The 72,089-nt window shown below is 43.3% G+C and overlaps 4 protein-coding genes across 5 annotated transcripts in view; 3 read left to right on the forward strand and 1 right to left on the reverse strand.

Annotated features, from left to right (window-relative positions):
• The first annotated feature begins 3,828 nt into the window (after positions 1-3,828).
• snrpa1 (small nuclear ribonucleoprotein polypeptide A') lies at positions 3,829-21,872 on the forward strand. Its single transcript, XM_084308171.1, has 10 exons — positions 3,829-3,996; positions 7,206-7,353; positions 8,657-8,735; positions 10,964-11,010; positions 12,510-12,612; positions 16,840-16,919; positions 18,881-18,956; positions 20,377-20,470; positions 21,280-21,395; positions 21,501-21,872. The coding sequence occupies exons 1-10, from the start codon at positions 3,915-3,917 to the stop codon at positions 21,570-21,572; spliced, it is 897 nt and encodes a 298-aa protein (XP_084164297.1). The 5' UTR covers positions 3,829-3,914; the 3' UTR covers positions 21,573-21,872.
• A 3,921-nt stretch (positions 21,873-25,793) lies between these two features.
• On the forward strand, positions 25,794-41,067 carry pop4 (POP4 homolog, ribonuclease P/MRP subunit). 2 transcript variants are annotated; one of them, XM_084309286.1, is made up of 7 exons: positions 25,794-25,917; positions 26,208-26,263; positions 29,807-30,045; positions 32,761-32,838; positions 35,432-35,493; positions 36,318-36,419; positions 37,700-41,067. In XM_084309286.1, exons 1-7 carry the CDS (start codon positions 25,905-25,907, stop codon positions 37,834-37,836), a joined length of 687 nt encoding a protein of 228 aa, XP_084165412.1. In that variant the 5' UTR covers positions 25,794-25,904; the 3' UTR covers positions 37,837-41,067. The 2 variants fall into 2 exon arrangements, with proteins under 2 accessions (XP_084165412.1, XP_084165413.1); XM_084309287.1 differs by lacking the exon at positions 32,761-32,838.
• An 11,702-nt stretch (positions 41,068-52,769) lies between these two features.
• On the forward strand, positions 52,770-59,074 carry plekhf1 (pleckstrin homology domain containing, family F (with FYVE domain) member 1). The gene is made up of 2 exons (XM_084309130.1): positions 52,770-53,154; positions 57,905-59,074. Exons 1-2 carry the CDS (start codon positions 52,911-52,913, stop codon positions 58,465-58,467), a joined length of 807 nt encoding a protein of 268 aa, XP_084165256.1. The 5' UTR covers positions 52,770-52,910; the 3' UTR covers positions 58,468-59,074.
• A 12,454-nt stretch (positions 59,075-71,528) lies between these two features.
• The window catches only part of LOC311222834 (protein C19orf12 homolog), a 6,258-nt gene continuing 5,697 nt past the window's right edge, over positions 71,529-72,089 (reverse strand). The window contains exon 2 of the mRNA XM_084307469.1: positions 71,529-71,989. Within this exon, the coding sequence (XP_084163595.1) occupies positions 71,706-71,989 (284 nt within the window). The 3' untranslated portion in view covers positions 71,529-71,705. The remainder of the gene's footprint in view (positions 71,990-72,089) is intronic.

Below are 72,089 nucleotides of genomic sequence, written 5' to 3' on the forward strand. Positions count from 1 at the left end.
TATGTATTGAGCTGTACTGTACTGTACCCATTCTGCAATCTGTTAATAAACTTTTCAATCAATCAATCAATACTGTTATAATGGCATATTCTTATCGCGTTAGCATGTAAGCTAACAAAATCGGCGCAGATGAGACTAAACTCCGCTCTTGGTGGTCAATTGTGTTGATGTTAGCCTAGCTTAGCACAATGAATGGAAGCGGACATGACCGGTTAGCCTTCGGGAGAGGTGTTTGTTGGACAATTCCTAGGCTAACCGGTCATGTCCGGGAGGAGCGCGGCCACAACAGGACATTTCAGTCAGTATTTGTGAACATGCACCACTCTCTCCTAAAGCTAGAAAAAATCAGCACTTACACCCAAATGAGATTTTAATTCCGGTTCTCAGATTATTGAATATTGAATGTTAATATTGAATCAGACAATATACTGAACGTTTATATCAGACCATATTGAATACTGAATGTTAATTCAGGTTGACAGTTGACATCATTTAACAGTTGACAGGGGGCTGGAAAGTTGATTTAAAGGGGACATGCATTATAAATGCCTTTTTTCTGTGTTTAGCATGGTTTTATAGTAATACAGGTTAGTATCAATGGGTCTGTGTCTCTAATTACCATATTGACTCATTAGTCTAGTCTCGAGTTCACGAGATCTTCCCTCACTCAACTAAACTGTTCTGATTTGACGGTTTCTGTGACGTCGACATAGCATTGAACTGCAGTAACGCCCCCTCTATGGTTGTAGTGCAGTGTAACCCGACACTTCCTCAAACGGGTTTTCACAGGCAGAGAACGAGCGAGAGGGAGAGAGAGAGAGAGAGAGAGAGAGAGAGAGAGAGAGAGAGAGAGGGATGGCGGGAGGGCCTGTGGAAGTGTGTGTAATGTCAGTCACTCTCAACTGCAACTCTTCTACCTCTCTGTGGAACTCTAAAGCGATATCAATTGGACAATTATTGAAATTGATGTAATAATGTTCATGCGTAATGACTGCTTTGGCACCATTGGCTGACTATTGACTATATGGCCAGAATGTGACATATTTAGTTTTGGGTTCTGTGTTGTTATGACTCATATGCTTTATTATCACTTGTGCCAAGTATTACTATTGACATTTAAACAGATTGTATTACTAATAGCTAAGCTTTCCACCTGTGCTTTAATCGGTAGCAACCGATTACTCCCCCCCCAGGGGCGGATTTAGGATTATAGGAGATCCGGGGCTTAGCCCAGATAGGTGCCCCCCCCTTTTTTTTCTTTTTTTTTTCTTTTTTTTTTCTTTTTTTTTTTAATTTAATTAACCTGTACGTGCAATTTCCTGCAATATAGAGCATTCAATCTTGACCAATAAAGCTGCTCTTTTCACTATAAAACTCAGTTAACCATAACGTAGTTATGGTTAGATTTATATATTGGGGGGGGATATATCATATTTTTCATATGATCAAAAAGTGGTGGAGCAAGACCATACCTTTGCTCCCCCAAGTTCAATAGTGGGAGAGCAGAGATGCTCCGAATGCTCTTATGGCCAGGCGTCTATGATTCACTGATACAAAGTAAAATAGTGCAGTGCAATAAAATAGTTAGTAAAATAGAATAAAATAATGCAATAGTGCATTGCAATAAAATAGTTATCATCGTATTTTTTCGGGAGGCCGGTAAAGAGTGCATTACAGTAGTCGAGTTGGCTTGAGATAAAGGCATAGATCTGGTTTTCAGCGTCCTTTTGATTTATAAATGGCCGTACTTTAGCTATGTTTCTAAGGTGGAAGAATTAAGTTTTTGTCAACTTGTTGATTGTGATTTAAAGCTTAGGTCTGAGTCTACCATGACACCAAGACTTAACTCACTCAAATACAGTTAGCAGCTGGATAGACCATAGATGGAAATTAGCTTCTGCTAAATCTAGTGCAAACATATGTTCATGTAACAATGATGAATTGTCAAACATTTTTTTTTTTTTTTTTTTAAATAGATTCGGGGCTTTTCAGAAAACATTCGGGGCTTGAGCCCAAGTAGCTACCCCCTAGCCCCGCCCCTGCCCCCCCCCCACCCAACCTCCTCCAATGTACAGTTTCTACGTCAAATGTATATTGTAACTGAGGGGTACAATTCCCTGACTGTATTGAATAAGTATGGTATCATTAAACCACTACTGAGTTATGTACATTACTACTGGCCATACAGTACACATGTATATGAGATGAACACCCACACAATAACACGGCTTAACAAGAAAGTACTGTTGATAATATTTATTAGAAGAGCACCAAGATTATCTTACATTCATTAAGATTGAGAGTTGCGCTTGTAAGGCGAAGAATGTGCATGAATAGGTCAAGAGCGTAAGTCCATGAGCATATTACGAAGGGGATAATTAATACCACCTGTAGCATAAGAATTATATATGGTACACTAGTAGGTCAGCTGGAGATACTAGGGGGGTTCCCTCCGGTTGTAAGCCAGCAGGGGAGAGGATTTGTCGGTAGCAAAAGTCTGGATCAACGAGGAATAAGGAGACTCCAGGTACAGGAGACAGTGCAATAATCCCTTGGTCCGTAGACAAAGCAACAGCTATTCTCCGGTGTGCAGTGCCGCATGGGTGAAAGCTAGCCAGCCTCAGAGTCCTAGAGGCGGGCTCGACGGTGCTCCTCACAGGGTAAATCCCACACGGTAGTGGGGTAGACGATTCTCTGCTCCAACAGCCACAGGACCAAAGCAATATAATCCAGCCGAAAAGGGCTCTGTAGTCGTCTGTGTAGGTTATCCAGTGTACATATCCACACGGTTCTCGTCTAGGGCTCCTCGGGTGACGGCACAAGGTTAGGCCGCCCAGCCTGGATAAGCACACTAGCTCGGTACGATGAAACGATGGTAATGCTGGTCACTGTAGAACGGTAGCCGCACGATACACTATACATAATAGACTATTACTTAATAATAGAATAGGTCGAACTCGACGATACAGCGTTAAACTCTGACACTTCAGCTATCAATTCGCACGCGGTCTCAAGGCTCTATTTCGGGGCAAAACGGGCCCCCTTCACAGCACGTTGTATCGTGGTGTGAGGCTTCAACTTGTTGGTTAACATACTGCTGTATCCACCTGCAACGTATTTATACGTAAGGTGAATAATCTAGTACCAGCCTTATTTCTGTCCCATATTACTGCGCAAAGCCGGGCATGTACAGACATGTCTTAGCGGTGACTTTGAACTAGACATTGGGGGGTATGGCCGTGGTGCCTAGGGGGTCGCTGTCCAATAGGAGAACGAATATTATGGTCTGGCCTGTACTAGGTAAAGGGATATTCCGTGTATATGTACAAAGAATATACAAGGGATATCAGACGATATACAAATACTATACAATATATCTCAGGTAATAAATATATATATTCGGTTTAATCTGACCCTTTGTAACATATATACTCTATTTTTTAGACTCTTTTTGTATCACAAATAGTACTGTATTTGCAAATCTGGTATGTCATAAATGTATAGATGTAGCAGTACTGTCTATCTGTATGTCGTGTATGTCATATATGTTATGATGAATTGAAAATGGGGGACCCTGATGGAAACAAGACTAACGTCTTTCTCAGGTCTGCATCCCCTTAACAATTGTGTCATGTGTATTGAGCTGTACTGTATTGTACCCATTCTGCAATCTGTTAAATAAAGTTTTCAATCAACCAATCAATCACATTATGTGTTTAGCCTCATGCACACACCAGGGGGCGCCAACAATTACGCAGCCTGTTTTCGTGGCAGCACCATAGAGAGACCACACTTCCGGGCGTCAGCGAGCGTCACTTCCGGGCGGCAGCGTGTGTTGAAAAGCTGCAAGAAAGACGTCTCTCTTCTGAAGAAACTGGAAGAAGCTGATATTTCTTACCGTCCTCCTCCTCAAGATGGTGAAGTTATCTGCTGAGCTCATCGAGCAAGCGGCTCAATACACCAACCCGGTGAGAGACCGAGAGCTGGACCTGAGAGGTGAGTTATTATTAATTATTACATTTCAATCTGCTAGCTAAGCGAAGTTAGCCCAACAAGTTAGCATCTGGCTGCAGTGCTAACGTCAGGCCTCGCTCCCATCACGTTGAATTGAATTGATTGATTGATTGAAAAAGTTTATTAACAGATTGCAGAATGGGTACAGTACAGTACATCTCAATACATACAATTGTTAAGGGGATGCAGACCAGAGAAAGACTTTCGTCTTGTTTCCACCAGGGTCCCCCATTTTCAATTCATCATAACATATATGACATACATGACATACAGATAGACAGTACTGCTACATCTATACATTTATGACATATCAGATTTGCAAATACAGTACTGTTTGTGATACAAAAGTGTCCAGAAAAGGAGTGTATATACATTTGGCGTAGAAACTGTACATTGGAGGAGGTTGGTGGGGTGGGGTTGGGTGGGTTGGGTGAGGGCTGTACATTGGAGGTGGGGGGGGGGGGGGGTTGGGTAGGGGACACACACACATTTTACACTGTACATTGGAATGTTGACAAAGCCTTACTTGGTCATTTACTGTACAACTAGGTTAGGACATTTGTAGGGGCCAGTTTCGAATTGCAGTCTCACGTAGGTGTTTTTTGAGAGTGTTTTTGAAGGTGGGTAGTGATTCACATTCCTTTACAGCTTTAGGCAGGGCGTTCCACATTGATGTGGCATAATTGCGAAACGTGTTTAGTCCCTTGTTTGAGCCGAATCTGGGTTTTACATGATTTGTGGAGCTCCCTCTGGTGTTGTGATCGTGGTATTCACTGACCTTTGGGAAGTATTTTGACATGTACATGGGTACCTTGGTCGCGTAGTGTATCTTGTAGACCAGGCCCATTGCAAGTTGCTGTACTCTGTCGTCTACTCTAAGCCATCCTAGGTTGTCAAAGTGGGCAGGGGTGAGGTGGGTTCTAGGAGTCAGGTCAAGTAGTAGTCTGACTAGCTTGTTTTGAGATGTTTGTAATTTGTTTTTTAGTGCCTTTGAGGTGCTTTGGTACCATGAGGTGCAAGCATAGTCGTAGTACCCTTGAATAGTAGTTCAGCTTTCATAATATATATATATATATACACTTTATGTGTCCACGCTGTACTGAGTAGAAGACTTCTGCATCTGATTCATACTACTCTACATTCTAGAGTTTAAATCGGATATTAGTTGACCATGATTTGTGCTTTTTTAGTATCACAAACGGTACTGTATTTGCAAATCTGGTATGTCATAAATGTATAGATGTAGCAGTAGCAGTACTGTCTATCTGTATGTCATTATGAATTGAAAATGGGGGACCCTGATGACTTTTCTCTGGTCTGCATCCCCGTAACAATTGTGTGTATTGAGCTGTACTGTACCCATTCTGCAATCTGTTAATAAACTTTTCAATCAATCAATCAATCACACAGTGGCAGCTTGTACACTTTCTTTAGCCCAGAGGGAGGGCTGCCAGCTCAGGTGCGGAGCAGGAGCGTTAGTCAATGAATGAATGAATGAGAACTTTATGACCAGATTGCAGAATGGGTACAGACTACAGCTCAATAGTATTACACACAATTGTTAAGGGGTATTGAGCTGTACACTGTGTATTGTACCCAAGTCTTTCTCTGGTCTGCATCCCCTTAACTACTTTCAGAGCCCTTGCTTTTAACCTTGATTTCATCCACGTCAATGTTATCTTTAAAAACGCCTAATCTATGTTTTTAAATTATGGCTATGTGTCTAATCTGCCCGTCGCTTATCAATGACTCGATTTCCAGTCAACAGGGTCGAAGCGGATTGTTTTTTCATCTGTTCATTTTCGTTTGATAGCATTTTGAAAAGCCCTCGTTTTCAAGGAATATATAAATATTCCATGATAAAAGACATTCACTGGAATATTCTAGAATACACACAAACGTTGTCATTTTTCAGCCTATTTATGAATCGTTTTCAAATAAACGCTAGATTATCGATATGTGTACGTATGCACGCTAGAGACGAGAGCTGAAAAATCGATTCTCTTATTTCCTCATCAGCGAACGTATGTATACACACTGTTATTCTTAATAGGTATGTTAGCGGTTCTAGAAGGTACTACTATGACATCATCACCAACGTTCCAGAATGATCGGGCAGACCTAAGGTTCTAGAATCTACTGCCATGACATCATCACACACGTTCCAGAATGTTCGGGCAGCACACATTTTCTAGAATGTTCCTAACAATATGTCTGTGGGTGAATTGTGTACCATTACAATCACTACAGTACTGTATTAAGTTTAAAAAGTACATTACATATTCTATAGGGTGTTCTTGTATTTCAGTGCATTCAACCCTCGATTGACCTGAAGGTTGTTAAAGTGGTCCAGTTATGCTGCTCTGTGTCCCTCAGATTGCTGGTTTACAATGTTAAAAAAGCTGAAAAATCGATTCTCTTATTTCCTCATCAGCGATCGCGCACACACACACATAGGGCAAACGCTGAGATCTCAGCAAATACAACTCTGATTATCCCAAGACTGGTCAAATAGATTCCTTACCTCAGATCAGATGTTATTCAAAAAGATCATTCCAATTCCTGATCGCCATTCCAAATTCGATCACGCTTATTGATTGAGTATTGGCTACTGTGAATATATTCCAGGCTGATTCCCGTCCCGCGATGACTTCCATGTTGAGCAGACGGCTTGCCAGCTCAAGGAACCAACTGGCTCCGCCTCTACATATCTACAGATCCCAGCGACTAAGCGACTGACCTGCAGTTACACAGGGATAGACGATAGGGGGCGCTTTTTTCCATTCTGAGCGCCTGGAGGAGCTGCTGTACCAACGGGAGACTCGGTTGATGAAATATGAAATCAGATCGCTAATAAACAAATAAAACCATATTTGTCGTTGTGGCACTGAAGTTTTAAGGGGATGCAGACCAGAGAAAGACTTCCGTCTTGTTTACATCAGGGTCCCCCATTTTCAAATCATAGTGACAACAATATTGTCAACAATATGATTCTATTGCATAGCAGTGATATTTCATAATAATAATAATAATCTAGTGCTGGACTAAGTGATTCGTTGAGGGGGCTAGATTCGTTCACCATGTGCATTGTACCACTAATGAGCCCGGATTAATGATTAACTGCAGTGTGAACAGCACTATAATAAACCAGATAATAATAATAATATCTACGCTGCCTCTCTCTCTTCTAGGTTATAAAGTGCCAGTGATCGAGAACCTGGGAGCCACGCTGGACCAGTTTGACACCATAGACTTCTCCGATAATGAGGTCAGAAAACTGGATGGCTTCCCGTTGCTCAGAAGGCTCAAAACGTTACTCATGAACAACAACAGAATATGGTAAGATTTATTAGTAGATCTATACTGTTATTTAACTCTGTGCCAGTGTTGTTGACGAGCACTTTAATAATTACTTGCTCAGTCACTCAAGTATTATAGTTTGATTCCTGCTTGGGGTAGGAATCCACAGCAGCCCTATGTTGTTACCTTTGCTTGAACAGATCATTATATACTTGGACAGTCAATGGAAGACTGACATTGTGTGCACTGCGTGCAAAGACGATTAAGTAAATCACTGTAAAAACTCGACATTCTTTGAGTCCGCAAAGTCTGTCTGTGTCATTCATGGTAAATGGACCAGGAAACATTCTCATGGTGACATTACAGTCGGATGCACAACCAGCCTTTCTCTGTTGCCCACTGCAGCAGTTGGGAGTTAAGTGCCTTGCTCAAGGGCACTTCAATGGTGGATGTTAGGGCGGCTACGTGGCGTAGTGGGCAAGGCGCTCGCCACGAAATGCTGGAGACGCTGGGCTCGTCAGTTCGAGCCAAGCGCTCCACATTTGCTTTCAGTTTAGCTGGTCGTCCACAGTAATACACATTGGCCGTATTAGGGGGTGGGAAACTGATGGGTGGGGATCGGGCGTTGTGGACAGCGACTCCTACAGGTCGGTTGGTGCGCCTGCGCAGTAGAATCAGGAAGTGTCGGGGGCAGCGTGAGCCTCCCACGCGTTACTCCTCGCCACTGAAAGATCGAGCTGCGCAGGTGTAAAGATGCGACTGCTGTTACCTCAAGTACCGGAGGGGACTCGTGCTATGTATGACTTAGTCCACATTGCAGCCGGCTTGTGGGAGGCAAGAAACAGCGTCCGTGACAGGGGAGGGTTGAAATTGGATGATACGAAATTGGGATGGGAGAAAAATATAGAAAATGGGAGAAAAGGTGGATCAAAAAAAATGGTGGATGTTGAGTAATTGGAGAGCATATCTCTGATGTATATATTTTGCATGATGTGTTTTTAACCTGTTCTTAATTACCTGTATGCCACATATGTTATGCTTTCTTTTTTAGCAGCTTTTTAACACCAGGCTCAGGGACAACAGTTGGAACATTAGCTTTGGCTAAACACTGTCTCACACATTTACATTTATGTTCATTAATGTGTGCTGTCTCTGTTCAAATCAAAACGTTTTAAACTGAAACTATCTTCCTGCTGGTCTGGGAATCTTAACCAGACACCTTCTGGCCAAAAGGCATATGAAGGTGTAGACTGGATATATATATATATATATATATATATATAAAATAACGTGTTCTGGTAGATTCATTAACCATGTATACAATCTCTGCATGATCCCACAGTCGCATCGGTGAAAACCTGGAACACTGTCTGCCCTGTCTGAGGGAGCTGATCCTCACCAGCAACAACATCCAGGAGCTGGTGAGCCATCTCACCGAACACCTGACGTAGGGCTGGGCGATATAACGATAACGATAAATATCGCGATATGTAAGGCATAATGTATAGCTACGAGGTCATTGTCGCAAAATAATTGACCGACACAGAGTTCAAACGTCAGTGAAGGTCAATTATTTTGCGACAATGATCGAGTATAGCTATACATTATCCCGCTTATTACATGGCTAACTTACTAACAATATACCTAATTCATTTTACATCGACTCGCAACACTGGTTCTGGCTCCGCTCCGCCCCCTGTCATCGCCGGCAGCAGAACACCGGCAGTGTCTAATTGCACTGAAACTGTGTGTCAGTGGGCTTGATTGCCAACAGCTGCGCACAGCGGTCATTATTGTCCCACAGCGGTCATTATTGTCTGATAACTGACCTCGGACGCGCACTATTGACCAATCACAAGCAAGCATTTCGGCGAATGTGAAAACGCCATGTAATAAATTTTAATCTATATCGGAAAAAAATATATAGAAAAAAATAAATTATTTTTTTATTTTTTGTTTGTTTGTGACCTGCAACAGGGTAGCCCCTTTCGTGACTTTCGGGTTGCAAGCCTGGGGCTTTTGTGACCGCAGTCACTTATTTATACGGGGCGATCATCCAGGAATCAAACAACCAAGCGTGATCGCGGGGCTCGGGGTGGGTCAAAAATATATCCGATCTGAATTTCAAAGATACCCAGCGTACAATATGGGTTTAACACAGCTTCACGATGGGTTCTGGAAGCTCGGAGTTGCTCATAAACATTTTAAATCATTTTTATAAAACGAGTGTACTCACAGCGAACCTTGGCAAAATGCCTGGTGCGTCCGGCAATCACTGCGCTCCCTATCGGTCCCCGTTGGTCATTACCTATAGGCCATTACAGGGTACAATCTGCTGAGCGTGTCTCCTGTGTATTGTTGTACACTCGTTTTATAAAAATGATTTAAAATGTTTATGAGCAACTCCGAGCTTCCAGGACCCATCGTGAAGCTGTGTTAAACCCATATTGAACGCTGGGTATCTTTGAAATTCAGATCTGATATATTTTTGACCCACCCCGAGCCCTGCGATCACGCTTGGTTGTTTGATTCCTGGATGATCACCCCGTATAAATAAGTGACTGCGGTCACAAAGGCCCCAGGCTTGCAAACCGAAAGTCACGAAAGGGGCTAGCAACGGGGCAGCTTTAAAACCAGAGACAGTGGACAGACTTGTCTTTCTTACCTGCAATTTAAAGTAATGGCTTTGCTTGTCCAAATGACAATACTGACCAAATTGAGATTTCTTTTTCTCTTGTCCATTTATTTTGGTTGCTTTCTAATGTAAAATACAGTTTGAAACCGTCTGTACACAGTAGGCTATGTGTGCTAGCAGAGCTAGTCTCCAGTCACAAGTCACGGTGCACATGTGTGGTGGTTTGTCCACCAAAAAAAGCGCCAAAAGATAGAAAATAAACTTGCAGAGCCAGAACTGCTTCAACTCCCCTGGAGCCACAGCCAGCAGAGAAGCCGGTTTACTTTCGCTTCCAAACCAGCTGCAGCCTGAGAACTGGAGTGTGAGGGGCTGTAACACTAAAGATGGCGGCAACGACAAAGAATTGCTGCAAAATAAACACGCATTTGTTGTTTAATAAAAAAATATATATACTTATAACAATTTCGACAATTATCGATGATCGCCCAGCCCTAACCTGGCGACACATGGTGCTCATAGGCAGCTGCAGTGATCTCATCAGCGTATATCCCGGACCGTATTTTATTCTTTATTTCATTCTTATTTTTAATATTATTATATTCTTATTTTAGTCCTATTGACGACCTAAATGTTTTTCGTTGTTCAATGTGAGCGATCTGTAGTGCCGCCGAATAAAGGATTTCTATTCTTATACAGAGTTCTATTGGCTGTCTGAGATGTCAAGGTGGCCTGTATAACGATCTAGTACTTTATTGATCCAGAGGGACATCCAGCAGCACTACAGATCGCTCACGATAAACATTTAGGTGGTCAAAAATAAGAAAAGAAAATGCAGTCAATAATATACATTCTAAAATATACAGTAAAATGTCCAGGAAGATAATGTACAGATGCAAGGATATTGAAGCCCTTTTTTCAAGGATGAGACGCGGTTCTAGCTTTATGCCAGAAAGGCCCACTGCCTGGTCGCGTTGCACCGTTTGGTAATCGGTCGTCATGCTGTCTGCTCCTCAGGGTGACTTGGATCCTCTGGCCACAGTGAAGACATTGAGCCTCCTCAGGTGAGTTTCAACAATGACTCCCTACTACCCTGGGCTACAGGTACAGAGTTGGCTACAGGTGAACCTTTTTTTTAGCGCTGTGTTGGCTGCCATTGTTACAACTGCTATTGTTACGACTGCCTGCGATCTGCTTAACTGGTTAGCGGCTCACTCGAAAACCAGCCATCGGGCAGACGTACAGTGATGGTGGCAAACTGTTTGAAAAGCAAGATACTGCTGTAAGGAGAGAACCTTGTGTCTCCCAATTTAGGTAAATGTCATGTTTTTTTTTACTTGAACTGCAAGGTGAGATGGTCTTTATCTCTTTTGGAGATGCAAGACTTTTGCCTGAGGGCGGCAAGGTGAGCGGTCCCTGGCCCTGTTGAGCTGCAGGCTTTTGGACACGGCCTACATTCTAGTTGTACTTGATAATAGGGATGTCCCGATCACGTTTTTTTTGCTCCCGATCAGTAGGGATGGGTACCTTCACATTTGAACCGGTACTGGTACCTGTGAATCGATACCGGTACCCAACGGTACCTTTTTTCGGTACTTTAGTCTCAAGAAATTTAATTTACCTACCTCAGTCGAAGAAAAAAAATCCAAACTTCAAATAACTACAATTTCGACAGTTTTCGGCTTGTCATTGCTCCGACTGCTTTGTTGTTGAATCAAGTCAAATCCTAGGTAAGCATATATTGTGCGTGTGAACGTTGACGTGAAGAAAAAAAAAGAGAAATTAATAAAGAATTTTTTTTTTCCGGTTTCTCACTTGATTCGATACTCTGTAGTACCGACGTGTTTCGGTTCGGTACCTCAAAAGTACCGATTCGGTACCCATCCCTACCGATCAGATCCCGATCATGTGATTTTGAGTATCTACCGATATTTCCCGATCCGATCAAATTCTCTTTTTTTTTTAATACTTTATTTTTTATTCAACAAACATGACCATGTTCACGTCTTAAACTCATACTGAGGCCTTACTTTTGGTTTTAAATTGCATATCATCATTCATTTATTTATTGTCACACAGCAGCAGAATAATTTTGCCAAAACAAACCAATAGTATCCAGCTGCAGAACGACAGACCAGCCACACTCGGACCCAAACGCATTTCCTTTGATTTAATTATACATCAAATGATTTATGAAGTTAACTTTTCACCTGGATAACGTCAACATTCAGGGTGAATGTAATGTGAGAAATTGGGATTAAAAAAATATATATATATTTGGGTCAGAGTGTGGCTGGTCTGCAGATCCAGATTGATTGATCGCATGCTATACTCGATTGATCGTGTATTACTCGCACCCATCCCTAATTCTGTTTACTTCTTCTAGTCTAGTTGTACATGGTAGATAAGGTTCCTGTTTTACTTCTTCTAGTCTAGTTGTACATGGTAGATAAGGTTCCTGTTTTACTTCTTCTAGTCTAGTTGTACATGGTAGATAAGGTTCCTGTTTTACTTCTTCTAGTCTAGTTGTACATGGTAGATAAGGTTCCTGTTTTACTTTCAGTCTCTTGAGGAATCCTGTGACCAATAAGAAGCACTACAGGCTCTACGTCATCAGCAAGATCCCCCAAGTGAGAGTTCTGGACTTCCAGAAGGTGAAGATGAAGGTAAGAAGGAGAGCTGCGCTCCTCATGTCCAGGCCGACGGGCTGCAGCTCACTAACTATCATTACACTCGACATAAAGAAGTCATCTTTCATGCTGTCGAAGAAGCTCTGCTCTGCGGTTACTTCCAAAGGTCTCGAACGCCACCAGGCGCTAATATTCTGAGTAGGGCTGCAACTAATGACTATTTTGGTAGTCGACTAATCTGTCTTATTTCGATTAGTCGACTAATCGGAAAACGATTATATTAAAAAAAAAAAAAAAAACTTTTTTTTTTTTTTTTTTTTTGCACTACCTATCTTTGTGAAAGTGGCTTCTCAGCTCTGGTCCAGCTGAAGACGGAGCAGAGGAACAGATTGGACATTGAGCATGACCTCAGAGTTGCTTTGAGACTCTTGTCAGGACCAAACAACATCCCCAGTTATCCCATTAGTTCCCCCAAACTTACTGTCGGTCTGTTATAATAATAACTTTATTTGTATAGCACTTTTCATACAGAGGTTGCAGTTCAAAGTGCTTCACAACAGTAAAAAAATACAGGCATAAGCGAGCATAAAAAGATAGACAGGTAGAATCAGTGTTTCACATTAGGATCTAGCATCCCAATAGGCTCTCCGCTTACAGTTTTCAGTAACACAAATAGTTTAAAAATAGTAAAATAAAAATAAAATAAAAATTATAAAATAGAACGGACATAAAAAATACAGGCATGAGCGAGCATAGCAAGATATGGCAAGTGACAACAATGCATAAAGTTTACAGACAATCCATGCTGATTGATCTGCCATAAGCAAGTGAAAGTTTACAGACAATCCATGCTGATTGATCTGCCATAAGCAAGTGAAAAGTTTACAGACAATCCATGCTGATTGATCTGCCATAAGCAAGTGAAGATTACAGTCTGTTCTAACAAACCAAACTGCCATGTATTAAAGTTTACAGACAATCCATGCTGATTGATCTGCCATAAGCATAAGATTACAGTCTGTTCTAACAAACCAAACTGCCATGTATTAAAGTTTACAGACAATCCATGCTGATTGATCTGCCATAAGCTCTCTATTCAGTAATTAAAAAGTGCAATAACCGACGGACATAAAAAATACAGGCATGAGCGAGCATAGCAAATAATAAGCATAGTTTAAAATGATTCAGTTTAAAAATAGTCATCAGTAAGAAGTAAAAAGTGCAATAACCGACACATGAATTTGATAGGCAGTGTAAAAGAGTAGGCAGGGTAAGAATAAATACAAGTTGTGTCAGGATATCCCTGATGTTTCCTCTTGCCACTAGGTGGGAGCAGATATCTATCAGTGAAATGCCTGAGCAAAGAGATAGGTTTTAAGCTGTCTTTTAAAGATGTCTAGCGAGTTGGCTTCCCTGATGTTTTGGGGTAGTTTGTTCCATAGTTTTGGGGCATAGTTGATAAAGGCTGCATTACCGATCCTCTTTTGACTGCTTCTGGGAGCCTCTAGTAGTCCAGCAGCTGATGATCGCAGTGTTCTTGCTGGTGTGTAATTTATTAGAGTGTTTGCGATGTAGCTAGGTCCCTGTCCATTTAGAGCTTTGTATGTAAGGAGAAGGACCTTAAAGTCAATTCTAAATGTTACAGGAAGCCAGTGTAAAGCGGCTAAGACTGGACTAATGTGCTCTCTCCTTTTGGTTCTAGTTAGCAGTCGGGCTGCAGAGTTTTGGATTAGCTGAAGCCTCTCTGTGGTTTTCTTAGGGAGACCTGTGAAAAGTGCATTACAGTAGTCTAACCGGCTAGATATGAATGCATGAATTAGCTTCTCAGCATCGTTCTGATTAATAAATGGTCGTACTTTTGCTATATTTCTGAGATCGAAGAACGATGTTTTCGTCACTTTGCTAATATGAGAATTGAAGTTCAGTTCTGAATCTATGACAACCCCAAGACTAGTGACCTCAGATTTGATCCAAGGGGTTAGTCCCCCCAGGTTCTTTATTAATGTTTCTTTTTTAGTTTTGGAGCCGATAATTAGAATTTCAGTTTTGTTCTCGTTTAGTTTCAGGAAGTTCTTACTCATCCATTTATTTATTGCCAGTAAGCAGTCTGTAATGGAGCTAATCGCTGTATCATTTGGTTCAGCAGATATGTACAGTTGTGTATCATCCGCATAGCTATGGAAATCTACATTATGTTCTCTGATGATATCACCCAGCGGTAACATGTAAAGGGAGAAGAGTAAAGGACCTAAGCAACTCCTTTGTGCAACTCCATAGTTGTTGTCGTATATATCAGACATGTGATCTCCTAGTTTAACATAGAATTTCCTCCCTCTGATGTATGTTTTAAACCAGCCTAGCACATGGTCTGAGAAACCGACATGGTTTTCAAGACGATCGATTAGAATATCGTGATCGATTGTATCAAATGCTGCACTGAGATCTAACAGGATAAGGATGGAGATCTTATTCTCGTCCGAGTTTAGTCTGAGGTCACTGATTATTTTGGTGAGGGCAGTTTCAGTGCTATGATATTTTCTGAATCCTGACTGAAATTCTTCTAAGATGTTGTTTTCTTCAAGAAAGGAATTTATTTGAACTGAAACTATCTTTTCAAGTACTTTACTAATGAATGGTAGGTTGGCTATTGGACGATAATTTGCCATTTCATTACTATCCAAGTTAGTTTTTTTTAGTAATGGCTTTACAACTGCTGTTTTAAAGGCATCCGGGAAAATACCAGTCCTAAGGGAAGTGTTTATGATATCTAGCACAGGGCTTGAAACACTATTAAATACCCGTTTGAAGAAAGCTGTAGGTATAGGGTCAATGTCTGAGGTGGAGGAGTTACATTCTGAGACAGTTTTGCAGAGTACATCTAATGTGATGCATGTGAAACTTCTCATGGTTTGCCGCAATCAACTTTATTTCCATCATGAGTAATGCTGGCCCTGATCAAGGTTATTTTGTTGTTAAAGAATAGTGCAAGTTCTTCACACTTAACCGTTGATGACTGAGGAGGTGTAGGGGCAGTGTTGAGTAGTACATTAATAGTGGAAAAGAGGATTCTGGAGTTTCCAGCATTTTCTGTAATGATTTTAGAGAAGTAATCTTTCCTTGCTAAGCGGATGGTTTTATTATAAGCAGTTAAAGCATCTTTGTATATATCACAGCATATGGTGGTTTTTGTTTTTCTCCATTTTCGCTCCGCTGCACGACATTTCCTTTTTTCTTCGTTGACCGTATTATAGTTTAACCAGGGCGAGGCTCTAGTTTTCTTCTTTTTCGTTTTTAATGGGGCGACAGAATTTAATATAGATGACATTGCATCATTGAGATTTTCTACCATTTCATTTAGAGAGCTGTCATGATTGTGTGGTTCATGTAGTCTGATAAGATCAATGAACTTTGATTCAGCTTTGTCGTTTAGGAGCCTCTTTTTAACTATGATTTCTTTTTTTGTTTTAGTAAGGGTTATTTGAGTATCAAAAAATATACAGTGATGGTCGGAGAGAGGTAATTCAGTTATTGAGATATTTGTTATGCTTAGCCCAGTTGTTGTTATAACTAAGTCTAGTGTATTCCCAAGCCGGTGAGTTGCATTTGTTATATGCTGTATTAGGTCAAAGCTATCCAGTAGATTTTTTAGTTCCATAGTTTTGGAGTCTGTTTTCTTATTAAAATGGATGTTCAGGTCTCCATTTAGGATCACCTTATCATATCCGGTAACACATAGTGAGATCAGTTCAGAGAGCTCCTGTATAAATACTGGTGAGTGTCTAGGCGGGCGGTATATTGTGACAATAATAGTTGATTCTGTTTTTAGTTCAATGGCAAGATATTCCATTGACATGAACTCGCCTAGTTCTGTGATTCTAAACAAGAGTTTTGAGGAGAAGATTGCTGCAACTCCTCCGCCCCTTTTATTTTTTCTGGGTATTTGAAGCTAAGAAGTCTTCAGCTGGCTGGACCAGAGCTGAGAAGCCACTTTCACATAGATAGGTAGTGCAAAAAAATATATATCTTTTTTTAATGACTAATCGACGCAACAATTCCTCGTCGACGATTTTTTATAAACGACGTCGATTATGTCGACTAATCGTTGCAGCCCTAATTCTGAGCCTTTTTGCATCTATTTTTCCAGAGACTGTACATCATCAGTGTGTATGCGTGTGATTGTCCCTTTTTGGCAGAAGGTTCACTTCCCAGTGTGACTAATGATGAAAAGCTTTTGACTGTTAACTGTGTGATGTATCGCCATAGGAACGCCAGGAGGCGGAGAAAATGTTCAAGGGCAAACGAGGTGCTCAGCTTGCGAAGGATATTGCCAAGCGGACAAAAACGTAAGATGAAAGACCCCGTTGGACAGCAGCGCCTCGGAATCACTGGACTCTTTACGGGAGTCGCCCCCCAAACCTCAGCCCGTTACTCTTCCAACACTCCCCCACTATCTTGAGTACTGACAGCAGGGTGGGAGATGAACACCAGCCAGTTGTTGGTACATCTAGTCTGTGGCTGGTATGTTTGTCTACTAGAGACGTTGGCAGGGAAACAACCAGACTCTCTTCTGAAATGGAATTAATGTTCTGCTCTGACTGGCAACGCCGATCACACGGTTGTTTGTGACCATCGTGCGCGTAAATAACTAGGGATGTCCCGATCATGTTTTTTTTGCTCCCGATCATGTGATTTTGAGTATCTACCGATAACGATATTTCCCTTATCAGATCAACAAAAAAAATTACCCTTTTTTTTTTTATTCAACAAACATGACCATGTTCACGTCTTAAACTCATACTGAGGCCTTCGTTTTGGTTTTAAATTGCATATCATCATTTATTTATTGTCACACAGAGCAGAAGAATTTTGCCAAAACAAACCAATAGTATCCAGCTGCAGAACGGCAGACCAGCCACACTCTCGGACCCAAACGCATTTCTTTTGATTTAATTATACATCAAATGATTTATGTCAAGGATTGCAATGCCTCGCTTGAATGAAGTTAACTTTTCACCTGAATAACGTCAACATTCAGGGTGAATGTAATGTGAGAAATTGGGATAAAAAAAATTTAATTTGGGTCTGAGAGTGTGGCTGGTCTGCCGTTCTGCAGCTGGATACTATTGGTTTGTTTTGGCAAAATTCTTCTGCTCTGTGTGACAATAAATAAATGAATGATGATATGCAATTTAAAACCAAAACTACGGCCTCAGTAGGAGTTTAAGACGTGAACATGGTCATGTTTGTTGAATTAAAAAAAAAGTTAAAAAATCTAGATTTTTTTTTTTGCCGATCCCGATCTTCGGAAAATCACGTGATCGGATCGGGACATCCCTATAAATAACCCATCTCATCCAGCGCCCACGGCAGCTGGTGGATTCCAAATTGTACCTGCTGTGTGCACTTTACTTATTTTTTTACTGGCCAAATGAATCTAGAAAGGAATGTCCAAAATAAATAGTTAGTTATATTAATAATAACTTTATTTGTATAGCACTTTTCATACAGAACAGCAAAGTAAGGTAAATCACAGTTTTTCAGTAATACAAATAATAAAATAGAATAGATTAAAGTATAAAAAAATTAAAAGTGCGGTTTGATTCGGTGTAAAAATAGGCAAAAAAATTATAAAATAGAACCACGGACCAGTAAAAAGTGTGATAAAATTGTTTAATACAAATGTATAACAGAGCAGTGCATCGCTCTTAATACTTTGAGTTTCTTTACAAAGTACAGTTCTAAATTACCTTTATAGAACAACAGCAGTGCGTCGCTCACAACTTGACAACAGAGCAGTGCATCGCTCTTAGAGTTTCTTTACAAAGTTCAGTTTTGAATTACAACATAGCAGTGCTCTTAAAATTACAGTGCATAGGGGAGGTAGTGAGATAAAAATCTGCATAGAACCGACACATGAAGTGAGTTAGTTACCTGGCCTATCCCAGTAGCTGGCACGGCGGGGGAAGCATGCCGGCAGTAGCCCAAACTCGCCCCTATCATGCCGGCGGCTGGCTTGTTACTCCCCACCCTGGTGACCATTACATGAAGGATCCGGAAAACATCTATCGGCCCCCGATTTGACCCGCCCCCCCCCCGCTGTCTCCATGACTGAACCCCAAACCCACAGCTCTTGTTAACGGTGGTTCCCAGGTCTGCTGTCCCGTTTTGTATCAGTTTATTTGACTCAGGAACAGATACTACACAGATACTACACTATGAGCTGCTACACTGGTTGAGAGGCTGGGGAAGTGCGTGCCGCTGAGCCCCGGGTCGTCTGACGGCAGCGTCTGTGTTCTTCTCTCAGGTTCACCCCCGGCGGTCCTGCGCAGCCAGAGAAGAAGAAGGCGGGGCCGACCCACGCAGATGTGGAAGCCATTAAAGTACAGTCGGATGTTTTATTATTATCTTTTTACTTTTATCTAAAGTCACTCCCGGGTAACGTCCAAAAAGAATTCGGTGATGGGGAGACGCCGTAGAGCCATATGAAATCCATTTTTATTTCCCCCAAATTCCGTTTTTTCCATTTTAATATTTCAGAATTCTGTATTTTGCCTTTACGCCCATTTTACCATCACAAATAGTGTTTAATAAGTGGGAATGAATAAATGTCCACAATTTAATAAGATATAACGGTCCATTTAATGTTTTTAAGTGCTGCAACTCAGGAATACAGTTCAATTTTACACAATATGCTTCAAATAACATTGTGACGATAAAAATACACATTTCAAGTGTAAACAAGATACAGCTAGCTACTTTTATCACAATATCAGTAGCCTAGCTATATCTATTGTGATGGAATATAGTAATGCATAATTTATGCACCTTTACAATTTAAGAGGAGTCTTAATTTCAAGAAATGTGCTGTCCATTCAACAATGAAGAGTGGGTGCATTTCAGTTTGTGGAGTGAATCTGTGGAATGGTTGGAGTGGAATTAAAACAAAGCAATAATATATGTATATATATTAGTGCCGTCGATAGATTAAAAAAAAACGAATTAATCTCAATTTTCTGTAATTAATCTAGATTAAAAATCGCATTACTTTTTTTTTTTTTTTTTTTATATATATATACTTAAGACCGAAGCTTGTAACAGATATTTACTTGAGTAAAATCATGGAATTAATGTAAAATCAACACAAAGAAAGTATATTTAGATTCAAATACTGTTTTAATAGCTTTCTTTGAATACAGTTTCTCTCCTGTGAAATACAAATGTTCAACAACCATCAACATTGACTCAGCTTAGACCGCTTTCTTATATTATATTGAAATTTTTTTCACTCCATAGTTTAATCTAGATAAAAAAAAATAACGCTTTAAATAATTTAAATTAATCTCCAGAGTTAAAGCATTCATTTTGACAGCCCTAATATATATATATAAGGATTATATCTCCGAGGTATATGGATGAGGAGGCGTCGAGTTGAGCCCGGGCGTCCCTGTCCGGGGGCTAGTGCTCAGCGGGATTATCATTAGTATCATTACTGATATTTTCTTTTCATAGTGTGGACATTTTGGTTGTATATATATGAGTTGCATAAGATAATGGAGTGTGAAGGGCGTAGGAATACATAAGAAAGTTGCCTAGTATGGAGATATTCATCATAACTCATAATATTCAAAAACAAAAAAGTAAACATCAGTTGTCTTTAGTTATTCTTTTGTCTACACAATAAAATTACAGCTACCCCCCCCCCCCCCTCCTAGTTTTATACTAGCTGTTTGTCAATTACAGAACTCCAGGTTTATCTTACATGAAATCCAGAATACTCTTGTCTGCTCTGTTGTGTTCCAGACTGCCATTGCTAACGCTTCGTCTCTGGCTGAGGTGGAGAGGTTGAAGGGAATGCTCCAGGCTGGCCACATCCCTGGACGAGATGTCAGGCCAGGTCAGTATCACACACACACAAGACTTGCTGTCATTGCTACAATACCATTATGTACATAATCAGTAATACTTGTAGATGCATCATGTCCGTGTGTGAATAGGAGTATGATTGGTATTTGCCTCCGAAAGCAATATTGGCGCAATGACTCATTGAAGATGTTTTTCTTATGCCAGTTTTTGGACATTAACTTTAGTTAACCTTGCTTTAGGAAAATGCGGTGGGCTGCTGCCTTTATCAATAGCTTAGGTTTCACTTTCCCAGCCATTTGATCATGCAGGTTTGTGCTGAGAAGCCTGATCGATCATAATCCAGCCTAATTGAATAACATGTTTGACCGTTCTTCTAACTGGAAACTATTGCCAGTGTTGCTGTGTGGTAGTGAAAGGTTAACCTTCTGTAGTGTGGTAGTGAAAGGTTAACCTTCTGTAGTGTGGTAGTGAAAGGTTAACCTTCTGTAGTGTGGTAGTGAAAGGTTAACCTTCTGTAGTGTGGTAGTGAAAGGTTAACCTTCTGTAGTGTGGTAGTGAAAGGTTAACCTTCTGTAGTGTGGTAGTGAAAGGTTAACCTTCTGTAGTGTGGTAGTGAAAGGTTAACTTTCTGTAGTGTGGTAGTGAAAGGTTAACCTTCTGTAGTGTGGTAGCCCTAGTTGTGTCCTATATCTCTGTTTGTGATTATGGTATTAGCCTCCAAAAAGGGCATCGGTGCAGCATCCCAATAATGTCCAAAAAACTGTTTTAAAGCTGAAGTATCATAGTAATAAAAAAAATTGAAGTAATTTATGCGTGATGTTTTCTCTTCTGCTACACCAGGTCCAGCTGAAGTGGTGGAGGAAGAGGAGGAGGAGGATGAGGAGGAGGGCGGGGTGGAAGCTGGTCCAGCAGAGCAGCCGAAGAAGGGAGGTGCCGGAGAGGAGGAGGAGATGGAGGAGGGAGGAGAAGAGGAAGAGGGGGATGATAAGAAGGAGGAGGGAGAGGGGAAGAAGAAGAAGGGGGAGGGGAAGAAGAAGAAGGAGGGGGAGGGGAAGAAAGAGGGGGCAGAGGAGGAGGAAGAGGAGGGTGATGAGAATATGGACGAGGGCGCTCCTCCTGTCAACGGCTCCTGAGCCCCTGAGCTTTGTCTTTTGTTTATAGCCGTGTTGAACATTCTTGGAATGATGGAGGTTTTATGTTTTATTTTGTGAAATGGGATATTTGTTTGACAAATTGAATATACTGTCAGTTGCCAGTTGGAAGCCCACAGTTGTATTGCGCATCATTTGCTGTTTTTTTTTCTTTTTTTTTCTCTTCGTTTTGTTAAATGTCTTTTAAATGTGATGCCCTCTGATATTCAGAATTTTTCTTTCGGCATTAACATTATGTGAATATCACCCAAAAATAATAAATGCTATCATTTTTTTTTGTACTATAAAGTCTCTTGTCTTTGTAATAATATGAGGTTGATCAAGTGAAATTAAATTATTTATATTTAATACAGCAGTACAATCCAAGGTAGTTTAATTTATAAGATATTTGGTTTAATCGCTATTACCAGTTATACTGTAAAACTATTTGTACAAGAAATATAGATTTAACAAAAATACATTCGAGCATGAAATGTTTTGAGAAGGGTACTATTGATGGATAACAAGCGCCTGAACGAGCAGGATGTAAGTAATTCACCCCTGAGCCTGGCAGCGTGGTTTCCTGCTGGTCAGGGTATCGAACTGGCAACCTTCCTATCACAAGTTGTTCTAACATTTAGGCAACCACTGCCTCCTACTGTCTGTACTGTGTACTACAACTTAGAAATGGGTATTCTAATCTAATGAACAGATGTACATATTAAAACGTGTTTGCAAATGATTGTGCATCATGTAAATACTACGAAACACGTGTGATATGCACATTTTGATATTTCAGTCACAACATTTTGAACTAGTTATTATCTTCAAATGAACCTTATATTAATAGCTCTAATCACAAGTGCTTTCTCAGATCTGAAGGTTGTTTTATTCTTCATAGCAGTCAAACTTCACTTAGAAAGTTCCAACCTCAGATGGACTTGGTAGAACCAGTAGAACACTGGGGCACATTGACATTAGCACAATAAACTTGATTTAAAGTTGGTGTATTGTTGTCCTGCGTCACATGGAGCTCGTGAGGGGGATGAATGAATGTTGATTAGAGCCTTGGCATAAGTGGTTGTAGCTACAGTACCCTACCACTGGGGGGTGGTGTAGAGTAGACATGGTCCAATATTTAAGCATTACATCACACGCAGGAGTGGTTTGTGACCAATAAACCATGCCTAGGGGTGGTCGTTAGACCCCCCTAGGCATGGTTTATTGGTCACAAACCACGACTGCACGTGGTGTAAAGCTTTTTTATACAACGGCATGCAAATTTCTCGATTCTGATTGGCCATTCACACGTCTTTATTGGCAACAATCCACGGTCCTGGGCTCAGGACCCGCCCACAACCGAATCACATAACCCTCCCCGGCTCACTCCGGGAGAAAACAAGATCGCGGACAACAAATGGTTATGTTGAAAGCACCATAACGACTAAATATGAAGCGATTCTGTCAAGGGGAATGTGTTAGTCCTTTAAACAATGTTGGATGATGTAATTGATGGGTCTTGAGACAATCTAGAACAAAAGAAAAATCGCGGTTTGATTGATAGATTAATTGATTGATTTAAATTTCTACTTCCTTCTTTCTACTGACTGCAGCGTTCTCTCTCACACTGTCCGACGCTGGCGTACCCACAAACACACATACACACGTACACACACACACACACACACACATACACACACACACGCACGCACACACACACACACACTGTGACACACACACGCACACACACACACACACACACACTCCTGTCTGCAACAGCGGGGGAGTCAGACTGAGAGAGAAGCAGCGCTGTTTTAAGTGAGCATGGTCTATTGAATTGATTGATTGGTTGATTGCTAATTTTATTACTGTACCCCTGGTTTCCAACTGGTTAAGTTTAGGCTAAAAGAAATAAATAAAAAAATAGGGCGAAGAAAACGTTTTAATTTGTTTTACCTAATTATATATATAGCATCTAAGAATGAAGTTCTATGGAAAGTAGGTCTGCATTCCCTTAACAATTGTGTGTATTGAGCCGTACTGTATTGTACCCATTCTGCATCTGGTAATTAAATTTTCAATCAATCATTCCAATAATACACAGTTGGATGTGTTAGTTGGTTGGATGCACTTCAAGCTGCTTCCACATGAGGCAACTTCTCTCAATCATTCCAATAATACACAGTTGGATGTGTTAGTTTGGTTGGATGCACTTCAAGCTGCTTCCACATGGAGGCAACTTGTCTTTTTTGTAGTTGTGGGAACTACTTTTTCTGGCGGATGGTTTTTTCAATAAATCTTCGATTAATGTGTGTTTATTGTATAGAAATAAGGTTGGATGAATCTGGCAGTTGTATACTTTATTTTATACGCCTGGGTCTCCTCTCAACACGGAGCGACCACCAAGTCCACCGGCACTTTCTTCTCGGCCCAACTAGAGTCATTCCTAATTTATGCAAATGACATGTCGTCAGCTTGTGACTGCAACTTGTTCCTGTTTGCGGACGACTCAGCCCTGCTGGTCTCTGACAAGAACAAGTTACAGGTTGAAAAAAACCCTCAGCTCAGAACTAGGCAAAATCTGCATATGGCTCGCTGATAACAAACTATCATTACACATGGGCAAAACAGAGTCCATTCTCTTCGGTTCAAATAACAAACTCAGCAAGACCGACGGCTTCTCAGTTACAGTGGGTGACAATATTGTCACAAGGAAAGAAGATATTAACTACCTGGGTTCCATCCTAGAGGCAAATCTTTCCTGTGACAAAATGGCATCCAATGTAATAAAAAAAAGTCAACCAACTAACTTGATTCTTGCACCGGATCTCCTCACTGGTAAACAAGAATACCCTGAAGACTCTGGCAGGAGCACTCATTCAAGGGTACTACGACTATGCTTGCACCTCATGGTACCAAAGCACCTCAAAGGCGCTAAAAACTAAATTACAAACATCTCAAAACAAACTGGTCAGACTACTGCTTGACCTTACTCCTAGAACCCACCTCACCCCTGCCCACTTTGACAACCTAGGATGGCTTAGAGTAGACGACAGAGTACAGCAACTTGCAATGGGCCTGGTCTACAAGATACACTACACGACCAAGGTACCCATGTACATGTCAAAATACTTCCCAAAGGTCAGTGAATACCATGATCACAACACCAGAGGGAGCTCCACAAATCATGTTAAACCCAGATTCGGCTCAAACAAGGGACTAAACCCGTTTCGCAATTATGCCACATCAATGTGGAACGCCCTACCCAAAGCTGTAAAGCTGTAAAGGAATGTGAATCACTACCCACTTTCAAAAACACTCTCAAAAAACACCTACGGGAGACTGCAATTCGAAACTGGCCCCTGTAAATGTCCTCCCCCCCCCCCCCCCCCCCCCCCCAATGTACAGTAAATGACCAAGTATGGTCTTGTCAATATTCCAATATACAGTTTTGTTAGTACAGTTGTACTGTGTCCCCCACCCACCCCTCCTACCCAACCCCCCCCCCCCCCCCCCCCACACTCCTACCCAACCTCCCCCCCACCAACCCAACCACCTCCAATGTACAGTCCCCCCCCCCCACCCAACCTCCTCCGATGTACAGTTTCTACGTCAAATGTATATACTTTTTCTTCTGGACTCGTTCTGTATCACAAACAGTACTGTATTTGCAAATCTGGTATGTCATAAATGTATAGATGTAGCAGTACTGTCTATCTGTATGTCATGTATGTCATATATGTTACGATGAATTGAAAATGGGGGACCCTGATGTAAACAAGACGAAAGTCTTTCTCTGGTCTGCATCCCCTTAACAATTGTATGTATTGAGCTGTACTGTACTGTACCCATTCTGCAATCTGTTAATAAAGTTTTCAATCAATCAATCTTTTCACACCCAGGGAGTCTCACTGGGTCATTAACCCTTTCACTGCCGCACTACCAAACGGGTTTTAAGATCAATTGAAAATGGGGGACCCTGATGTAAACAAAGTATTTCTCTGGTCTGCATCCCTTTAACCTTCTGTAGTGTGGTAGTGAACGGGTTAACCTTCTGTAGTGTGGCAGTGAAAGGGTTAATATGCGGGGAGTTGTGTTTGATTGGAAAAGTGACTGTTGTGTCCAAAGTGGAGCAGTTCAGCGCCTGACCGGGGGAGGCAGCAGCGCGCTACACGCTACCTAGTCTTCCCATCCGGACCGGAATCCACGAAGATCGCGACGTCACGCGTAGCATGAAGTAGCTGCACGTAGTTTCACAAAGTTTGGTCGTTGCTATTGATATTATTATTAACTACGTAATAATAATCAATATCTCTTTTGTAAGCCATCGAGGACATGGCCACGAACGGTGAGTTTGACTTTCAACGATCTCTTTATTAATGCACAAACCTCTATTTCAATTATGATGAATTGAAAATGGGGGACCCTGATGTAAACAAGACGAAAGTCTTTCTCTGGTCTGCATCCCCTTAACAATTTTATGTATTGAGCCGTACTGTATTGTACCCATTCTGCAATCTGTTAAATAAAGTTTTCATTCATTCATTCATTCATTCACGAAGCTGTAGCAAAAGACAGCACAGCGCCAATTAATTGAGCCTAACTATATATTATGTTTTGTTATTATCCTCTTCACAGTGGACCTGGTTATGGCCAGCATTCCACCTGGTCTGGGGACCATTCTTGGACTTGAGGTGGGCAGACCCCTGTGCTATTTAGTAGACTCTACACAACATATATATATATATATATATATATTTATTACTAAAAGATCTGCACTACATCCCTACCACATCTTTTCACAAGTACTTTATTGTCTGCATTTCGTACTTCATTTTGTACTTTAGGTTGTACTTTAGTTTGTATATTTTGTATAGTGTTTGTTTGGCCTTTTATTCTTTTTACATTTTACTGTATGAAGCACAATATCTCAGGCAGCCCCTTTCGTGACTGTGATGCACCGAGTGAATCCACGGTCCCTTATTGCTCCTCCGTTGGAAAATCCCATAATTTACTCTGAAGAACTGGTCCTCCGCCAAACGCTCGTTGTACAAGTAAATAATGGTGCATTTATATAACAGCTTTTATCCAAAGTGCTTTACAATTTCTGTTACTCACATTTTACCCGTTTGATTTTGATTTGATTTTGATTTGTCTCGAACATAGAAACATAAAACAAGTTTAAAAAACAAAAAGGTAAATAGCCAAAGACTATTTCCATACAATAAGTGTTCGAGAAGGAACAGGGGGAAGTAAAACAACGTATCAAGCCCTGCCCCTTCCTTACAATATTTGACATTATAATTTAATAAAAATAAAAATAATATAACTAATAATAAAAAATAAAATAAAAGTACAGTTTTTTTTTATATATCCAAATAAGAAAAAATACTAGGCTGTCACATTACTGCTCAAGCTCCTCTCTTATGTGTCCATAAGTGCTTGTTTATAGCTACCTTTTAAATTTATTGATATTTTTGCTTAATTTTTACCCGTTCGCTCACACATTCATACCGACGGCGGAGGCAACCATGCAAGGTGCCAACCTGCTCATCAGGAGCAATTAGGGGTTAAGTGTCTTTGCTCAAGGACACATCGACACGCTGCCCGGGAGGAGCGGGAATCGAACGGGGAACCTTCCGACTACCAGCTGACCGCTCTGCCTCCCGAGCCACTGTCGCCCCCGGAGAGAGAGGGAAATAAGTATCGCAGAGAAATTGTTTATTTATTTTTCTCCTCTTTTTCAATTTTTCTCTCATCCCAATTCCATTGTGCCAATTCTCCCCTCCCCTGTCTTGGTCGTTGCTCGCATATGCCCCCCACTGGCCGGTTGTAGGTAGGATAGAAGCCTTGCATCACGTGTCCCCTCCGGCACACGAGGAGGCAGCCTGTCACATCTTTTCGCCTGCCAACGCGGACTCTCATTGGTGAGGTAACGTGCGGGAGGCTCACACTACACTACCCCCGCCATTTCCTGTCCTTGCTGTGCAGGCGTCCCCCAACCGACCTGTAGGAGTCGCTGTCCACAACGTCCAGATTACCACCCATCGACTTCCCACCCGCTGACTCTGCCAATTGAGTCAGTATGACGGCCGGCCCAAGCCGGAGGCAACGCCGACAGCCGGAGTCGAACCCGGTGACTGTTGCGTTGGTGATGAGCGCAATGTCCGCTGCGCCACCCAGCCGCCTTCGCAGATAAATGTCAAAGGTACTCACAGTTGCACGAGGGTTTCGGACAGAGAAACGCAATGGTTTGAAAGCTCGGCGTTGCTAATAAACATTTTAACTAATTTTTATAAACTGGTCAACACAGCTTTATTTCCGGCATTGGGTGCCTGGTGCGCCTGCGCTGTGATCACGCTGTGCGGGTGAAGCCGGCGCGTCAGGCAGCTAAAGCCGCTTTGACCAGTGTTGAACAGTTTGAGTACCTTTGACATTTATCTGCGATACTTGTACAACGAGCGTTTGGCGGAGGACCAGTTCTTCAGAGTTAATTATGGGATTTTCCAACGGAGGGAAAGGGACCGTGGATTCACTCGGTGCATCACAGTCACGGGGGGCTAAATCTCAGGGGGTCTCCCGGCTCATACAGAACCAAGCATTTCACTGTAATGTACATGTACCGTATATGTGACAAATAAGACAAAACTCTATTAAAGGGCCCTTACATACAGTAGTAGATGATAGATTTGTAGCATGGGAGACCCAAGTGGAAATCGCCCCTTAACCCTTGCAGTGTTGATACCATGTTCAATTATAGTTTTCACTGTCTTTGATTGATTGATTGAAAAGTTTATTAACAGATTGCAGAATGGGTACAGTACAGTACAGCTCAATACATACAATTGTTAAGGGGATGCAGACCAGAGAAAGACTTTCGTCTTGTTTACATCAGGGTCCCCCATTTTCAATTCATCATAACATATATGACATACATGACATACAGATAGTATTAGACAGTACTGCTACATCTATACATTTATGACATATCAGATTTGCAAATACAGTACTGTTTGTGATACAAAAAGTGTCTAGAAAAAGAGTGTATATACATTTGACGTAGAAACTGTACATTTGGGGGGGTGGGGTTGGGTGGGTGGGTGGGGGCTGTACATTGGAGGTGGGGGACACACACACACTGTACACTGTACATTGGAATACTCTTGTTATCCCCTCAAGTAAAGTATTGGCATTTAGACTTCGACTTTATTGTCCCCTCATCAGACAACACTACATACATCAGCTGAGCTACAGTATGTTATGAATCTTAAAAGAACACGCCAACATTTGGGGAAATTAGCTTATCGTCTTCTAGATAGATACCAGTTTTCTCTGTGCGTTCAGTAGAAAGCTATCTGGCTGCACGTTAGCCTAGCTTAGCACAATGAATGGAAGTGGACATGGCCGGTTAGCCTAGGCATTGTCCAACTAACACCTCTCCCGAAGGCTAACCGGTCATGTCCGCTTCCATTCATTGTGCTAAGCTAGGCTAACGTGTAGCCAGATAGCTTTCTACTGAACGCACAGAGAAACTGGTATCTATCGTCTTGTCTCTCTCTGGAGAAGACGTAAGCTAATTTCCCAAAATGTTGGCGTATCCCTTTAACAAGGGTGTCTTTTATGGCTGTCAAAGTTAATGCTTTAACTTTGGAGATTAATTTAAATAATTTAAAGCAGTACATTTTTTTTATCTAGATTCATCTATGGAGTGAAAAATGTTCAACGTTCTGAACTTTCAGCAGTATCGTTGCTTGTTATTTTTTTGCATTGACTCGTGCACCTTTTTGAAAACCATCTGACATGAAGATGGAACACATTTTTGTTGTTAATATGATTTATATTACTGGTAGTTCATACAAGACATTATCGTCCTCTAAGCCCATCTGCACTTTAACATATAGGCCTGGGTTGTTTTTATTTCTGTTAGCGCCGCGGATATAAGAAAGAGGTCTTTAAAGCTGAGTCAATGTTGATGGTTTTGTTGAACATTTGTATTTCACAGGAGAGACACTGTATTCAAAGAAAGCTGTTAAAATAGTCTTTGAATCTAAATATACTTTCTTTGTGTTGATTTTACATTAATTCCACGATTTTACTCAAGTAAATATCTGTTACAAGCTTCGGTCTTAAGTAGAAAAATGCGATTTTTAATCTAGATTAATTACAGAAAATTGTGAGATCAATTAGTTAATTTCTTTTAAATCTATTGACGGCACTAGTGTCTTTTCTTCTTCCAGTCTCGGACGAAAGGGAAGGCGGCGGCGGCGGTCGTCAGCAGGGCCTTCAGGAGGAGCGACCAGCGGCGCCCCCTGGGGGCGGACAAGCTGGGGGAGGAGCTGGACCGCAAGGCCGTGCTCCTGGAGTACGCCCGGAAGAAGAAGAAGAAGGAGAAGAGGCGGAGCAAGAAAGCCATCGGACTTAACGCTGGCCAGAGGAGGCAGATGAAGATCTTTCAGATCAAGCCCGAGCACCAGAGGTTAGGAGGGGAGCTAGCCCCTTACGTGACTGCCAGCGAGCCTGGGTCTCTACCGCAGTCACTCTCACCTACACTGCGACCATTTGCAACTTCAGGTACCAAGCGTGATCACATGGAGCGCGCTGGGTCAAAAATATATCATATATGAATTTCAAAGATACCGAGCGTACAATATGGGTTTAACACAGCTTTACAGTGGGGTCTGGAAGCTCGGAGTTGCTAATAAACAGTTTAAAATATTGTTACTCGACGAGTTGTACTCACAAACCGAATGTCCATTTCCGCCGTTGGTGTCACAGTGCATGCGCACCAGGCAGCCTAATAGCGGCAGAAGAAGAAGACGCCATCTTGGCAAAGTACGTTATGTAAGTACCACTCGTCGAGTAACAATATTTTAAACTGTTTATTAGCAACTCCGAGCTTCCAGACCCCACTGTAAAGCTGTGTTAAACCCATATTGTACGCTGGGTATCTTTGAAATTCATATATGATATATTTTTGACCCAGCGCGCTCCATGTGATCACGCTCTGTACCATAAGTTGCAAATGGTCGCAGTGTAGGTGAGAGTGACTGCGGTAGAGACCCAGGCTCGCTGGCAGTCACGTAAGGGGCTAGAGGGGAGCTGGACTCTAACGGCCTGCAGCCCTGTGAGCACAGCAGAGGTTAGGAGGAGGGGAGCTGGACTCTAACGGCCTGCAGCCCTGTGAGCACAGCAGAGGTTAGGAGGAGGGGAGCTGGACTCTAACGGCCTGCAGCCCTGTGAGCACAGCAGAGGTTAGGAGGAGGGGAGCTGGACTCTAACGGCCTGCAGCCCTGTGAGCACAGCAGAGGTTAGGAGGAGGGGAGCTGGACTCTAACGGCCTGCAGCCCTGTGAGCACAGCAGAGGTTAGGAGGAGGGGAGCTGGACTCTAACGGCCTGCAGCCCTGTGAGCACAGCAGAGGTTAGGAGGGGAGCTGGACTCTTAACGGCCTGCAGCCCTGTGAGCACAGCAGAGGTTAGGAGGGGAGCTGGACTCTAACGGCCTGCAGCCCTGTGAGCACAGCAGAGGTTAGGAGGGGAGCTGGACTCTTAACGGCCTGCAGCCCTGTGAGCACAGCAGAGGTTAGGAGGGGAGCTGGACTCTAACGGCCTGCAGCCCTGTGAGCACAGCAGAGGTTAGGAGGGGAGCTGGACTCTAACGGCCTGCAGCCCTGTGAGCACAGCAGAGGTTAGGAGGGGAGCTGGAGGTTATGCTACTCATTTTATTCAGTTGAACTCTGGTATAATGCAGTAACAAGATTCAAGACTTTTTATTCATCACATACATACCAGGGCGCATACAGTGAAACGCGGTTGGCCATGCCCGCTTCGATAACAATAGTAACAGTAATAATAATAATAATAATAATAATAATAATAATAATAATAATAATAATAACAATAATAATAAAAAGATAACTAGAATAGACATGGTAAAATAGACGTGTTAATAAATCGCTTAAAGGCACTGGATCCTATGTACATACTAGGGCTGTCCCCGACTAAGGATTTGGATGGTCGACTAGGATTGGCCAAAATTTGCCGTTAGTCGACTATTGGTCAACTAAAAAAAAAAGTATAATATTTTTAAACTTTTTTTTATTTTAAATTTTTTTATTTGTGTATCATTCCATTTGGGCTGTGGGGGGTGAAGCTTAATGTCTGAAGGAGTCGACTGAAGGCTTCTTGTCCTCTGCAAAAGCATGCAATTGGTCCACTGATGGATACATGTTGATATTTGTCTAGTCTAGTGTGTTCATTAGACGGTGAAATCCTATTTCAGTGCCTCTGTGCCTGTTTTCGTAGGCAGTTAGCCTCTGGTATGCGTGCCATTAGCGTTAGCCATGCGTCTAGGCCTCTTTTCTTTTGGAAAGAATGATAAAAAAAATATGAATACTTTTTTTTTTTTTATTATTATATTCGACTAAGAGGTTGGCCAGTCGACTACGGCTCCTTTCGACCGATTAGTCGATTAATAGGGGTCAGCCCTAGTACATACCTATGCAACGTGCAGTTTTTCGTCTATGTCCCTCTATGCTGTACTTGCTGTTACAGACTGACCACTCATCCCCCTCTCCACGGCCACAACCAGACCGCGTCACGCACCGCTGCATGCAATACTCAACGTGTGGACAGACTGATTTACATAACGTATTAACATTTGTCATTTAGCTTTTATCCGAAGCGACTTACAAGTTCTGTACGACACGTCATCAGGAAGGGTACGACTCTTTCAGCTGAGCAACGACGATGTTCATCAAACAGTGTTGAAACTTGGGCGCTGCTGCGGTGTTGGAGTGCAGAGTATAGAGACATATATAATGTAAGTATAGTAGGTAGTAATGTAGGCAAGGAAGATTTTCTTTTAGTGTAAGTGTGTATGATGATGGTAGAAGACAGTACTTGATATAGATTTGAAGAAGTGTGCTTTTAGATTGGTGGTGTTTCGGCTGCTGTCCTGACTGGTGGGAAGTTTGTTCCTCCGTTGATTGATATAATCGGTCCATTTGTGCTGCTGTCCCCTTGCACTGTATGCGAGGACCTGTTGTCATAGTAACCGGTTATGTCTGTCCCACTGTGGAACGTTTTACGTTGATCTTACGTTGACTTAATGAAAGTCGTGGTGTTTTTTTTATTAATACCCTTATCCGTCGTCGTCCACTAACTGTACTGTATGTTGTCACCTTGTTTCAGGTATGAGCTCTTCCTGCCTCTCAATCACCTGTGGAAGCAGTACATCGTAGACCTGTGTCACGGACTGAGACCAGACACGTAAGGGTCACATACCGACGACCACATGATATTATATTGTGTAAAAATTATGGATGTTCGATATTGGCTTTTTTACCGATATCCGATATACCGATATTGTCCAACTCTTAATTTCCGATACCGATATCAACCGATACCGTTATATGCAGGGTCCCCCCCCCCCCCCCCCCCCCCCCCCCAAAACGGAATAATTTCAGGTAATTAACATTACATATCTCTTGTCGTGGAATTAACACAACATTGTGCATACTTTTGACAATAAATAAAATCAGAATTTATTCTTACTTGCTTGCCTGGGTAAATAAAGGTTAAATAAATGTAAAGATTATAATTTTTTTTTAACAGATACCGATAATTTCCGATATCACATTTTAATGCCAATATCGGCCGATAATATCGGACATCCCTAGTAAAAATCCATAGAAATACCTGAACATTATTTAACCAGGCAGGTTTACTAAGAACACATTGTTACTTTCAGTAACAGCCTTCGGGAGTACTTGTGTGGGGACGGAGGGTTACACACACACACACACACACGGACACACACACACAGAGACACACACACACAGACGGACACACAGAGACAGAAAGACAGACAGATACACACACAGAGAGACACACACACACAGACTGACAGACAGACACACACCAGGGAACTAGCCTGCAGGCCTTCCAACCACAGTCTTCAACTGTTGGCCACTGAGACGCTCCTCTGGATTAGTTGGAGGTGCATTGCCTTGCTCAAGGGCACTTCAGTGGTAGTTGTTGAGGGAGGGGCACCATCACTGCCCAGATGTCCTGCTGGTCAGGGTATTGAATTGGCAACCTTCCGATCACAGGTTCTTCTAACCTTTAGGCAACCACTGCCTCCTACTGTCTGTACTGTGTACTGCAACTTAGAAATAGGTATCCTAATGAACAAATGTACATATTAAAACGTGTTTGCAAATTATAGTGCATGTAAATATTACAAAACACATGTGATAAGCAACATATTGATATTTCAGTCACAGACTTTTGTCAATTACAGTTATATTATCTTCAAATTGACTTATATTAATATCTCCAATCACAAGTGCGTCCTCTGATGTGACGGTTGTTTTATTCTTCACAGCATAGCAGTAATCCAACTTCACTTAGAAGCTAGTTGCTTTCTATTGGACACAACTTGTGTAGGCTAACGGCACATCGATCTCAATTAAAACCACACACTTGCAGGACAGCACTTGTGACAGTCATCCTGAAAAGGCCACAAGAGACGACTTAAATGTACCTGTACAGGCCGTACGTCCTTCATTCGTTGGGGGGAAATATTTATTACTTCTATAGCAACGAGAGCACCCTTTGTATTTATGTAATGCTTTTTGTATTCGTCCATGCTGTGGGAGTGAGTGGAGGGTAACGCACGAAACCCACCAGGCGCGGGCGTGAGGCCGGCGGGCGATCAGAGTTTCACTTTCGCTCCCATGTTAACAGGCGTCGCTGTTCCCACCGGCCGCGCGCGTGAAGCGAATAAAATCGCTTTGGTTGGATTCGGACTCGCCGCGCGCCACTCACATTTTCACAGAAATACACTCAATATCTGTATTATTACCACACATATAGATGTTGTTCAACCAGCTAATGTGTCTATCTTTCCCAATACACATTATATAATAACTGGTTATACATGCAAAATGGACAATAGAACTGGAAATCTTAAAAGTAATCTTCAAACTGGGACTGACTTCAAGTTTCAAGTTTCTTTATTAGTTGTCATACAAAAATACAGAATACTTTTATATGAAATGCTTTTTTCTGTTCTGTTCCTGAGAGTGTGCTAGATAATGTGCTAGATAACTAGCCCACGGCGGCTAGCGTGGGGCGGCGTGGCTCAGGGGTAGAGCGGGTCGTCCAATGATCGAAGTGTTGGTGGTTCGAATCCCGCTCAAACCCATGTCCATCCCACTGCCGTTGTGTCCTCTTGGGCATGACACTTAACCTACTTGCCTCGTATGAATGTGTATGCATGTGAATGAATGTTGGTGGTGGTCGGAGGGGCCGTAGGCGATGATTATTCGCCACGCTTCCGTGAGTCTGCCTCAGGGCAGCTCTGGCTGCAATTGTAGCTTACCACCACCGGGATGACTGTGTATGAACGAATAATGGACTCTGTAAGCGCTCTGGGGTCACTGGGGTGTCATGAAGAGCGCTATATAAATCCAATCTATTATTATTATTATTATTATTATTATTATAAAAATAAAATGGATAAGTATAAAAAGAAAGACAAAGTACGTAAACAAGTGTAAACAAAAGTGTTCAATATACATATATACAATATACAATACAGAGTAGGGAAAAAATGAGTAACTGAGTTACAATACTTTGCATATAGACTAGGCATTTTACAGCTGTTCCAATGTAAACGTGCTTACGCCCGCGCCGGGTGGGTTCCGTGCGTAAGCCTTCCATGGCACTGCTCACATTATGGTGAAACATGTGCTGTCCTGTCCTGGACACACTGGGCGGTGGGCCTACGGTTCCTGTTTGTTGGCTGGAGTGTGTGAAAGAGAAACTTCTTTAACGTAAAGCTGTCTCTGTTCCGCAGCAACCCACAGTTGATTCAACAGAAGCTCCTGAAGGCTGACTTCCATGGTGCCGTTATCACAGGTAGCTCCTCTGTTCACTCAACACATGGTGCCGTTATCACAGGTAGCTCCTCTGTTCACTCAACACATGGTGCCGTTATCACAGGTAGCTCCTCTGTTCACTCAACACATGGTGCCGTTATCACAGGTAGCTCCTCTGTTCACTCAACACATGGTGCCGTTATCACAGGTAGCTCCTCTGTTCACTCAACACATGGTGCCGTTATCACAGGTAGCTCCTCTGTTCACTCAACACATTACAAATGTGAATACTTTTTTTGTTATTTTCTTTTAGAATACTGTTTTGGAGTCTTAATTTTGTTCAGTGTCAGTCTGTACCTTTTCAGTCACTGCCTGAATCAAAGATTGTTAAATGATTGTGTATATTGTATTGTGTGATGACTGAATAAACTACTACTACTACTACAAACCTCCTTCTAAACACAATGTGTTTTTGTTCACAATAATAATACATTTGTATTACATATAATGTATTTAATAAGAACAGTTTTAGTATACAAGAACCAAGTGTGTTATTGTTGTTATTATTATTATTTGGGGAAACATTGGACATTTAGTAGATTGGAAAAGTAGATATTGGCTGAATTGGCAACACGCACCATGTCATAACCTGCGTGGCGATAGAGGGCCCCGATGCAAGAAGTTAAGAACACTGGTTCTTAATTTTGTATAATGGGGTGTTTTCGTTACATCGATCAATTGCAAACCGTGGTTTAAATGATAACTCCATAAACGTATCACTGAATACCCCCAGCTTTGGGTGGGTGTTGGTTACTTGTGTTTCATTAATACTTTTATTATTATTTTATTTTTGAATGTCCACAGTGGCCCGGTCCAAGTGTCCATCGTACGTCGGCACCACTGGGATCTTGGTTCAGGAATTCAAACACGTGTTTAAAATCATCACTAAGGAGGACCGGCTGAAAGGTGGGTCTGCTGAGAGGAGCGCGGCTCGACACGTGTCACATTGTGGGGGAAGGATTCCCTGCGTGTTCTTCTAGTGTCCTCCCTAACCCTAACCCTCCTCACTAGATCCATGTTCTTCTAGTGTCCTCCCTAACCCTCCTCACTAGATCCATGTTCTTCTAGTGTCCTCCCTAACCCTAACCCTCCTCACTAGATCCATGTTCTTCTAGTGTCCTCCCTAACCCTAACCCTCCTCACTAGATCCATGTTCTTCTAGTGTCCTCCCTAACCCTAACCCTCCTCACTAGATCCATGTTCTTCTAGTGTCCTCCCTAACCCTCCTCACTAGATCCATGTTCTTCTAGTGTCCTCCCTAACCCTAACCCTCCTCACTAGATCCATGTTCTTCTAGTGTCCTCCCTAACCCTCCTCACTAGATCCATGTTCTTCTAGTGTCCTCCCTAACCCTAACCCTCCTCACTAGATCCATGTTCTTCTAGTGTCCTCCCTAACCCTAACCCTCCTCACTAGATCCATGTTCTTCTAGTGTCCTCCCTAACCCTCCTCACTAGATCCATGTTCTTCTAGTGTCCTTAGAGAGACGCTTTTCTCATTGAAAACCAGGGCTAGATGCAACGAGGATGTGGGCACATTAGGCTATAAGCTACCATTCATTAGGTCCCGACCCATCGGTTTAGTCATTGGCTGGTTGACAAAAAGTGAACCAACCAGTGACGAGCAGTGATTTTTTTTTTTTTTTTTTTTTTAACAATTTTCTTTCATGTTTAAATATTTTCAATGCAAAGCAAGCACACAAAAAAGTCAGACCGCTGCAGCATTAAAACCTCTGCCTTGTGAAAACAACATAATGCATTTCAGGAAGTGGTTGACTTATGTTTATTGAACTACTTCTGTATGTAATTTAAGAACCAGAAGCTTCTCTGTAGAAAGAGAGTGAGAGGTCTTCCTCGTTCATCAATATAATCAATCAATCAATCAATCAACTTTATTTCACCAGGATAGTCCACTCAGTAAATGGTAACGGTTTTACTCCGAGTCCTGGATACATTTACTTAAAAACAATTCTAACAAATCAATAATCGTCCCATCCTGTGTGCTAAAGTCCAGCTTTTACTTTATATTTGAAAGCCTACAGATTTGTTTGTTCCCTGGTAGACCTGTCTACATGAGGGCTGCCTTAACCTTGTGCTAAGCTTCACTAGAACTAAATGCATTTCAATACAAATGCGTCCTAACTCTCTCTCTCTCTCTCTCTCTCTCCCCCCCCCTCTCTCTCACAGTGATCCCAAAGAGGAACAGTGTGTTTGCAGTGGAACTCAACGGCTTCGTGTCCTACATCTACGGAAGCAAGTTTGAGCAGCGCTCCAGTGAGCGTTCAGTCAAGAGGTTCAAGGTCAAAGGAACCATCGACTTGTAGCTCTTTAATATGACGGGACAAGGCAGCCTTACTCACCCCGTGGAGCCCCAGCCAGGATGCTGCCAGCTTTTGTAATTCCACTTGTGATGCAGCATCCGGAAATGGATATATTAACCTTCACGGTCCATCCATTTTAAATGAAGCCACTTGTTCTCTTCCTTCAGGTATCTTTATTAGAACAAGACTGAGCCGGCTATGCAGCTTTTTCCATATTGATGTATTATTTATTGTGGTTTTACTTTAGGAATATCCACAGTTCCTCACCAGGTGGCATCTTGCCACCATTCCTCACCAGGTGGCATCTTGCCACGAAGCAACCGGTAATAGAAAGACAACAGGGACAGAATGCGGTGAATTACTGCTCCATCTTGCATGCCAGCCAAAACCCCAAATCCTTCTCGAGGACTCTGTTTCTTGTTTCATCGCTCTGTGTCACAGCGGTCCTGACGGGACATAACGCACAACGACGAACAACGCGAGAGACGTGACGAGTACATTGTGTTTCAGCGGGTCGGGGCGCCTGTTCAGCAGGGAGGGGATCTGGGGGAGATGGCGTGAACCTCCGCACGCGTTACGTTCCCCCAGTGAGAGTCCTCGCTGTCAGGTGAAAAGAAGCGGCTGGCGACTCCACATGTATCGGAGGAGGCATGTGGTAGTTCTACACCCTCACCAGGCCGACGGTAGGGCAGCATGTGGTAGTCTACACCCTCCCCAGACTGACAGTAGGGCAGCATGTGGTAGTCTACACCCTCCCCAGACTGACAGTAGGGCAGCATGCGGTAGTCTACACCCTCCAACAGACCAATAGTAGTGTAAGATTCTGATCAAACTGGCCAGTATCACGTCTTCGTCTGTTTGGCTCTCCATCCAATTCCTCTGCGTTGTGTACTTTTAATGGTCCTGACGTCTCCGATACTGGTAGATAAGATCCTTATCTCCCCCCGTTAGTGCAATCCATAAACCATCCTAATTCTCCACTTCCGTAAGAATTCGACACTTCGACACCGTGAGATACCTTATGAGAAAAAGCGTTGTTTTATTGCTATAAACAGAACCTCATAATCAGATGTTATCAGATGTTATCAAATTGTATCGTCCTTGAAGAGTCTATTCTAATGATCTTTCGGTGTGTTCGTCTATCGTCCTTTTGTGATTCAGTCCAATAGTGTTCAGGCCTAGTCGTTAGCCTGAACCCTCCTCGTGTTAGCCGAAGCTAATGATGTCGTGGCATTCTTCCTCCCCCCCCCCCCCCCCCCCTCTCTCGTGATAAGAGGAGAGAGAGTCCTCTGTGTGATCTCAGTCCTACTCGCTCTCGGTCAGATTCTAGTCTGAGTCAGATTCTAGTCTGCCTTACACCCGGAAACACCGTTCGACTCATAGATGTTCGTCGTCGCAACGACGGCCCGCCTTCTGGTTGTCATGCGACGTGTTGTCATGACAACTGCTAAATAACCTTTAACACCATTAAACTTTCATTAAGATGAACCTCTCTCCCTCCTGCTCTGGGAGACAGTACACTCTAATCTCAGATGTTCTTCCAAGGAATTCATAACAAAACCCTCGCTGACGCGACCTGTGCCTGTGAAACCACTGGTTCCACCACCGTCAATATCACCGTCTTCCATGCACATTTCAATCACCGTTTTAGCTGTGGTCACCTCCCCCCAATCTATACATCACATACATTGAAAAAGCACCGTTTTCTCTCATTCCCCCCTTTGATTCTCAATCAACTTTCAGAATCAACAGACTACTTGGTTTTTCAATTAATTATACACCAAAAATAGACTCATAACAATTAGGGCCCCGCCGTCTGCTGTTTTGCTTTTGTTTTCCATTACCCGCATCACACCCAAACCAGAAAGGATAAACCACGGTCATGGAGGAGAGAGAGAGAGAGAGAGACAGAGAAAAACACAGATTGCAACTTTTCAGACGACACACCCTAAACCCTTCGGTACCCCACGTCCAAATCAGAGCGCTCCCTTCCCTCTTACAGTACACCTCCCATCTTGGGCCGGTCCCATCTTCTAGGGCAAGGGCCCCTTTCAGTGACGGCTCCTTTCCTGAGCTGGTCCCCCCCTCCAGGGCGCGGTCCCCTAGGCAAAAATGTCTCCCCTGGTCTGCTACTGCTCAGTGTCTCTGGCTGTCCTCTCCACATCTGCTCCTCCACCGCCGCCGTCTCCTCCCTCTCGTCGCGGATGATCTGTGTACCAGGCTGCGGTGCCTGGCCCCTGCGGCTTCCTCCTCCTCCAGTCTGTCTCCTGGTCATTTCCATCGCTGTCGGTGTCATTCCCCCCTTGAAAGCAGAAACACAACACCGGCAGTCGTCTGTCCATTCGACTTCCCTTGTTTTGCTATTAGTCTACCACCTTCTCAACACCCATATCTAATCCTACAGGGCTGTTCCCTGTTTTGTTGTCTTCCGGCGTGACACCAGCAGCTAAACGATACCCACTCGGCGCTCTACGTTTGTCCCACGGGTGACCCCCAGCGCGCGCCAGTTCTTTCTGGTGACGTGTCCCCTCAAGACTCTGCCTATTTATTAGGTGTGAGAAGGCCCCACTGGAATTCAAACTCCCTCTTTATTCAATAATTAACCCATTCAAATAACTGCACCATCTTTCTGTGCAATTCTTATTTAATCCATTGTATAATTAAACTCTATCTAATATTATTATTATAATAATAATCCACTCTCTGTGCTCATTAGATTCACTATTGAATCACTCCCCCACTCCGCCACTAGATGGTAGTACAGGCCTATATCTAAATATTCCCCTATGGGTAATGAAAACTCCCCAGCACTACCCCCCCCTCCGCCACTAGGTGGCGACCTACTCCTCCTCCATGGTGTTTTAGTGGATGTGTCACTTCCTGGTTCTTTATCTGTTATCTCCTCGTGGTCCCTTTTGCGGCCATCTTGACTCGCTCATAATGGCTACTCTCTCACAAACAAAACGAACGCTGCCCCTCCTTCCAAGGCCTAAAAACACAGCTGTTTTCCTCTCTTTCCTATCAGGGGACGCTTCTCCCGGACTAAACTCTTGCTTATCGGACATAATACACAGTTTAAGGTAAACACCCGATCGACTTTCCTCCCGCTACGACAAATTCCGGCCGTCTTGAGACCACAACGACCAGTTTAAGGTGGGCCGTCTCAGGCGACAGTCTTGTCATAACAATCCCGCCATAACAGATTTCAGTCTGGTTCAGCACCCCCCCCCCCCCCCCCCCTTTCTCCTCCTGCATTTACACTCCCAACACCAGAAACCGTGCAGCCTGCCCCGTTTGTTTTTCATTCTATCCTGTTGATAACACCCTCGATTTTCAAAACACCATGGCTCTCTGTTCATATTATTACAGCTGGCTTCTCTGTCGCTACTTATTTACGGATGCACTATCTGTTCGTTTTTATTTGGCTTAAAAGATCAAAACAACCGTGTGCACAGTGAACTCACATTTTTGATCGGAGCGCTGTTTCCCCTACAGCGCTGGTTCGCCTCATGACCGCTCGACTCGACGCTCTCTCCCAGGGCTGGCCGGCCTTGCTTCGATCATGATTCTCCCACACATTGATGACTGTTGTCCACTGTCGCCCCATTATTGAAAAAGTCTTTATCCGTTGTTCTTATCTCTTGCAAATCCGGCTGTCATCAACAACCAACTGTTCCCGTTGTTTTAATCTCTTGCAAATCCGGCTGTCATCGGCACCAACTGTAAGATTCTGATCAAACTGGCCAGTATCACGTCTTCGTCTGTTTGGCTCTCCATCCAATTCCTCTGCGTTGTGTACTTTTAATGGTCCTGACGTCTCCGATACTGGTAGATAAGATCCTTATCTCCCCCCGTTAGTGCAATCCATAAACCATCCTAATTCTCCACTTCCGTAAGAATTCGACACTTCGACACCGTGAGATACCTTATGAGAAAAAGCGTTGTTTTATTGCTATAAACAGAACCTCATAATCAGATGTTATCAGATGTTATCAAATTGTATCGTCCTTGAAGAGTCTATTCTAATGATCTTTCGGTGTGTTCGTCTATCGTCCTTTTGTGATTCAGTCCAATAGTGTTCAGGCCTAGTCGTTAGCCTGAACCCTCCTCGTGTTAGCCGAAGCTAATGATGTCGTGGCATTCTTCCTCCCCCCCCCCCCCCCCCCCCCTCTCTCGTGATAAGAGGAGAGAGAGTCCTCTGTGTGATCTCAGTCCTACTCGCTCTCGGTCAGATTCTAGTCTGAGTCAGATTCTAGTCTGCCTTACACCCGGAAACACCGTTCGACTCATAGATGTTCGTCGTCGCAACGACGGCCCCGCCTTCTGGTTGTCATGCGACGTGTTGTCATGACAACTGCTAAATAACCTTTAACACCATTAAACTTTCATTAAGATGAACCTCTCTCCCTCCTGCTCTGGGAGACGGTACACTCTAATCTCAGATGTTCTTCCAAGGAATTCATAACAAAACCCTCGCTGACGCGGCCTGTGCCTGTGAAACCACTGGTTCCACCACCGTCAATATCACCGTCTTCCATGCACATTTCAATCACCGTTTTAGCTGTGGTCACCTCCCCCCAATCTATACATCACATACATTGAAAAAGCACCGTTTTCTCTCAGTATGGTAGCATGAGATAGTCTACACCCTCCCCAGACTGACAGTAGGGCAGCATGTGGTAGTCTACACCCTCCCCAGACCGACAGTAGGGCAGCATGTGGTAGTCTACACCCTCCCCAGACTGACAGTAGGGCAGCATGTGGTAGTCTACACCCTCCCCAGACTGACAGTAGGGCAGCATGTGGTAGTCTACACCCTCCCTAGACCGACAGTAGGGCAGCATGTGGTAGTCTACACCCTCCCCAGACTGACAGTAGGGCAGCATGTGGTAGTCTACACCCTCCCCAGACTGACTGTAGGGCAGCATGTGGTAGTCTACACCCTCCCCAGACCGACAGTAGGGCAGCATGTGGTAGTCTACACCCTCCCCAGACTGACAGTAGGGCAGCATGTGGTAGTCTACACCCTCCCCAGACTGACAGTAGGGCAGCATGTGGTAGTCTACACCCTCCCCAGACTGACAGTAAGGCAGCATGTGGTAGTCTACACCCTCCCCAGACTGACAGTAAGGCAGCATGTGGTAGTCTACACCCTCCCCAGACTGACAGTAGGGCAGCATGTGGTAGTCTACACCCTCCCCAGACCGACAGTAGGGCAGCATGTGATGGGCAATGCGCGTAAGGACCGGGAAGGGAGTTGGCATAATGACTAAATTGGGGGAGGAAAGTGACCAACCACTGTCACCTGTCCATGGAGCTGGGAGGACAGACGGGATATGGAAGCTCTAAACAATAATTCACTGCTCTCACCAAAGCTGCTGTAAGTAGTAAGTACCTTTTGGCCCTGCTGAGGCAGAGGCCCTTGGGGCCCTCCGAGCTGCGTGTTCCCCGCTTCCTGTTCCCCTCTTCATGTTCCCCTCTTCATGTTCCCCTCTTCATGTTCCCCTCTTCATGTTCCCCTCTTCATGTTCCCCGCTTCCTGTTCCCCGCTTCCTGTTCCCCTCTTCATGTTCCCCTCTTCCTGTTCCCCTCTTCATGTTCCCCTCTTCATGTTCCCCTCTTCCTGTTCCCCTCTTCCTGTTCCCCTCTTCATGTTCCCCTCTTCATGTTCCCCGCTTCCTGTTCCCCGCTTCCTGCACAGAGAGCCACGTGGCGTCTGTCTGTCACCATCTTGTTTGGTTCCACCTAACTGCGCGCCAGGAGTTCCCGGCAGTGCAAACCAAACGAGATCAATTCCACAAATTATTTAAAACATTTTACATTTAATTATTTTACATCTAATTATTTCCCACAGTTGTGTGACTAACTGGGTAATCCTGTTACGTACAAGAAAACACGGTTGTTCAAACTGTAAGCAGCTTGGATTTAGAACACTTTATTAGTGACATTGGTAACCGGAAAGTGATTTTTTTTTTTTTTTTTTTTTTTTTAATCTTTCCCCCCCATTTTCCTCCGATTTTCTCCCATCCCAATGTTAGTCGTTATGCCAATTCCCAATCCCCTTCCTGGTCGCTGTGCACTTACCCCCCACAGTCGGTCTGGGAGAGTGGAGGCTATCACGTGCTTCCTCCGACACACGTCCAGCCAATCAACCGCTTCTTTTCACCTGGCAGCGTGGACTCTCACTGAGAGGGCGTAGCGTGTGGAAGGATCACACTATCCCACTCAGGTCCTATCCGCGCTTAGCAGGCGCCCCGACCGAACGGTAGGAGTCGCTGTTTACAACGACCCGGACCCACCCCGCCAGCTTTTCCCACCCTCTAATACTGCCAATTGTATTAGTGTGAACGGCCAGCCAAGCTGGTGACAACCCCGGAGCTGTGAGCTGGATTCGAACAGGCGAATCCAGCGTCTCCGGGGTTTGGTGACGAACGCAATCTCCGTTACGCCACCTGACCGCCCGGAAAGCGATGTTTGTAAAAAGTTTTGAATTGTAAAATTTGTTAAAATAAACTTTTTTATTCAGCAAAAGAATAGGCAAATCGGTATGTGTGTTTTTTTTTTAATTGTATTTACAGAAGGTTCCACAGTTGGCCAGTAGAGGGCAGACCGACCATTTTAGATTTCTTTGCATTCGTTTTGATTGCAGGGTAATAAAGCCTCTCGGACTGATTGAGGTCACCTGTCTGTTACTCTGTCTTCCAAACTGAAAGGGTGATGCAAGTTGTGTCAAAGGAACTAGTTTCTTGCAATCTGCGCGCTGTTCTACATGTCATGTTGAGGTTCGGTTTACGAGACGGAAGTTAGGCTTGCTTTCAACTGGTTGCAAATTGCATCAAATAACATCATTTACATTACACAAAGCAAAAGTTGCATGCAACACACTCAATTTAATAGTTTATTCCACTAACATTAGACAGATTGGTATTATTTCAAGTTCAAGTTTGTTTATTATGTCACAACAAAATACAGAATACTTTATATGAAATGCTTATTTCTGAAAGCCCCTGAGAGTGCTACATACAGTAAAAATAAAATAAAAAAGTAATTAAGAAGTAAGTAAAGTCGATATACATATATACAATAATACAACACAGTAAAATGAGTAACAGTGAGGTACAATGCAGAAATGAGATGGGTAAACAAAACTTAGGGTAAGGGTGCAAATGAGGTATGGGTGTAGTGCAAATCTTTTTAATATATCAATATAAAGTGTGTTAAAGTGAGTGGTAGGTTAGTGTTTGTTTAAAGTGTGTGGACGTGTGTGCAGTGCAGTGAGTGTATTTAGTAAATACTACAGAAGGAAAGGTGCCTTTCAACTTTATACTGTTACACAAGCCGCAATTATGTGGAATAAACAAGTAATCTGGCTTCACCTCCATAACAAGTGTCACTTGACTGGTGGCAGTGAAAAGGCGACAGTGGATCAGGAGGTAGAGCAGTCGTCTGGTAATCCAGAGGCTCCCGGTTTGATACCCGCTCCTCCCGCGGGCAGCGTGTTGAAGTGTCCTTGAGCGAGACACTTAACCCCCTAACTGGGTAAAATGTGAGAGGAACAAATTGTAAAGCGCTTTGGATAAAAGCACAGTTTACCAAAAGGAATTTATTCTATCAAGCCTTTTTTTACGGTAGAAAACTAACTTAGAAGGCCAAGACAGATTTTTATTTTCTTTTATTTTGGGGCCGTTCGCTTCATGGTCACTCGCCTGCTTCACAGTCGCTGCCCAGTACAACCAGTATGCTAATTCAGATTCAGATTCCTTTAATAAGCCATATGTGTAACCATTACATTACAGAGTATGCATTTTTCCATACATTTTCTTTTCACATAACAGACAGACGCAGGACAAAGACAGTGCAGTGAAGGATTAATCATTTGAATAAATATAAATATATAAAGTAAAGTGCAGAGTTCCAGGTCAGTCCCAGTGCTGTATTTTTGCCAGTGTCATTGTTATTGTGCCAGTGTGTCACTTGACCACTGAGCAGCACTACTGGAGGAGCTGTGGGATTAGGCCAAGTGTATCGCTCAAGAGAACCGTCTGTCTCTGTGCTTCAGCGTCTCTGGAGACGAGCCGCTCAACCGCTTTCTCTGCCCAGAGCGAAACCCCCGCGGCTGTGGCCTGGAACTGTCACTGGTGGTTTGATGAGCTCTATTATAGTATTCACATTTTCTACATGTTAGTCATTTAGCTGACACTTTTTGTCCAAAGCGACTTACAAGTTCTGTACGACAAGTCAGCAGGAAGGGCACAACTCTTACAGCTGAGTAACAATGTTCTTAAAAACAGTGTTGAAACGTGGGTGCTGCAGTGTTGAGCGTATAGTAAATGGTGCATTTACGCAACGCTTTTATCCAAATCGCTTTACAATTTGTTCCTCACATTTTTACCCGTTCACTCACACATTCACACACCGACGGCCGAGGCGACCATGCAAAGGTGCCGACCTGCTCATCGGGATCAGTTAGGGCTTAAGTGTCTTTGCTCAAGGACACTTCGACACGCTGTCTATAGTAGTAGCGACATTAGTATAGTAGGAAGAGTGCATGTCGTCTGTCTGTCTGTCAAGAATGTACGCCTACAAAGACTCCACTAGGTCAGTGACATGATGTGAGTCACTTGGCCTAGTTGACCCCTGTGTTCGGCTCTGTGGGACCCGTCTTTAATGTTTACTGAGAGAGAAATGATCAATCAATTAATTAAAAACATTTCTGTGAAGAACATCGTAAAAGAACACATGTTCATTGAGTGCACACTGTGCCCCCCCCCCTACACATTTATATTAAAATGCAGGACTTTTTAGAAGTCTTTATTAATCGGCATGCAACGACACACTTGTGACACATATTACATAATGTGGTGTTCTGGTCCCCTGGAACCTGGACGTGTAGGAAATTGTAGGTGAAAAAACAAGTAAATATGGTAAACATTTAATAAAAGTTAACTTTGTATCTTTTACTGTCTGCTTCCACCTTGTTTCATTTATATTTTTCAAGATAAACATGATTTATTTCCATTCACGTCTTGATTATAATTTTTCTTTTGTCACAAAAACGAATAGCACTTGTATTGATGAATGTGATCTAGCTGTGGTAAATGACAAATGTATACAGTATGCTGTCTAGATTGTATCGTGTACATATTTTTTTTTACATTAATTGTTATGCTTTATTAAAAAAGAACATTTAATCCCAATAACGTTGTGGGTCCACCAGACAGATTGTGAGTACGAACACCAATTTTTTTTTTTTAACAACACAAGGGTTAAAAACAACTCTTCTACAGTGACAGCTACCTCACTCAACCAGTCTCACAGCGTTGTTGCCATCACTGCCTTAACAACTCTCTTCTTGACTGTATCTGTGTCTCACTCAACCAGTCTCATGGCAGCAAACTGGCTGTGAATTTCTCATTTAGGATGGTAACTGGTAAATGGCTGCTTTTTTATAGAGCAGATTTGATCCAAAGCGCTTTACAATTTGTTATTCACATTTCACACATTCACTCACACATTCACACACCTGCTTTGTACAGTGTCCCCCCCCCCCCCCCCCCCCCCCCCATCCAATGTAAATTACCTAGTATGGTTGTCAATATCCCAATGTACAGTTTTGCTTGTACAGTGTTCCCCCCAACCCCTCCCTACCCAACCCCCCCCCCCCCCCCCCCCACACAACCCCACCCAACCTCCTCCAATGTACAGTTTTTACGTCAAATGTATATACTCCCTTTTCTGGACTCTTTTTGTATCACAAGCAGTACTGTATTTGCAAATCTGGTATGTCATAAATGTATAGATGTAGCAGTACTGTCTATCTGTATGTCATGTGTGTCATATATGTACTGATGAATTGAAAACGGGGGACCCTGATGTAAACAAGACGAAAGTCTTTCTCTGGTCTGCATCCCCTTAACAATTGTGTGTATTGAGCTGTACTGTATTGTACCCATTCTGCAATCTGTTAATAAAGTTTTCAATCAATCAATCAATCAATGCTCATCGGGAGCAATTAGGGGTTAAGTGTCTTGCTCAAGGACACATCGACACGCTGCCCGGGGAGGAGCGGGAATCGAACCGGGAACCTCCGGATTGCCAGACGACTGCTCTACCTCCCGAGCCTCACTGTCACCCCAGTGATGTGTGATGAATGTTAGAAAAGGCATATTTTTCATTTACAGTCTAAACTCTCCAGGAGACTGTTTTCTATGTTTAGTTAAAAAAAATAAGTAAGCCCCCTACTTGGGAGGGGGGGGGGGGGGTGGAATCAGCTAGCATGTATTACTAGTTCAAGTAAAATAGATTAGATTAGTTCAAGTTCTTTAATAGTTGTCATACAGAAGTACAGAATACTTTCATACAAAATGCTTCTTACTGTTACACTCCAGAGACTGTGCTAGACAAGATAGTATCAAATAACATAATATAGCATGTAATTTAGAAGAAGAAAAATGAGGTCACAGTGTTCGGTATAGACATATGTACAATGTTCTGAGTTACCATATAATATACAATACTATGCAGTGTACTAATGTACAGTACTATCTAGTGCAAAGCAGAAATGGGATGAGGTACAATTTTAGGTACAATTTACAGTAAGGTGTACGAGTTGTAGTGCAATCCTTCATCAATAAATATAAAGTGTGGGGAGTGGGTGCTACAGTGTGTTTGTTTAAAGTGGGTGTGTGCTATAAAGTGTGTGGAGTGGGTGCTACAGTGTGTTTGTTTAAAGTGAGTGTGTGCGTGTGGATGTGTGTGCTATGTGCGTTTGGTGGTTGTTGTTGTGTAGTGTTCATTCATTGTTCGTTTAGCAGCCTGATGGCCTGGGGATAGAAGCTTCTTCTGAGTCTTTCTGTGCTCGCCTTGAGACTCCGGTATCGCTTGCCTGACCGCAGCAGTTCAAAGAGGCAGTTGTTCGGGTGACTGGAGTCTTTAATGATTCTCTTAGCCTTGCCCTTGCAACGCTTGTTGTAAATGTTCTGGAGGGTGGGGAGCCCCCCTCCAATTGTGCGTTCGGCTGAACGTGTCACTCTTTGTAGTCTGCTTCGGTCTTGTGCAGTGCTATTCCCAAACCAGGAGGTGATGTTGCCGGTCAAGATGCTCTCTATTGTACATGAGTAGAAGTTCTTAAGGATCTTCTGACTGACTTGGAACTTCCTTAGGCGCCTGAGGAAGTAGAGGCGTTGTCGTGCCTTCTTCACAACACTGTCAATGTGTGTGGTCCATGTCAAGTCCTCGGATATGTAGGCTCCGAGGTACTTAAAGCTGTTGACTCTCTCAACCGGTGCCCCGTCGATGCTGAGGGGGCTGTAGTCCTTGACCCCCGACCTCCTGAAGTCCACAATCATCTCCTTTGTTTTGCTGACGTTCAGGGAGAGGCTGTTTTCCTGGCACCATCCCGCCAGGACCTTGACCTCTTCCAGGTAGGCCCTCTCGTCGTTGGCAGAGATCAGGCCCACCACCACTGTGTCGTCAGCAAATTTGATGATTGTATTGCTACTCCGCTGAGCCACACAGTCGTGTGTGTACAGGGAGTAGAGGAGGGGACTCAGAACACAGCCCTGGGGGGCCCCTATGTTGAGGGTGATGGATGAGGAGGTGCAGTTGCCTGCTCTCACCACCTGGGGTCTGCCAGTCAGGAAGTCCAAGACCCACTGGCAGAGGTCATAGCCCAAGCCCAGGTCCCTGAGCTTGGCTATGAGTATGGAGGGGACTATGGTATTGAATGCCGAGCTGTAGTCGATGAATAGCATTCTCACATAGTTCCCCTGCCTCTTGTCCAGGTGTGATGCTGCTGTGTGCAGCACATGGGCTATGGCGTCCTCCGTGGACCTGTTGGGGCGGTATGCAAATTGCAGGGGGTCCATGTTGATGGGGAGGGAGGAGCAGATGTAGCCCTTTACTAGCTTCTCAAAGCACTTCATGGCTATGGAGGTGAGAGCTACAGGGCGGTAGTCGTTGAGGCAAGCAGGCTTGGATTTTTTGGGTACAGGGATAATAGTGGACTTCTTCAGGCAGGTGGGGATGACAGCCTGTTCTAAGGACAGGTTAAATATGTCAGTGAATACTGGGGCCAGTTGGTCGGCACAGACTTTTAGGACGCGGCCGGGGATGCCGTCCGGACCTGCTGCCTTCCTGATATTCACTTTTTTAAAGGTCCGCCTCACCTCATGCTCTGTTACCCTGAACACTGCGCCTCCATCAGCAGCCGACCCCCCCCCCCCCCCCATTGCCGTGGCTTGTGAGCTGGTGTTGTTATTACCAGCATCAAACCTCGCATAGAAGGTATTGAGGTCATTTGCTAAGGAGATGTCACTGTTCAGTTTGAGGGAGGCGCCTTTGTAGTCTGTCATCGTTTTGAGCCCCTGCCACATAGCTCTAGTCAGCTTGTTCAAACTGGAGTTCAATTTTATCCCTGTAGCGCCGTTTGGCCTCTGACACTGTCCTCCTTACGTTGTATCGCGCCACCTTGTGGTCATTCATGTTGCCTGCCACTAGGGCGTCGTTGTATGCTTTGGTGCGCTCTCTCAGAGCTTCACGGACGGATTTGTCTACCCAGGGTTTTTGATTTGGGTAAACTCTCATTTTGGTAGTGGGGATTGTTTCTTCCACCCTAGTACAAACATAGTCCAGCACTGTCTCTGTGTAGACATTAATGTTATCTGTGTCATTATATGACAATATCTTGTCATTATACAGCACAAGTACAGTACAATGAAAAGACGTTCTAACCAGAGTGCAAATGTAACAGTAAAGTGCAATATCAATATACAATATTGAGAATATTAATTATATAAAGAGTATATATAAATGAGTACTACTGAGTACTACCTGCTCCCTCTCTCACTAATCCCCTTAACAATAATAATAATAATATATTTGTAGGGGCGCTTTATATTTGTGGAACAAATCTCAAGGCGCTACAGTGTAGATTAGAAGAACATACAAACTAGTAAAAGAGTAAAAGAACATAAAATAAGAAGGGTTAAAACTAGTAAAAGAGTCAAAGAACATAAAATAAGAAGGGTTAAAACTAGTAAAAGAGTCAAAGAACATAAAATAAGAAGGGCTAAAACTAGTAAAAGAGTAAAAGAACATAAAATAAGAAGGGTTAAAACTAGTAAAAGAGTCAAAGACCATAAAATAAGAAGGGCTAAAACTAGTAAAAGAGTCAAAGACCATAAAATAAGAAGGGTTAAAACTAGTAAAAGAGTCAAAGAACATAAAATAAGAAGGGCTAAAACTAGTAAAAGAGTAAAAGAACATAAAATAAGAAGGGTTAAAACTAGTAAAAGAGTCAAAGACCATAAAATAAGAAGGGCTAAAACTAGTAAAAGAGTCAAAGACCATAAAATAAGAAGGGTTAAAACTAGTAAAAGAGTCAAAGAACATAAAATAAGAAGGGTTAAAACTAGATACAACTCAACAAAAGGCTCTATTAAAAAGTGTTTTTGTGTTTTGAGGCCCTTGTTAAACTCCTCCACTTGGCTGGCCTAGAAGTGTCAGTGGTTTGATGAATGATGCATGTTGGAGGCTGGATCCCCGTTTGAGCTGCTATTCACACGATGATGATGATGATGATGATGATGATGATGGTGACTAATGAAACAGACAAAAGCATCACAAGGTAAGCCTAAAAGACAACACACAGAGTCTTTCTTCTACACAATATTTTTGAGACTGGTTGAGTGAGACAGGAGTCACTGTTTGATTGATTGATAACTTTATTTAACAGATTGCAGAATGGGTACAGTGGTACAGTACGGCTCAATACACACAATTGTTAAGGGGATGCAGACCAGAGAAAGACTTTCGTCTTGTTTACAAAATGGGGGACCCTTGATCTGCATCCCCTTAACAATATCAATGATGCATTTAAACAGTTGATCTAAGTTTTAGTCAGCAGCAAACTCGCCCTTCTTGCTCTTGATCTTTGCTTTTTTGTTCCAAGTTCCTGGCGTGTCTTTTACGTCACCAAAGCGGCGTGTGAAGACAGTGAGACGGTGTGAAGTTAATTTGTGAACACAAACATTTTGTGTGACTTGATTTACTTGTACAGTTTTTATTTACTGGTGTTTTTCTGGTACTGCTTTTATTACATTGCACCTGAATATAATGACAATAAAGACCATTCTGATTCTGAGATATAGCTGGGTGTCATCGGCGTAGCAGTGATCATTGAGACCATGTTTCCTGACGATCTGACCAAGGGCCGGGGGAGGAGGTAGATGGTGACGAGAACTGAACCCTGGGGGACACCTTGTTTGACTGGAGCCACCGAGGAACGTGTACTGATGACGCCTGTATATATGATATTTATGTGTTATTATTTAGTTGCAGTGCATGGCATTTGGTCACTATGTGGCGCTCCATTGTTTGCACTTGATGTAACAACAGGTTAGATTAGATTTAACTCGAGCCAGTGACTCACTTCACCTCTTGTCCACCTGCCATCCGGCAGCAGCGTTAACTTGTCTAGTAAGTTCTCTAGTAACGATGTGACTCGTGTCTGTAAAACGATTATTTGATCTATGTACATTTAATTAATATAAAGTCGTATGGCCAGGCCAGGCATTGTATGGTCATAGGCCTAACCTTGTGTTGTAATAATAAATGGGTGTGTCCTAAATCCCCAAAGCGTCTGATTTCCCACGTGATAAACTAAGCTATCCTTGTGCGGTTATGTCATGTTGACAAGTTGACGTCACACAGCCAGACAGGTTACAATAGGTAGGACTTAGACGAGCCCAGGGGGGGTTTCAATGATTACATGGGACTTCTCTCTCTCTCTCCACCCCTTCCAGGCTGGGTCTTGCAAGACCAGTTATCAGAATCTGGAACTTCCCCATAACGAGGAATGAGGAGGCGTGAGATTCTCTGGGTATAAAGACGCCTCCTGTCCTGTGTTGTTGTGTCACTTTACTTGAGAGATCCCAACAGCCCGTGAAGAGGCACACAGGGGTTAAGAGAGACCGCACACTGACGGCTGCAGCGTAAACACACAGGCTATACTTCTTCTACAGTACGTTCGTTAACCCTATAGTTCAGTTTCTCTAGTGATTACCACTGAAGATACCATGGACCCGCTAGCTTCGACCGAGGAGAACCGCGAGCGGATCCAGGCGGTGGATAATTCTTTTGGCCCCTCGGTGAAATCCCTGGCCACGCCGGGTCGGGCTCTGATCGGAGAGGGTCGTCTGATGAAGCTGTCTCGGCGCCGACCGCAGCCCAAGGCTTTCTTCCTCTTCAACGACGTGCTGGTGTACGGCAGCATCCTCCTGCACGGCCGCTGGCACGCCAACCGACAGATCATCCCTCTAGGTAGGTAGATAACTCGTGAGCTGGCGAGTAAAGGGATACTACGGGCGGGATGCGTGTTACTGTTCCGCAACTGTAAATTACTTCCGGGGTAGGCCTGATTGGCCCCGACAGGCACGTGACGCGGCAAACTCAGGACGCGCAACGAGGCTGCTGAGAGCTGTCGCGCGGAAATAGGCTGTCTATTGCCATTCTCTAACACAAACTCTAACCTTAACCAGCTCCTTAACAGCGCCTAAACTTAACCGTTCTAACCTTAACCAACTCCGAAACAATGCCTAACCTTAACCTTAACCATGCCTAACCTTAACCATAGAATAACATCAATAACACAGCTAATAAAAACGGACTACACATCTTTCACCTTAATGTAAACAGCATTAAGCATAAGCTGGACGAATTAAGAAACCTGTTTATGAGCGGTAAGGTAGACATAATTTGCTTTACTGAAACTAAACTTGATCCATCTGTAACAGACCCTGAAATAGAAATAGAGAACTATACTATAGTCCGTAATGACAGAAACCAGTATGGAGGTGGTGTTTGTATGTACATACATAAGGACACCAAATTCATTACCCGTACTGACCTTCATCATGAGGCAATTGAAACCGTATGGGTGGAAATTTTATTTGAAAGGGCAAAATCTGTTCTAGTCGGCACAATATACAGACCGCCAGATCAAACTGGCTTTTATGATACTTTGGATGTGTGCTTAGCTGGAGCTGAGGATGCGGAAAAAATTCTTATTGGGGATTGGAACACGGATATGCAACAAAAAAATGCACCCGTCTTCAAATCCTTCAATAGGTTTTGTGATCTGCACGGCCTCAGCCAACTAATCACCCAACCCACAAGGATATGTGAATCAACTCAGACTACCATTGACCTCATACTGACCTCTGACAAGTCCAAGATCTCCAGTAAAGGGGTTATAGCATGCGGGTTAAGTGATCATTACATGATATTCTGTACCCGCAAAAAGCTAAAACTAAAGGCTGGCTGTCACAAAACAGTCACATCTAGAGACCTCAAAACCTACTCTAGCGAGGCCTTTAACCTTGAACTGGAGAGTCTGGACTGGTCAGATGAACTCAATGGTACACTGGTTGAAGAAACTTGGCTTGGCTTCAAAACCAAATTTTCATCAATACTAAACAAAATGGCCCCCCTAAGAACCACCAGGGTAAAAAATCGCGCTGAGCCATGGATGCACACTGAAATACTGACCGCTATGAAAGCCAGAGACAAAAAATGCTCTGAGTTTCGTAAAAGTCAGTCAAAGCTTACCAAAAGCACGAGCAGTGAACTCCAAGACCACGTGACTGAACTCAAACTAGAAAGAAACAGACTAAGAAATGACGTAAACTCCATGATCAAAACTGCTAAAAAAAATTTCATCAATGACAAAACCGAGGAAAACAAAAATAAACCACGTGAACTTTGGAAATTACTCAACAATCAACTAGGCTGCAGTAAAAAACTCAAAACCAGGTTCTCAAACATAAACATAAAGACGGACAACACGCTCATCACAGACAAGCTGGATGTAGCCAATTACTTAAACACTTTCTTCACAAACATAGCCACAACACTGGTAAACAAACTACCCTCCCACTCAGGGCAGTATGGGGTAGAACACATAGTAGCATACTACATGAACCTAGGCGTCCACAAAGACGACTTCAAACTGGAAATAGTAACTACAGATGAGGTACTCAAAAAACTGAGCGCCCTCCAACCAAACAAGGCCACTGGCCATGACAACATCCCCTCCAAATTCCTCAGAGACTCAGCAGCAGCCATCACCCCAGTCATCACACACATAATAAACCTCTCCATAAAACAGGGACACGTCCCCAAGGACTTCAAAATTGCGAGAGTAACACCCCTGCACAAAAAGGGCAGCAAATTAGACCCGGGTAACTACCGCCCTGTTTCTATCCTTACATCCATCTCGAAAGTCATGGAAAAAATAGTATACGAACAGATCGAAAAGTACCTCGCGGAAAAAAATCTAATCTACGAATTCCAATCTGGCTTCAGAACATCCCACTCCACTGACACATGCCTTCTCTACTTGAACGACCACATCAAACAAGAGGTGGACGCGGGCAAATACTGCGGCATGGTCATGCTGGACCTACAAAAGGCCTTCGACACTGTCAATCACACCATTCTGATTGACAAGCTAAAAGCAATTGGTTTTGATAGTTTATCAGTGAGCTGGATACAATCCTACCTGGAGGGGAGGGAACAGATGGTGGAAGTAAACGGTACCCTATCCCCCCCCCTCACAGTGAGCTGTGGTGTTCCACAAGGAAGCATACTAGGACCGCTACTATTCCTAATTTATGCAAATGACATGTCGTCAGCTTGTGACTGCAACTTGTTCCTGTTTGCGGACGACTCAGCCCTGCTGGTCTCTGACAAGAACAAGTTACAGGTTGAAAAAGCCCTCAGCTCGGAACTAGGCAAAATCTGCATATGGCTCGCCGACAACAAACTATCATTACACATGGGCAAAACAGAGTCCATTCTCTTCGGCTCAAATAACAAACTCAGCAAGACCGACGGCTTCTCGGTTACAGTGGGTGACAATATTATCACAAGGAAAGATGAAATTACCTACCTGGGTTCCATCCTAGAGGCTAATCTTTCCTGTGACAAAATGGCATCCAATGTAATAAAAAAAGTCAACCAACGAACGCGATTCTTGTACCGGATCTCCTCTCTGGTAAACAAGAATACCCTGAAGACTCTAGCAGGAGCACTCATTCAAGGGTACTACGACTATGCTTGCACCTCATGGTACCAAAGCACCTCAAAGGCACTAAAAAACAAATTACAAACATCTCAAAACAAGCTAGTCAGACTACTACTTGACCTGACTCCTAGAACCCACCTCACCCCTGCCCACTTTGACAACCTAGGATGGCTTAGAGTAGACGACAGAGTACAGCAACTTGCAATGGGCCTGGTCTACAAGATACACTACGCGACCAAGGTACCCATGTACATGTCAAAATACTTCCCAAAGGTCAGTGAATACCACGATCACAACACCAGAGGGAGCTCCACAAATCATGTAAAACCCAGATTCGGCTCAAACAAGGGACTAAACACGTTTCGCAATTATGCCACATCAATGTGGAACGCCCTGCCTAAAGCTGTAAAGGAATGTGAATCACTACCCACCTTCAAAAACACTCTCAAAAAACACCTACGTGAGACTGCAATTCGAAACTGGCCCCTACAAATGTCCTAACCTAGTTGTACAGTAAATGACCAAGTAAGGCTTTGTCAATATTCCAATGTACAGTGTAAAATGTGTGTGTGTCCCCTACCCAACCCCCCCCCCCCCCCCCACCTCCAATGTACAGCCCTCACCCAACCCCACCAACCTCCTCCAATGTACAGTTTCTACGCCAAATGTATATACACTCCTTTTCTGGACACTTTTGTATCACAAACAGTACTGTATTTGCAAATCTGATATGTCATAAATGTATAGATGTAGCAGTACTGTCTATCTGTATGTCATGTATGTCATATATGTTATGATGAATTGAAAATGGGGGACCCTGGTGGAAACAAGACGAAAGTCTTTCTCTGGTCTGCATCCCCTTAACAATTGTATGTATTGAGATGTACTGTACTGTACCCATTCTGCAATCTGTTAATAAACTTTTCAATCAATCAATCAATCAAAGAAAGAATATTGCCATTCTCTAAGACAAACTCTAACCTTAACCAGCTCCTTAACAGCGCCTAAACTTAACCGTTCTAACCTTAACCAACTCCGAAACAATGCCTAACCTTAACCTTAACCATGCCTAACCTTAACCGGCGAAAGAATACACGTTAAAAAAAAATCAACGTTAAAAAAAAAAAATTTGATGGGATTCGAACTCGTCAACAACGGACCGCAGGATCGCTGCTCTGCCAGGTGAGCTGAAGCGCCGAATGAAAATCATGGCGGATTAGGACGGTTACATAATTCCGCAAGCTTGCGCGTCACGTGCCTGTCGGGGCCAATCAGGCCTACCCCGGAAGTAACTTACAGTTGCGGAACAGTTATAGGCGGGCGGGATCCACAAAAGAATGGATTGCACGGAGCAAGTTGCACCCTTACTTACAATTCATTGTGAATTGAAAATGGGGGACCCTGATGTAAACAAGACGAAAGTCTTTCTCAAGTCTGCATCCCCTTAACAATTGTGTGTATTGAGCCGTACTGTATTGTACCCATTCTGCAATCTGTTAATACAATTTTCAATCAATCAATCAATCAATCAATCACCTGCACGGATTGTTTTGTTAAACGTACGGTTGTCGACCGCCCTAAGCAGAGACACCCAGCTAACGGCGACACGTCTTAGTTTTTCTCTGAGATGTCTTCGTTTGTTGTTTTATTGATATTTGTTGTTTTATTGATATTTGTATTGTTCTATATTAGAACATTTGGCATACATATTTGTTTGTATGTCTGAATTTGATTGGTTTTAATGTTCTATAATTGTTTGTATATTTTATTGGTGTTTTATTGATATTTGTTTTGTTTTTTTATGTTGTTTTATTGATTATTCTTGTTTAATTCTATATGTTTGGATCCAGACCCCAGGAAGAATAGTCGCTGCTGAGGCAGGGACTAATGGGGATCTGAAATAAAGAAATAAATAAAGAAATTAATACTTTTTTGACAAAAAGAGTGATTGAACCGTAACGTGGCCTCTTCCTCCTCTCTCTCCAGAGGACGTTCTGCAGGAGGACCTGGACGACAGTCCGCTCATGAAGAACCAGTGGCTGATCCGCACGCCGCGCAAGTCCTTCTACGTGGCGGCGGTGTCGCCCGAGGAGAAGCGGGCCTGGATGGACCACATCGAGGACCGGCGCTCCCGGTGGCTCGCGAGCGGCGCCGGCCGCCGACCCAGCGCCACGTTCGCCGTCACCTGGGTCCCCGACCGGGCCTCCGCCGTCTGCATGCGCTGCACCGACAAGTTCAGCGCCGCCCAGCGGCGCCACCACTGCCGGAGCTGCGGCTTCGTGGTCTGCGGCTCCTGCTCCAAACGCAGGGCGTTGCTCGCACACATCCACGCCACCAAGCTGCTGAGGGTGTGCGGCCTGTGCTACGCACAGCCCGGTGTCCCGTGCCAGGAGGAGACGCGGAGTTCTTCTCCTGGCACTCGCCACAGCGAGGGGAACAGTGTCGAGAACAGCGAGGGGAACAGCGTCGGGAACAGCGAGGAGGAGCTGGTTTATTCTCCCAGCAGGTGGCTAGACACCCAGGAGGAAACGTACACATACAGCACCTGAACCCATAGAGCGTGTGAAGGACTCTTCTCCGGACTCTTTTAAAGTAGGCCTGATATCATTGGGGAAAAGCGTTGTAGTGTTTTCTCAAAGATACAGTAGGACTTTTCTTTTTTTGACTTGAATTGCGTTGGTTTCATTGCACTTGGAATCTTTGACCCGTTTGAAACCCAATGCCCGGCTATAGGGAAATGTTAGAAAAGTTAATTTGATTTTGAGGTCAAAAACTGATCCAGAACTATACTGTAAGAACTCTGGGGTGGCGGACGTGAGAGAAGAAAAACTCAAAAGATTCTGAGGTCTATATTTGGAATCATTACACTTGAGTTTAACCTAAATCTGGCATGTAAATATATGTAATGTATGTCATGTAACTAATAATTAGTTATCATTATTGTGTATACACTTTTACTATGTTTACTGTTACAAGAGGTATTATTATTGTATGTATTTTGGATATCAAAAGTCTATATCTTCTTACTTGCTGTATAAATACTGTGAACACATTTAAACTTGGACAATATTTTATATTATTTCTGTGTCTTCCTTTTTCGAGGGCCATGTTCAGAACAAACATTTGAAGGGGGGAACATTATGGAGAATAGTTTTTTTTTTTTTTTATTGCAAAACAAAAATTATTAAAAGTCAGTACTCAACACACAATGCATAATGAAACTAACAGTCAAGGTGGCTAAAATGACATGCAAGTACAGAAACAGAAAAAAAAATGACAGAGGCCTAAACAAACTGTGCAGAATTTGTGTTTGTTGTGACGTCACGAGGGGTCAATTGATTAACGTGAACAATAAATAGTAAGACCGTTGGAACACATCATCACGAGAAGGGCAGCCCTGATCAGCGAATACATTTGACAGCGGTTGAGGTCAGAGTCAGAGATTTGATTTGTATGGTTTAATCCACATTGGAATACAGGTACAGAGCAAACACTGTGTCTACTACTAATCCAATACAGGAGCAGAGTAGAAACAGTACAGAAATAAAGATATAAAAACACAGACAGTATAAAAGGACAAATGCTAAGGTTGATATCAACATCCCCTAAAGTGCATAACATAGTAAAGTGCATGATGCATAGAGGCACAATTTACAGTAAAAATGCATATAATCAAAGTGCGTGATGCACAGACACACAGAAACAGCACTTCCACAACCTGACTAATAACACACCAAAATAAAAAATAGGATAATATACAAATCTAGCCTTTAGAGTTATTCAGGCTGCGCACAGCACTGGGGAAGAAGCTCTTAGTAAACCGAGAGGTAGAGCATGTGATAGAGCGGTAACGTCTGCCCGAGGGGAGGGGGACGAAGAGGCCTGCGGCTGGGTTACCAGAGGGGTCGTTGATAAAGCCAGAGGCACGGGGAAGCAGCCTGGCACCATAGATCTCTTCTAGAGAAAGCAGCCTGGCACCATAGATCTCTTCTAGAGCTGGCAGGCTAACCCCGATTGTCTTGCGTGCGAGACGCACAATTCTGTTCCGAGATTTCTTCTCCTGGTCTGTGATGTTATACCAAACCATACAGTACAGGAGGAAGTGAGAACGCTCTCAATAATCACACAGCGATAGTTGTGTAGAATCACCCTGTTATTAGTGATTATTAGTTATTAGCCACCATGATGAGCTTGCGTGTGGGTATGGGCGCGCACATGGACATGTACATGCATGCGTGTGTGCACATAAGCACGTGCTCAAACATGACCAAATTATATGCACAAGTTAAACTTTTCATTCAAATTGTATATCGATGAGTTTGCACTGGAGGATGAGGTGCACGTCGGAATGGGCGTGCACGTGTACATGTGCACGTGTACATGGATTGATGTGACAAAGGGAGAGAGCAGTATAGTGTGTATGTGTTTGTGCAAACATGTCTAGATGAATTTCTTACGTGGTTCTTATTCATTTGAATAAATGCTTCAAAATTAACTGCAAAACTTTGGAGGCCTTTTTCTCAACCATGGTCATTATATCATGAGCCGTATTAATATGGCTTAATATTGGTCAATGTGACTGAAGGGCAAGTCACATTATAATATGATCACTCTATTAAACATCATTCTATATCTTAACCCTTTCACTACCACACTACCAAATGGTTAACCCTTGCACTGCGACAATACAGAAGGTTAACCCTTTCACTGCCACACGACAAAGGGTTACCCCTTTCACTACCACACTAGAGAAGGTTAACCCTTTCACTACCACACTACAGAAGGTTAACCTTTCACTACCAAACTAGAGAAGGTTAACCCTTTCACTACCACACTACAGAAGGTTAACCTTTCACTACCACACTACAGAAGGTTAACCTTTCACTACCACACTACAGAAGGTTAACCCTTTCACTACCACACTACAGAAGGTTAATCTTTCACTACCACACTACAGAAGGTTAACCCTTTCACTACCACTACAGAAAGTTAACCCTTTCACTGCCACACGGCAAAGGGTTACCTTTCACTACCACACTACAGAAGGTTAACCCTTTCACTACCACACTACAGAAGGTTAACCCTTTCACTACCACACTGCAGACGGTTAACCCTTTCACTACCACACTACAGACGGTTAACCCTTTCACTAACACACTACAGACGGTTAACCCTTTCACTACCACACTACAGAAGGTTAACCCTTTCACTGCCACACGGCAAAGGGTTACCCCTTTCACTACAGACGGTTAACCCTTTCACTACCACACTACAGACGGTTAACCCTTTCACTACCACACTACAGAAGGTTAACCCTTTCACTGCCACACGGCAAAGGGTTACCCCTTTCACTACCACCCTACAGGAGGTTAACCCTTTCACTACCACATTACAGAAGGTTAACCCTTTCACTACCACACTGCAGACGGGTAACCCTTTCACTACCACACTAGAGACGGTTAACCCGTTCACTACCACACTACAGAAGGTTAACCATCTGTAGTGTGGTAGTGAAGGGGTTCTGTAGTGTGGTAGTGAAAGGGTTAAAACCGTTTGAAAAAGGCTCTTCGCTGCAGAGATATAGCGTACCGTCCCATCTCCTTCACGCTTTAACCGTAAATGTGTCATCGCATCAGAAATGGAATGAAACCCGTTGGACTCCTTCTACCAGACGGCTGACGAAAACACGTCTACTGGAAATCTGATGACATCACGGTGTATGGAAGGTAGCATATATTACAGCAAGGTGTGCTATGATTATACCTCACAGAACAAGGACATGTTCCATTTGGACACAGAGTACAGTACTGTAGGTGTTCAGGGTGGAACACAAGGAGTGCATTGTGAGTGTAACAAGCCACACAGAGTAGCAGTTGAAGAAAGTGATGTCACATGTAGGCCTATTCATTTTCTCATGCCTAATCCCAAACTCATATTTGTATTATTTTATTTTCTGAGGATCTCCAGATATTAACTTTTAACAGGAGTGAAAACAGCAGCTTCACACTCGCCTGCTGGCAGCTAAATTATAAATTGTAACTCATAATCCAGTTTGGCAAATCTGATCATTATTATTTTATTCTATGCTCTCTTCAATACAGAAAGCGAATTATACTTTGTTGGATAGGCTACTGAGCGTTCAGTCAGAGACCTTTGTCTCAGAGCCTCAGACCAAAAGCCCCCTAACCTTTTTAATAAAGTCTAATTTCCAGTGGAGCAAGAGAGGGCAGATGTTTTATTTTGCATCGACAGCTTATTAAAATTAAAAGATTAAAAGCCCTTATCTAAGCTCCATCTAGTGTGCGTCCTATTCTCCTTTGAAAAGATAGGTAGTGTAATTGATCTTCCACCAAATAATTAATTAATTCCAATCCTCCCTGATAATATACAAGATGGACATAGTGCATAGTGGAACTCTTAATTTCATTCATCTGTGTTTTAATGGATGGTTCTCTATTCAGAACGCAGCGGCCCGCCTGATCTCAAACCTACCGAAGTCGGCCCATGTCACCCCACTTCTCAGGGACCTGCACTGGCTCCCCATTGCCGCACGAATCCGCTTCAAGGCCCTCGACCTAGCATACCGTGCGGCAAAGGGAACCGCTCCCGCCTACCTCCGGTCAATGGTCTCTAACTACACACCCTCAAGACCCCTACGCTCTGCATCTTCTAACTACACACCCTCAAGACCCCTACGCTCTGCATCTTCTAACTACACACCCTCAAGACCCCTACGCTCTGCATCTTCTAACTACACACCCTCAAGACCCCTACGCTCTGCATCTTCTAACTACACACCCTCAAGACCCCTACGCTCTGCATCTTCTGACTACACACCCTCAAGACCCCTACGCTCTGCATCTTCTAACTACACACCCTCAAGACCCCTACGCTCTGCATCTTCTAACTACACACCCTCAAGACCCCTACGCTCTGCATCTTCTAACTACACACCCTCAAGACCCCTACGCTCTGCATCTTCTAACTACACACCCTCAAGACCCCTACGCTCTGCATCTTCTGGCCGCCTCAGACCCACTCCTATCCGAGCTCCGGGAGGGTCATCAAGGAGATGCCGCCTATTCTCAGTCCTCGCTCCACAGCGGTGGAATGACAGGAGAGCAGGAGGTCAGCAGGAGGAGGACAACAGGTCACATCCCCTTTCCATTTCTTTTAAACGAGTAAACTTCCAAAAAAGGGGAAGGAAAGGAGCAGCAACAATGCAGCAGCCCTGAAGACACCTCGCCCTGACGCTGCAGTCCGTCTCGTTCCTCTTTACAAGAAGCCACAGGGATAACAATGAAATGACTGTTTCTTTTTTGTTTGACCTTTATTTCACTACCACTCGGTTAACCGTCTGTATAGTGCGATAGTGAAAGGGTTAACCTTCTGTAGTGTGGCAGTGAAAGGGTTAACCTGCTGTCGTGTGGCAGTGAAAGGGTTAACCTTCCGTATTGTCACAGTGAAAGGGTTAACCATTTGGTAGTGCGGCAGTGAAAGGGTTAACCAGATAAAAAACTCATTGAGATTAAAATCACACAGTTCCAAGGACAGAAAATAATCAATTAAAACATTTACAGTTTCCTATGGTCTCAGATCCCATGGTCTGCATCATATGTTTGAATTAATTTAGAGTTCATGTTTCCTGTAGTTTGAGCTCATCTTGCAGGCTGTTCCGCGCAGACGGAGCAGAAACCTCAAACGCCTTCTTTCCAAGATCAGAATAAAAACGTGGGACCGTCATTATCAAATGGTCGTGTGATCGTAGCCCATAAGAACTTTGCATTGGAATCAGAAGGCAAGACAAGTAGCCAGGAAGTTGACCTAAAATGGCTTTGTAGATTAAAACACACCAAGGGTTACCGATGACCTCGTTTGTTCGTGTTTATTGTTCTCCCTGTTTTGTTCTCCCCTTCCCTTGTGTCAATTTGTGTTGTGGGTTCCATTCCCCATTTTGATACAATAAAACATCCTTTACTTTGGAAACGTCCTTATAACTTCCTCCTACCGGGACCTGTGCTAAATGCACTTGCTGAACGGGTTGGATTCACAACAGCCCGGTTCAGATACACAGTTATGGGTTAACTGACACATCTGTAAAGCATTCTACATATCAACCTTTGTAGACCACTTGCAGACAACGAATGCCTTATTCATGTTGACTTCAGTGAGAATTATGGCTGCAAGTAGCTACACTAATGAGGTTCCGTCTGTCCACTTTGGGGGATCTCATCAGCAAGCCACCCTCCACACTGGTGCTCTGTACACATCCTCCCAGTCCCCTCTGAGCTTTTGTTCCATGTCCCCTTCTCTGAGGCACGACCCATCGGCCACCTGGGCCCACCTGTACCCGGTGCTGGATTTTACCTTTTGTTTAGTGCTTGAGGCTCTTCAAGCAGGCGCAGTACCCGACTGTCAACATAGGGCTGGGCGATATGGCAAAAAATCATATCGCGATATCACTCGATATCGATAATTATCTAAATTGTTATAAGTAAATTTTTTTTTTTTAACAACATATGTATGTTTATTTTGCAGCAATTCTTTGTCGTTGCCGCCATCTTTAGTGTTACAGCCGCTCACACTCCAGTTCTCAGGCTGCAGCTGGTTTGAAAGCGAAAGTAAACCGGCTTCTCGGCTGGCTGTGGCTCCAGGGGAGTTGAACAGTTCTGGCTCTGCTAGTTTATTTTCTATCTTTTGGCGCTTTTTTGGTGGACAAACCACCACACATGTGCACCGTGACTCGTGACTGGAGTCTAGCTCTGCTAGCACACATAGCCTACTGTGTACAGACGGTTTCAGACTGTATTTTACATTAGAAAGCAAACAAAATAAATGGACAAGAGAAAAATAAATCTCGATTTGGTCAGTATTGTCATTTGGACAAGCAAAAGCCATTACTTTAAGTTGCAGGCAAGAAAGACAAGTCTGTCCACTGTCTCTGGTTTTAAAGCTGCCCTGTTGCAGATCACCAAAAAAAAATTAAAAATTAATATAGATTATTAAAATATATCGCGATATTTATCGTTATCGTTATATCGCCCAGCCCTATGTCAACATAGCAGCTGAGATCTATGCGAGGCCAGAAGAATTTGTTGACACCATTTCGATGCCGTAGAGGAAAACAACATCCAGGTGAACTGCATGGTGTCAACGAGTTCTTCTGCCCTTGGCCTCGCAGAGATCTCAGCTGGTATGTTGACAGTCAGGTACTGCGCCTGCTTGAAGAGCCTCAAGCACTAAACAAAAGGTCGGTGCAATTAGATATAGCAACATGGAGATACGTTGAGGAAGCTATCTGGACAGTGTAGACAGAGACAGACAGGCAGAGAGATTAATGTAACGAAAACCTTAAATTAAATGTATTGCAATGAATTACAGTTATTAAGACAATAGAATGCCTGAAACATAACATACCCAATTACCTGAAATCTTGTCATACTTACCTGAAACAAAATCGAAGAATGTGAGACAGACAGATAGAGAGACAGAGAATTATTATAATGAAAATCTTATAGACCTTTTCAACTTGACAATATAAACATTCTAAATGGCCCAATTTGTGTTTCCTGTTGCAATGTTTGATAATACAGTATCTGACAGGAAGTAAACATAGGACCTAGCAATGGAATTCGAATGAAAAGGTATATAGACAGCACTTTATAATAATGATCAATTACTGGGTAATGTATTGTATATTTACACAAGAGGGTGATCAATTGATACATGATCATGGGTGTGATGCGGCAGGACAGAGGTATAAAGCCAAATAATGCTTTTTTTTTCTACTATTTTTCTCCCATCCCAATTTCGCTGTGCCAATTCTCCCCTCCCCTGTCTTGAACGTTGCTCACATATGCCCCCCACTGGCCGGTTGTAGGGAGGATAGAAGCCTCGTCCCCTCTGGTACACGAGGAGGCAGCCTGTCACATCTTTTCACCTGCCAGTGCGGACTCTCATTGGCGAGGTGTAACGTGTGGGAGGCTCACACTACCCCCGCCATTTCCTGTCTCTGCTGTGCAGGCGCCCCCAACCGAGGAGTCGCTGTCCACAACGTCCAAATTACCACCCATCGACTTCCACCCTAACTCTGCCAATTGAGTTAGTATGACGGCCGGCCCAAGCCGGAGGCAACGCCGACAGCCGGAGTCGAACCTAGTGTCTCTTACGTTGGTGACGAGCACAATGTCCGCTGTGCCACCCAGCCGCCCGCCAAATAATGCTTTATAACCAATTTATAAAAAAATTACAAATAACGTGTTACATTGTATACATATTGGTAAAATAGTTTTAAAAGCGCCCATACCCATGCTGATTGGTCCTTGTCCAAGACTAGAAAGCAGGGATCTTTGATTAAACACCTGCTACTATCAGAAGAATAGACGGTGAGAAAAAAAGTTTTTATTTTTTAGTACTTAGAAACTTTTTACTTTTACTCTTTTGTTTTTAGCCAGATACTCTGACTTATACTTGAGTACGATTTTGAGACAGTACCCATATTTTCACTTAAGCATAATTTCTGGGTATGTTTTACACCCCTAATATATAGTACATGCATTCTTGTGTGTTAATGTTTTAAGTAAGATATAACGTGTTATATCCTGAGGACGGAAAAGTCACCAATAGCCAGGAATGTGAAAGTGAGACGGCAAGACATCTTGAGAAACAGGTTTCTAACCAGAGTCACTATATAGTTTAAAATCCTTAAGAGCAATGCACTGCTCTGTTGTTCTATACAGTAATTTAGAACTGAACTTTGTAAAGAAATGTAGACAGTGTGTGTGTGTGTGTCAGGGTTATAGAAGAAACATTTCACTCGTTGTACTTATATGATACGTATGTGACAGATAGCGATTTGGATTTCAACATCTCCAGCAAGCAGAACAGAAACATCAACATTAAGACATTTTTCATTAGAAGTAAATGTCACAATAATGTCAACGTCACCTTTGTGTGATGTTTCCGTTTCTCACGGATCAGAGAAGATGACATCTGTTCTCTGGTACAGGTGTGTGTGTGTGTCTGACACAGCTGTGATGCAGGGGTTTCCCCGTCTATTAAGAGTCAACTGACTCAATGCTGACTCACTGCTCACAGACACTATTTGTATAGTAACATAACGTTGTGCTATAACCTATAATGAGCACTTACACAACAGACACTATTTGTATAGTAACATATCCGTTGTGCAGAAACCTATAGTATAGTGAGCACTTACACAACAGACACTATTTGTATAGTAACCTATCCGTTGTGCTATAACCTGTAGTGAGCGCTTACACAACAGTAACCTGAGTCCATACTGGTATAATGAATGACTTACACAAGGAGCAGAAACTGTGACATTTAAATTAACATATTATATCTAAAGTAATATGCTTTCTGTGTATTACTACACTGGGCACAATGGCCAGATGGATAGTTGGCCATCTCTCAGAGGAGCAAGCAGTGTCCGTTTAGGCCTGTTTAATATAGGCTCTAACCAGTTTGTTCCAGACATAACTGGTATGGCCCCGTTTATAGACAAACATGGGGCCATCAGAGCTGATCGGTTGCACGGAGCTAATTGCACCCTTCAATACAATATGTTTTATCATGTAAGCTTTGGGAGTACATGTGGTAATAAATTAATAAATGAAACAGAGAATGTTTTATCCTCTCACTTTTCTGTAGATCAGAGCATGGTTTCCTGAGGAGGAGGGGGGGGGGGGTACCTCTAGCCAGGAAGCATAGCCTATTATCCCTGGCTTTGCCAATACAAATTGAGAAAATGAAAAGTAGTACAAATAAAATAAAAGGTGTGTATATATATATATACACACACACCTGGAGACTATGTTCTGATTGGCAACGGTCACAGCCTGCCACACCCAAATGACAAATGTTGTGAAATTAAAATAACTACATTTGAGTGCAGGTTAAAGACACCCTGTGAACGGTGATTAATCATTTATCAGTCGGTGAATAAACAGCTTCCCCATTTTTATTTAATTTCTAAATTGTAACAAACTCATCATCATACAGACGGCATTATAGAATATAGAACGAGGTAACAATAATATTCCAACTATTCATTTCACTGACAATATTCTATATCATTCATACAAATAGAGGTAACATAACACAACGTATTATAAGAATCTGTGTATCATATAAATTAATTTTGTAATTAGATTGTCTTGTGACTAGACTTTATAACATTGTATACGAGAGGTGGTACTTTATTCATGATGATAATACAAACTCTTAACCCTTGTAGGTGTACTATTGTTATGTGTACTTTCTAGGGGTGTAACGGTACACAATAACCACGGTACGGTACGTACCTCGGTTTTGAAGTCACGGTTCGGTACGGGTTTTTCCGTACAGTGGGGGGGAAAGTTTGGCTTTCCATGTTCCACTCAGGGGTGATGTAGTGTGCAGTAACTAATTGTACTTGTAGGGCTGTCAACGAATATTCTATATTGAAATTAATAATCGCCTTTTAAAGAAATTCTAAAATAATAATAATTATATTAGATTGTGAAAAAAACAGCCCCCGGTGGGCGGCCGCTAGTGGTTAACATACCGTTGTATTCGGTACACTACACAGCCGTTCGGTACGGTACGGTACACACTGAAACGGTTCGGTTTGGTACGGATACGTGTACCTTTACACCCCTAGAACTACTTTCACATATACTTACTGTCTTTTGGTGTACATTCACTTGGTGGTGTAATTGACCCTGCTTCTGTATAATTGAACACAGGTGTGGTGACGAGCATCATCACTGCTGTGTTCTCTCACCATTTTGCCTTTTCGTCCATAATGATTATTATCCTGAACCAAGGAGGCTGGTGCAACCCAGCTCTCCACTTTTGTTGCTTCGAAAAATAGCAGTTAAATAAATATGAATGTTTTTGCTCAAAACGTGTCCGACTTCTTGTTGTCCACCGCGTTGTTGCAACCAAGGCCTAGTAGGGGAAAACGAGCCATCTTCTTGTGACTGTGTTGAGGCCTTTAGGGTAAGACATGCAGGCTTGGTTGTAACAACCATCTTCTTGTGACTGTTGAGGCCTTTAGGGTAAGACATGCGGGCTTGGTTGTAACAACCATCTTCTTGTGACTGTGTTGAGGCCTTTAGGGTAAGACATGCAGGCTTGGTTGTAACAACCATCAACACTCCAATGACGTTAGAACGGCTACTGGAGTACTTCTGGGAAAACGTTCCAGAAATTTACACATTAAAGGGTTAAACTATTTGAAAAGGATTATTAGGTGATTTTCAATGACGATTGGCCGATTCTGAAATCCTATATTCACTGGTGAATATTTAAAACAAATAAACAGATACCTAAACACACATACAGACAGACAGACAGACAGACAGACAGACAGACAGACACTACTGCCTGGTGAAGATAAGACATTTTAAAGTAGTTTTTAAGGCCATGTGTCCTTTTTTAAATAGGGTAAATATTTTTTGACGGACATCCTGCCCTATTCTAACAGCCAATCCCAATTCCCTTCCCTTGGCCCTACCCCTCATTTTTGGACTGCCCTCGAAAAGGTAGTGGCCCTTCAGAACGGAGGGGTTGAAATCTGTGCGTCTTTACGCGAAAACCAAATAGGTACAAAATATACTGATTAAGTACATACAAATTATATGTATCTGGAAACACTCCGTTTGGAGGGCCAGTTGGAGGGCTTCACGACCACTACCCCTCGATCCACAAAAGAACCAGGACACCCTGCCCTACGTGGCCACGCGCAACATGGACGGGTAGGGCCAAGGGGGGGATTGGAATTGGGCCTTAGTTAGTAGAGATGGGGGGCGACGGTGGCTCAGCCGGTAGAGCTGTCGTCTGGTAATCAGAAGGTTCCCGGTTCGATTCCCGCTCCTCCCGGGCAGCGTGTCGGAGTGTCCTTGAGCAAGGCACTTAACCCCTAACTGCTCCCGATGAGCAGGTTGGCACCTTGCGCGGTCGCCTCCGCCGTCGGTGTGTGAGCGAACGGGTGAATGTGAGGCATAAGTTGTAAAGTGTTTTGGATAAAAGCTACTATATAAATGCAGCCATTAGATAATGGTAAAAATCTATACACTTTGTAAGAAGACACTTTCCTAGTGGCAGAGGCCCCCTTCAAACCCCACCAGTGCGCGTCTATACTTTCCGTAGCCGCATTTCTGGCAGACGCTCTCTGATTGGCCACTGTTGCCCAATCGCGTGACGAGCTGTGTCATTGCCCATTTCCGCGTCGAACAGCCTGCAAACTACCTGGCGTTCTATCGCCCTGCTCTAAGACAAACTCTAACCTTAACCAACTTCAAAGAGTGCCTAAGCTTAACCAGTGTAGAAACAGGCATCGGCCAATCAGAGAGCGTCTTGCCAGAAATGCGGCTACGGAAAGTATAGACGCCACCAGTGCACATGCCAAAGAAATGAATGAGAAATTACAAAATAAATGATGAAATAACAACAAAATGTCCAACCATGGCTCAATGAGACCTTTTGAAAGCAGGTGGTCATAAGAGGTTTTGAAAATGTGAAAAAAAAGCGGTCAGAAAATAATTGTTGCAGCTTTACAGGAGTCAGACAAGAGGATAAGACACCAATTTCCTCTCTGTGCGTTCAGTAGAGAGAGATATCCGACTGCACGCTAGCCTAGTTTAGCTTAGCCTAGCCTAGCCTAGCACAGCACGATGAATAAGAAGCCGAGTAGGAGCAGCCAGCCTATTTAAAAAGAGAAGAAATACACTTTCCAACAACTTCCAGAACTTCAAATAGTACTATAACTGTTAAAGTGTCTCCGTATGTCTTCCCTAGGCCCAGTATGATTGTGCAGCTTTAGGCATGGTCTGGTCAATAGCATTACAAATATAATATGGTCAATTTATGGTGGCTTAAATAATCCCAGCAGTGTAAAAATACGCACATCCCATGTATGGGGTTAGGTGCAGCACTAACCTGCCACTAGCAGTCCCATGTGCAGAGGGCCTTTAAGGCACCCGTCAAGTCTTATATATATATAGAGCGGCACGTGGTGTAGTGGTTAAAGGGGAACTCCAACATTTTGGGAAATTAGCTTATTTAACATCTTCCCTGGAGTTAGACAAGAAGATACATACCTTTTTTGTCTCTGTGCGTGCATTTTAGCTTTGGGAATAGACGCTCCGTTAGCATAGCTTAGCTTCATCACTGGAAGTGAGGCAGGACAGTAGCCTTACAGTGCCTTACAGTGTATTGCAAGGTCTGACATTGACCAAACTTGATATGCATGACCTTGGTGGGCTCTAGGTCAACTCCTGAAAAGGGGGTCAATGTCAGACCTTGCAATCAAAAGTTAGGGGGCGCACTGAAATTATGGCAAGGGTTATTAGCCCCCTAACTTTTGATTGCAAAGTCTGACATTGACCCCCTTTTCAGGAGTTGACCTAGAGCCCACCAAGGTCATGCATATCAAATTTGGTCAATGTCAGACCTTGCAATACACTGTAAGGCTACTGTCCTGCCTCACTTCCAGTGATGAAGCTAAGCTATGCTATGCTAAATGCACGCACAGAGACAAAAAAGGTATGTATCTTCTTGTCTAACTCCAGGGAAGATGTTAAATAAGCTAATTTCCCAAAATGTTGGAGTTCCCCTTTAACACTGTCGCCTCACAGCAAGAATGTGCAGAGGGCCTTAAGGCACCCGTCAGTCTCTTGATAAGTCGGTGCCGACGAGGGAACGCCGACACGAACACCATCCCGTCAGTCCCCCCGCGCGGGAACGCCATCCCCTCACTCCCCGTAGCGCACCTCCGCTCTCAGCTCTTTGCGCTCCCCTCACTCCCGTAGCGCACCTCCGCTCTCAGCTCCTTGCTCACGTAGCTCAGCAGCGCCGCGGTGACCTGCTGCTGCAGCGTGGCGTTCCCCATCACCAAGGCCACCAGCTGGGCCACGTCGGTCCAGTCCAGCGTGCCCAGGATGGACGTGACGTCCTGGTACAACCTCTGCTGCTGGGAGGGAGACAGCTCCATGATGATCTGAGGGAGGGGCTTGAACTGACCACTGGTCAGCCAGCTGCCCAGCAGACCACCGACGGCACCACCTGGGAGGAGGGGGGGGGGGGGGGGGGGGGGGGGGTGGAGAGAGAGAGGGGAGGGAGGGAGAGAGAGATAAGGAGAGAGAGGGGGGAGGGGGATGGAGAG

Source organism: Notolepis coatsorum (genome assembly GCF_963971535.1).
Source record: "Notolepis coatsorum genome assembly, chromosome: 2".
NCBI classification, from domain to species: Eukaryota; Metazoa; Chordata; class Actinopteri; order Aulopiformes; family Paralepididae; genus Notolepis; species Notolepis coatsorum.

Excerpts from the sequence above, each read along its gene's own strand:
- pop4 (XM_084309286.1), top strand. Across the intron at positions 30,046-32,760 it reads ATCAAGCCCGAGCACCAGAG|GTATGAGCTCTTCCTGCCTC; the intron begins GTTAGGAGGGGA and ends ACCTTGTTTCAG. Across the intron at positions 32,839-35,431 it reads CACGGACTGAGACCAGACAC|CAACCCACAGTTGATTCAAC; the intron begins GTAAGGGTCACA and ends TCTGTTCCGCAG.
- plekhf1 (XM_084309130.1), top strand. The coding sequence starts at position 52,911 with ATGGACCCGCTAGCTTCGACCGAGGAGAACCGCGAGCGGATCCAGGCG. Across the intron at positions 53,155-57,904 it reads CCGACAGATCATCCCTCTAG|AGGACGTTCTGCAGGAGGAC; the intron begins GTAGGTAGATAA and ends CTCTCTCTCCAG.
- snrpa1 (XM_084308171.1), top strand. The coding sequence starts at position 3,915 with ATGGTGAAGTTATCTGCTGAGCTCATCGAGCAAGCGGCTCAATACACC. Across the intron at positions 11,011-12,509 it reads AAGACATTGAGCCTCCTCAG|TCTCTTGAGGAATCCTGTGA; the intron begins GTGAGTTTCAAC and ends TTTTACTTTCAG. Across the intron at positions 20,471-21,279 it reads TGGACGAGATGTCAGGCCAG|GTCCAGCTGAAGTGGTGGAG; the intron begins GTCAGTATCACA and ends CTGCTACACCAG.